The sequence below is a fragment of the Ambystoma mexicanum genome, chromosome 14 (assembly GCF_040938575.1).
Source record: "Ambystoma mexicanum isolate Mex_15411 chromosome 14, UKY_AmexF1_1, whole genome shotgun sequence".
Lineage (NCBI taxonomy): Eukaryota > Metazoa > Chordata > Amphibia > Caudata > Ambystomatidae > Ambystoma > Ambystoma mexicanum.
In genome coordinates, this window is record NC_090940.1 from 137559004 (window position 1) to 137631092 (window position 72089).

Here is a 72089-nt window from a genome sequence, read left to right on the forward strand (position 1 = left end):
CTGTCACCCGTGCGCTATCGACCACTCCTGGGTGTCTGTCTCCCGCTTCGGGTATCAGCCCTCTGGGTATTCGCCTGAACAGCGCCTCGGCGGGTGCGATTCCGGTGGATCGATGTGGGGTGGACCGGTATTCACAAAGAAAGTCAATTAGATTGTGTCGTAGGTCCTCCCCTCCATTGACAGGAATTCAAAAAATCTTGTTCAGTGTCCGCATGAATCGCTCAACCTCTCCATTGGCCCTTGGCCATAGCGGGGTTACCTTCCGGTGCTTTAGACCTCGTTCTTCGCAATACCTAGCAAACCGCTGTCCTTGGAACGGCGCTCCGTTGTCTGAGCAGATCTCAAAGGGGAACCCATGGGTGGCGAAAATTTTGTCCATTGCCAGGATGGTGTGATCACTGGCGGTGGATTCTACGAGCTCCACCTCCGGATACCTCGACCACTGGTCCGTGACCACCAGGAAGTATAGGCCCCTTCCGGTCGAGCCGAAGTCTGCGTGCACCGTTCCCCATGGTAATTCACTCCGCTCCATGGCCTGAATGGGTGGGCCCCTTTCCACAGGACTCGTAGTTTGTGAGGACTTGCATTCCACAGGGAATGCAAGTCCTCACAAACTCGGCCACCCTGTGCTCCAGATCGGGAAACCAGACCTTCAGCCTGAGGCGTGCCTTCATCTTGGCTATGCCTTGGTGCCCTGTGTGGGCCAAATGGAGGACCCTCATGACCAATGACCTGGGGATCACGATCTGGTGCCCTCGCAGTAACAGACCGTCCGTGCACACCGAGAGCTCGTGTCGAGCTTTCCACAGCAGTTGCAGGTCCCTTTGTACATCCGGGTTCCTCCTGGCGTTGTTCAAAAGGATGTCCCGCCACTCTCCTGTGGCCACCGCCCTTTTCACCCTCAGGAACGCCTCGTCTGAGTTCGAGTCGTCCGCAATGTCCTATCTCGATAAGGCCACGGGCAGGCCGATTCAATGACGAGGTGTACGGCGTCCCCAGTGTCGGTCATCTCCACAGGACTCTGGGTATCCCTCGTGCCTGGGTGACGAGAAAGATAATCGGCTGGGTTATGTGTACCTGGGCGGTATACTATCTTGACGCCGTATTCCATGAGGGATAGCATCCATCTCTCGATGCGGGGTGGCGGCTTGGATGATGTTCCTGACAAAATAGGAATCAGGGGTTTATGGTCCGTTATCATGACGACAGGTTTGCCGAGGATGTAAATTCTGAAGTGTTTGCACCCCCACAGGATGGCAAGAGCCTCCCTTTCTATCTGGGAATATCTCCTCTCCGTGTCGGTGAGGGCTTTGCTGGCATATGCTATGGGCCTCATGACCCCTAGTTCGTCTGCCTGCATGAGGACCGCCCCCAGTCCCACCGGGCTGGCATCGACCACAATCTCCGATTCCCGGCTGGGATTGAAATAGGCCATTGTTTCCTGCTCTGACAGGGCTTCTTTGATGGTCCTAAAGGATCGTTGTTCATTCTCAGTCCACTGCCAGGCTATGTCGTTCCTGGTGAGTGCCCTCAGTGGTTCCGACAGAGAGGCCAAGTCCTTGATAAAACGGCTGCAGTAGTTGACCATCCCTAAGAAGCTCCGTACTTCGGCCGGTGATGTGGGTGGAGGTGCATCTCTAATGTCCTTGACTTTTCCAGGATCCGGGGATATGCCCCCAGCATGGAAGGTGAACCCAAAGAATTCCAGTTGGTCTTTTAGGAATTCGCACTTTTCTTGGTGCAGGGTTAAACCCACCGCCTGTAGTCTCTCAAAAGTGTTCTCTAGCCGTTTAAGATGTTCTATTTCCGACCTGGCAAAGACCAAGATGTCGTCGGACATGTTTATGACTCCTTTCAGTCCGGACAGGGCTCCTCTGATGGCGTTTTGGAAAACCTCCGCTGCAGACGAGATTCCAAAGTTTAGTCTTTTGTACTGATACAGCCCCTCGTGAGTAGTGAATGTCGTAATGTACCTCGACTCGGGGTGTAACTCTAACTGGTGATACCCAGACCTGAGGTCCAGTTTAGAGAAGACTTTGGCACCTTGGAGTTCTCCGACGATGTCATCTAGAGTGGGTGTGAGGTGACGCTCCCTTTTGATGGCGGCATTTGGGAGCCTCATGTCCACGCAAATGCGTACTGCCCCCGGTTGCTTCGGCTTTGGGGCCACTACGATAGGCGAAACCCAAGGGGTGGGGCCTTCCACTCTTTCAATGATGTCTCGGTCGACCAGCTGCTGCAATTCCTCCTCCACTTGGGCTTCAGTGAAAAGGAATCCGGCGATGTTTGAGGGCCGTCGGCCTCACTGACTTGTCGATATGTAAGCGTATGGGCTCTGCTTTCAGTTTTCCAATGCCCTTGAAGAGAGTTTCAAATCTGTGTAGCATGCTTTTCAGATCAGCATGGTATACTCCAAACGAGAAGTGGACAATGTCGAGTGCTTCTGATGCCGCACAGCTCAACAGGGAATGTGGGCTGATGCTGGTGACAAAGAACCTTGCTTTGATAGTGTTCTGTCCATGAGAAACCGGGGCTACAAACACACCTTGGATGGGTAGAGGTGTTTCCCCTCCGAAAGCATATATTCGCGCCATGGACGCAGACAGCTCCGGTGGGCCTGGCAGGGCCTCGTAATGTTTGGTGGCCAGCACACAGACACACAGACCGACGCCCCAGTGTCTATGAGAATGGGGGTGGGGACGTCATCGATGTTAACAGTGCATGTGGGTTGGCGTCTCGTGCCAGGACCTTTCACAATGTTGGAAATGAAGAAAATCTCTTCCTCCTCCTCCTCCTCTTCTGCGATGTCCAGGTCCTGCAGACCCTGATCGATCGATGAGATGCCTCTCATTCTGCGAGCGCCTCCACGTCCAACTCTCTCCGGTCCTCTTCCTGCCGCTACAGGGGAGGCAGCCCGGCACATCCTTGCATAGTGCCCCGGTGTGCCACACCGGCCGCACGTTCTCGACTTAGCTGGGCATTCACCTCCGTGGGGGAGATCATATCCACAGTAGGAGCAAGATGAGGCGTTGCCTGGTGTGGGGGGGGGGCATCAGGCCTTCTCGGCACCCATTTCAACCTTCCCGTTGCTGAACGTCCCACAGCAAATGCATCTTCATCATTCTTCGGTCACGTGGCAGCGTCCATTTTCGCACCTCTGGCTTCTGCCAGCTCATGTGCCCTTCCCAGGTCCAAAATTTGCTGGAGGGTCAGACCAGGTTCTCTCAGTACTTGCCTTCTAAGTTTGCCGGAGCTGCACCCCTGCAATAGCTGGTTGCGGACCATTTCTTCCTCATCGACCCATCTGCAGGAGGTCGCCAGGTGCCTCAAACGGGCACAGAATTTGTCTAGAGGCTCGTCATCTAGTTGTCTTTCGGCGCCCATGACAAATCTATCAAAATCCACATTTGCCATGGGGAGAAAATGGTCTTTGAGTGCCTGCTTGACTGCGTCATACGTGACCACGGGGATGACGAGGGAATCGTAGATCTTGTGGACTTCCGCGCCTGCCGAGTAGATCATAGTCGCGATTTTGGTGTCATCATCGTTCACCCCAGATGCCCTGAAGAACATATCTAACCTCTTGACCCACAGCAGCCACTTCGGGCCCAGTTTGGAAGGGGGGCCAGTTGTATTGAATTCAGGCATGGGGGCCAGGGAGCTGTGAGATCTGCGCTGGATTGGGGCTATGGCACCCTCATCATCAGTCTCTTCGCCCATTTCTGCGTCACGTACTCACAGTTGTCTTTTCCTAGAATGATGGGTGGCTTGTCCTGGGCTTTTAGTAGTGCTGGGGTGTAGAAACCCACTTCTTTCTTCTTTGATGCCAGAGCCCTGCGCCTGCAGGACTGTGGGAGTTCCAAAAATTGAGTAGTTTTCCCAAAACACAGCTGGCAGGTGGCGCACGAGCACCCTCTCGGGCCGCAACCACTGCAGCTGTGTGTGAGGAGAGGAGTGAGCGAAAACAAAATGGCCGCCGGCACTCCGCGGGTCCGTAATACGGAAGAGCTTTCCGTCTCTCCGAGGCTGTCGGAGCAGGGAAGTAATCCGTACCTCCTCATCGCCAGTGTTGTGACCTGGGTAAGCCCTGTGATGGCGTGCGGGCCCCCCAGGGTCTGAGCACTAGCGCGCGCGGGCGGGCGCGCAAGAACGCACGCCGGAGACGTCTGGTTGTTCCGGTGCTTCGGTGCAAACTGCCCGGGCACCGCCTTTATTATTTCAGCGCGCATGCGCCGGCCTGCTGGGCCGCGCATGCGCACCTCGTGTACTACGTACACAACATGGGGTATTAATTATTTGATGTCATAAACTTTTATAAAGTACCAAAACGAGGGCCATTCATTTGTTTGTGGAATGCAGCCACTGGGCAGATGTGCACCATGTGACTTTGCTACATTGGTACGTCTTGACGTAGAACAAGGAACCCTCCCCTGCCTGCAGCTCTGAAGATAGAGACCGCAAAAGGCCCCAGGCAAGCATGCAAGCCTCTACTGTGCCGCATATTAAGTGACTGGTGGATGCTGGTAAGTTTTATGTGTAGCATCCACATTATAGAATTGCAGAGTGCGCATCTCTGCTTCTGCCAGATTGGCTGGGGGTAGTGGGATTCCACCAGGGGTCAAATCCTAATAAAAAAAGTGTGTGGGTGGGGCTTCATTAGCCTACAAATTGGACGTACCATCTCCAAAAATGTTCATTTCAAGGTGCCCTCTGTTCCCTGGACTTGAGCCGTGTCATTCCACAAGCTGGACGGCAGCATGGGTAGGGGCCATGCCGGTCCACTCGGCCGATGCAACCTACACATACCTGTCAACCTTTAGAAAGGAAAAGATTTTCGTTTTGCAGGTGTACTCTCCATTGACACCTATTGGCCAGCAAGAGGATTGGCGGTGAGGGAACTGATTCTATCGCGGGTTTTTCGCCGCCAAAAGCACGTGAGTTGAAAGGTCTACTACGTCCCATTCCTAAATAAAGAATGCAGTTTGAAAACAGACAAATACAAGTCAATGGGCCTGATTTACAAAGCGTTTTTCAAAGGGAATGTTCCATTGAAAAAAACGTGTGTAAATCAGTCCCACTGTGTGCAACACACATGTATTAAAAAGTGCATACAATAAAAAAATGGGTTAGGCTGATCATAAAAATGTATATTTACCCGGGACCCGTTTATCCCTGGTGAGTAGAGCAGAAAGCTCTTTCTGGATAAACTTTGCTTGACAGCCACCCCCGCAGAAGACGTGGTCACGGGGTGTAGGGGTCACAATGGTGCTGAGGATGGGTAGGACCAGAATGGCTACTGGCTGGTGTTAGAGAGAGAGGACTCTCCTTAGATGGTGGGTCCTGGGGGTGAGAGAAGAAAAAGAAAGAAGTCTTGAGAGGCACACTCACCCCTAAACCTAAAGGGCCTAGTATAGAGGTGCCCGGTGGCAGCACAGCCTGAATGAAAATCAAGTCAATCTGGCAGAAAACTCATACAGGAACTTTACCCAACTCTATCATCTGGGTCTAAATGGTAAGTGTAAGTGACTCCCCTCATTAAAACATCTTGCCTAGTGTAAATAGTAGAAACCTTTATGAATACGCTCGGCACAGGCTGGTTGGTGAAACAGGCTGTCTTTGGACTGAGGCTTCCACAGGCTCCAGACTGGGAGGAACACGAAAAGAAGGCAGCACACAGCACTTGGAAAGATCCCATATACCCTCGAGCCCCCACTGACACCGATCAGATGTGGGGAGCAAAAAATCAATCGAAAAAACGAATCGAAATTATTATTTTAATTTGCGAGGCCCTCAGCCCCTGCCAACCGCCCCCACCCGCCTCCCATCCTCCCCACTTCCCTATGTTATTTGTACGGATACCAGCCCTGTTAGCTTTGGAAAAGGCCTCACTGTTACCAAAAAGCAGATAAACACACATAAAAGCTAGCGAAATACTAGAGGCCTCACACAATAGACAATGTGACTTTCTGCTTTTGAAATACCATGCTAGCGATCGTTAGAATGGGTAAGCTGCAGGGTGCCACTAGGTTAATCTCAGCAAATAGCAAACTAGGTAGACAGGCAGCATGCAGATGGCATGGATCCCAACCCACGTGATCGCTGAGGGTATGGGTCTACGCGTGTCCTCCTTAGCAGACTATCTGGTGTAGCGACAAAGACCGCTTGCTGTTAATCCGAACATATGGAGGATCACATTCAGGACTGAGAAGAGGTAAGATCTTTGCCGCTCCTTCCACTGAGACCTTGGGAGTCACTTTAAGGAATGTGACATTTTTGAAAGGTACTATGGTGTTAAACCCTGGAGCAGATACTTCTGAGGCGATTGCTTCGACAGATAGCCTCATTCTTTAGCGGCTGACAACATATAGACCAATGTGGCTTGGTTCAGAGATGGTGTAGGTTTTTATTGAACCAATATATGAGTTATGTTATGAAATATAGATTTATAAAGCGCAGCATACGCCAAAGGCATCTTGCCACTGGAGGTTAGCAGGTGAGACAGGATACTAAAAGAGAAAAGTCCTCAGAGAGGGTCTGAAGGCCAGATGATTAGCGGTAGCATGAAGAGCCAGAGGAAGTTGGTTCTATGTTTTGGCTGCTGCCAACGAGAAAGCGCGGCCGCCAGTTCGAGCACGTTTGAAGCGAGGAACGAGAAGTAGTAGTGCAGTCTGGGAGTGCAGGGAGCAGGTAGGCACATAGTGGACAAATTTCTCCTGCAGATACTGAATGTATATACCAGCCTTGGATATGATACTGCAGAGTAAGTTAAGGGGTTGTTATAATGCAAACTAATGTTCTCTGCAATTTATTTATTTAAATGTATATAGCGCGCAAACAGCCGTTGGGCATCGAGGCGCTGTTACACGTGATGAGCTTAGTTACATGAGACCTTTGAACGGTCTTCAGATTCAATACAGATTGGATATTGTTATGCTTGAGCTAAAACATGGCACTGGTGCACAGTGTATTCTGGGAGCACTCAGAGCCATAATGGATATTTACTTCATGCTGCAGTGAAAAGCTGTACTCATTTTGCTGAGAGCTAGATTTACTATGCTGAAGAAAACATGCTTTCCAAACCTGGTATGCAGTCAAGGACATTCTGCTGGGAAATCTGGCTTTGTTATGTCTTCTTATGAGTTATGGGACTGTTTTCCGTGGCACTTGTTTTTAGAGGAGGGTAGCACTTTGCTCCTTGAGGTTACTGTCAGTTGACCCAGCTGGCAACCAACAGCTGCCCATCAATGCGCAAGTGCGTTGCCAGAAGGTTCGAGAAATTACCACCTCTTTTTGAGGAGTGCATATATGCGTAACCCCTTAACGGTCAGACGGGACCTCAGTCGGAGGGGGGACGCTTCCGTCCGGCATACCTGTGGGCTGTTGTGCTCTCGGCCTGGCTGTCATCAGGGTCTTCCAGCCGCTTCTGGCGAGATGAGGGATTCAGTTACGCCCACGGTGATGTATTTTCTTTTGAATTCTCTGTTTCTTCTGTGATTTATTTCTATGTTATCACTTGTTGCTTCCAAGCTTTGAATAAATAGCCGTATAAGTGCTCATTATTTTCTAAGAGTGTGTGTGGTTGCAAGTCATTGCGTCTACCTGCGTTTAAAGTATTGGCTCCGTAATTGCACTGGTGATTAATGACTGTCCATGCACTCTGGGCGAGCAATACATTTTGGCGTCACAAACAGGATATTTGTGATGAATTGTTCCAAATATTAAAGAATCTGTTTGAACGCAGATAGGCTTTGCTTACATTGCAAGCGAAAGTAATTTGGCAGTGAGTGTTGAACTGTGTTAAGCTGTTTTTTTTTCTTTGCTGGTGTGTGCTTGCTTGCGTGAGTGATTGCAGTGTGGAAAGAAAATAAATATATAGATATAAAGAGGTTTTGTACAGTTTTGCAATAATGAATAGTTTGTTCAGGAAAAAGAGCGTTCCCGCTGGCGGTGAATGCTCTGATGTTATCATTCCACGCTGGACTAAGAGCCCATATGATAAATTGTCCCAGGTGTGGGCATGCGGTGCGGGGCTAAGTGAAACATGGGATCAGGGATTGGGAGATGCTGATCCGTCTGATATAATGTTGTGCTTACAACAAGTTTCAGTGGAACGGGGCAGGGAATGCGCTGCGCTGGGTAGGCGGGGTTGGGTCCTCCTGCATGCCTATAGGAAAATACATCAAAGGAATTTGGAAATGAAAAATGAGATTTTGCGATTGGAAAGAGAGCTGGCTGCAGAAAGGCAGACTGTATTAATGCAGCAGATTCTGAAACTTTTTAAAGATAAGGCTGACACATACCAGGCTGTGGCCGAGAGGGCAGCAGTCAGAGTAGCCCGGTATAAGTATAGGAAAAGACGGGGAGGGGTCAACCAAAGAAAGGTGGCAGCTGTACTGGCTACCGCCGGTGTGGACTGGGATTCGGATAATTGGGATGGTGACATTTTTAACTCAACCAGTCCAGAGAGTAGTTCAGCAAACGAGTCAGACCCCAAAATGGAAATTAAGCAGAAGACAGTGGTTTCTAAGCCAGTTAGAATACGGCGAGCCGGGCCCCACCCGCAGAATCCTGCAGGCGGGGTTGTGGATTTAACCACGCTGGAGGATTACACCCAGCAGGAGGTTGGGGAAATTATTACCCGTTTGAGGCAAAAATCAGGGGAACCTTTATTGACATGGATGGTGAGGTTGCTAGATGGGGGCGCTGCGGGGTTGTTGGTAGATTCCATGGACTCACCGCGTTTTCTACCCTTGTCAACTGACACCAATGTACAGGAGGTCTTAAGGGCAGGGCCTCCCCCTGAGGAGAATGGTCACGATTCACAGGTGTCTTTGTTGCACCTAGCAGCCCAAGCATGTAACCGTAAATACCCCATTAACACAGATTGGCCTAGCGAGGAAACAAAGTGGTATACTTTGAAAGAGGCAATTCAAAAGGTCAGAGAGCATGCTATGAAAGAGGTAATTCACGTAGATACTCCAGGACACATGGGGGCCGTGCCGCTCTCAGTTTCAACTAGAAACATGGTGATCAGAACTGCACCACCCGCATACAAAAGTGTCATTATGACTTTGCTCGTAGGTATGACGGGCAAACCCACTGATGAGGTAGTGGATGCCATTCGGCAACTGGCAGATTTAGGGGAGTGGGACAAGAGTGATGACAAGCCACGGGAGAGAGAGGGGCGTAGTGAGAGAAGAACTGAAGGCAGGAGGCAAGATAGTAGAGACTCCCGAGTGTCCAGAAAGGACATGTTTTTGGCTTTGTTAAAAGATGGTGTGCCACGAGAAGAAATGAATGGCATTGAAACTAGGGTAATGTATGAATTATACAAAAAGAGAGGGCTTGCAGCCAAAGAGCGCTATAAACAGTTTAAGAAACAGGTAGTAACCAAGCCAAAGGGAGACACCTCACCTTCCGCTCCTCCTGAGGAAGAACAAGAAGAAGGGTCTATGGGGACACCTTCCCCGTACCAGCCAACATACGCTGATTTGAGGAAGGTGGTGAGTGCAATGCTAGAGGCAGAGTCAAGTCACACTCATTTGAAATTTGACTAGGGCTACGGCCAAGCTCCGGCAGCGTCTGCTCGCATAAAAGTTGATAGGCGGCCCCATGTTAATGTTAAGATTTTTTGGGGACCAGGAAATACGCAAGGGGTGCGAGCATTGATAGACACAGGGGCAGAGGCCTCTCTGATTCATGGCAATCCAGCACGATTCAAAGGCAGACAATTTGCTATTACAGGTCTCGGGGGAAAGGAGACCCCCGCAGTACAAACGGAAGTGGAGATGAAAATAGGCAATTTGAATAGGCAGAAATACCAAGTGTTGATTGTCCCGATACCTGAGTATGTAATTGGCTTTGACATTCTGGAAGGGTTTACTTTGGGACTTGGAGGTAAAGCGTACCAGTTTGGGGTGAGTGCATTGATCTGCACACCCATTACCGTAGGCAAATTGAAGATGCCCCCAGTGCAAGTGCCTGTGGCAACCAAGCGGGTAGCAATGAAGCAATACCGCATTCCTGTGGGGCACAAGGAAATTTCAGACACCATCAAAGGGTATGTGGAGGCGGGTGTGTTACGCCCTATCACCACTGCATGGAACAATCCTCTCTGGCCTATTAAAAGGGGGATGGGTCTTCGAGGATGACGGTGGATTACCGTGAGTTGAATAAACACACTCCTCCCTTAGTGCCCGCGGTCCCAGATGCCATTACCTTGATTGAGAATGTCCAAAAGTTTGAGGGGACTTGGTATGCAGTGGTAGATTTAGCCAATGCATTTTTCTCTGTGCCAATTTCTGAAGAGTGCCAAGAGCAGTTTGCATTTTCGTGGAGCGGGCGTCAGTACACCTTTACAAGGTTACCTATGGGGTACATACATAGCCCAACTATCTGTCACCGGCTGGTGGCAGAGCACTTAGACAAGATACTGTGTAAACCTGACATACAAATCTCTCACTACATTGATGATATTTTGATTCAGGGCAAGGATGAGCACAGTGTGCAAAACCAGTTAGAAGTCATTGTGGAAGGATTGAAGAAGGAAGGGTGGGAAATTAACCCAAATAAAATTCAAGGCCCAGCTGAAACAGTGATATTCCTAGGGATTCAGTGGCATAATGGGCATCGAGAAATGGTGCCGAAGGCCCGACAGAAAATACTTGAGTTCACCACTCCAATGAACAAAAAGCAAGCTCAGCAGTTTATAGGGCTGTTTGGGTTCTGGAGACAGCACATTCCCCATTTAGGGCAGATATTGGCCCCCCTCTACAAAGTGACACGAATGAAATATGAGTTTCAGTGGGGGGAAGAGCAGCAGAAAGCATTTGATTCGGCAAAAGACACCGTGCAGCAGGTGCTTGATTTATGGCCATTGAAGGAAGGCGAAGTGGAATTGAATGTGGCTGTACAAGACAATTATGCTAACTGGAGTGTGTGGCAGAAACAGGACAGGAAACGTGTGCCATTGGGGTTCTGGAGTCGTAAGTTACCCGATGCTGGTAACTCATACACTCCGTTTGAGAAGCAGTTGCTGGCATGTTATTGGGCCCTTGTTGATACCGAGCAAATGACGGTGGGCCATGATGTATTGATGAGGCCAGAAATACCGATTATGCAATGGGTACTGAGCTCTCCTAAAACACATAGAATAGGACATGCTCAAGAAGCCAGCATAATTAAATGGAAATGGTACATTCAAGACAGAGCCAAATCAGGGAAGGGTGGAGTTGCGAAATTACATGAGCAAGTAGCCAACATACCGCCCTCAGATTACATACCACCGGAAGTGCCTGAAAAACGCGAGTCTCCCGTGAAATGGGGAGTACCTTATGGCGATTTGACTGAGGAGCAGACAGAGCATGCCTGGTTCACGGATGGCTCAGCCCGATATGTGGGAACTGAGCGACACTGGAAAGCAGTGTTGTACAATCCCAAGACAAAAAATATTTTGACAACGTCAGGGAAAGGGAAGAGCAATCAGTTTGCAGAGCTTTACGCAGTTTACCAGGCATTGAAACAAGAGACCCCTGGTCGATGTCATGTGTACACGGATTCATGGTCAGTGGCGAATGGGTTGGCGGTGTGGTTGCCAAACTGGCAAAAGAATGGATGGAAGATTCATTCAAAAGAGTTGTGGGGAAAAGAACTGTGGCAAGATATTGCAGAAATGTTATCACAACGTGAAGTCACTGTGTATCATGTGGACGTGCATTGTGCTACAGACTCATTAGAACGTTGGTTTAATTCTGTTGCAGATGAACACACCAAGATTTCATCTGTGGATGCGGAGGCTCAGGAAGACGATTTGGAGGGTTTGGCCAAGTGGGCACCTTGGAGAAAAGGCTACTATCAGGTGGGCACAAGCTCGAGGAATCAGTATTCCTTTAGAGGTTTTGAAAACAATCATTTTGCAATGTCCAGTGTGCCAACACCAACAGCATAGGCCTATCCCTCAGATAGTTCGGGGTACATTGCGAAGAGGAAAACTACCAGGTCAAATTTGGCAGATTGATTATATCGGTCCCTTGCCAATCAGTAAAGGTTGTCAGTATGCTTGCACTATTGTGGATACATACTCAGGATACATGATGGTTTTGCCGTGCAAGCGTGCCACACAACTGAACACCATTAGGTTGTTAGATCAGATCATATTGCTTTACGGAGTACCTTTGCAGATTCAAAATGACAATGGGTCACACTTCAAAGGCAAATTGATACAGGAATTTTGTCAGGAAAAGAGCATTGAGTGGCTGTATCATGTGCCTTATTACTCTGCCGCTTCAGGGCTAATTGAACGAATGAATGGGTTGTTGAAAGAACAGCTGCGCAAATCTGGAGATGGCAATTTGCCAGGCTGGCGTGATCGTGTGTTGGATGTGGTGCAAGTGCTAAACAATAGGCCTGTGAATGAGCATGAAACTCCTTTGATGCGGCTAATGACTCCTGCTTTACAGATTCAACCCAATTCAGTCAGAGAAACCCTATTGTACTGGAAATTACCCCGGGTTCTTTAGCTCCCTATCGGGCGACTCCAGAGTCAGCAGGGGTAGACTTGCATTCCCATGAGGAAATCAGATTAGACCCAAGAGGAATTGTTGTAATTGAAACAGGGATTGGAGTACAAAATCCTCCAGCGCATATGGGATGGATTGCCCCTAGTTCTGGCCTAGCATTGAAGGGAGTTCAAGTGTTGGGAGGGGTAATTGATGCCGATTACCAAGGCGAGATCAAAGTTATCCTGATGAATAGTGGGGGCCAATTGTTACCGATCCACAAGGGCGATCGGGTTTCCCAACTGATTATTATCCCCGTTAAGTTGTCCATGATTAGGAAGGGGGAGCCTCCTACAGTGTTAACTACCCGTGGGGATCGTGGTTTTGGCTCTTCAGACAGTATGCTACCGGGTGCGAAGGTGTGGGTGGAAAGGCCAAGTGGCCCACCAGTGCCCGCAGATGTCATTGCATCAGGAAAAGACCAAGTAGTTTTAGTAATGGAGCCTGGTAGAAAGAAATGGCAATGTGTGCCCGCAGACAAATGTTACCTGAGAGAGTGATGTACAACACTGATATCTCTTTTCTGGGTTTGCCTTGTAGATCCTGTGTCTGGCTGGTGTAATTGTGGGACTAAATGGACTCCGTTCGGGAGAGTTCAACGGCATCCTGCTACCAATGAAAAATGTCACATCTGTGCCAGCGATCAAGGAGAAGCTGATAATGATGAGTAATGATGTCCAAAAGCAGCCTTATGCCGATGCCGAAAAGCCAGCCAGACCGAAAACATGGATTTGTGAAATGCGGTAAACACGTCAGGCGCAAGTGAAAACAACATTGATGCCAGTCATGCGAGAGGCATCTTCAGAACGGCGAAAACATTCTCCCATAATCACCCAAACAGAGAATATGTGGATATACCTGGCACAACAGGTGCTCAACATTACGCACTTTTGCCTTACTGACGTGCCCAATGCTGAAGCCTTACTGACTAAGTGCTTAGTAGCAGTGCCGATGCCAGTTCTGGTTCTAAAGCATATTTTCGGCATCACGCACAATGATTCTTTGGTTCAAGATTCTGATATCAGGCAATCCTTTTCCGTCTATGAGTACTGCAGGTTTTGCCAGGAAACTGATCGCAAATGGAGAAATTTGACATGTATTATAACCTATAATATAACTCAAGGTGATGTGTGTTACCTTATGACATGCAATGCAAAAGAAATTGGCAAATGCCAACAGCTTAATTTAACCAAACAGCAAAATCAAACTGTGTTCGAGCAACAATTGTGTTCGCGAGTTCCACGCACATGTACCAGTGTGAATAACACTATCGGCCTCATTACACGGAAGGCGGTAATGGTTAACGGTCACCGTTAATGGTAACGGTGAACGTTAACCATTACCGCCTTACTACGAGGTCCCTTAGCGGGTTGTTGCTTTAACGCCTGCTTTTTGCAGGCGTTAAAAACCCACCCGCTAAGGGACCTTAGTGCTAATTACGGCACCGCAAAATTGCGGTGCCGTAATTAGCACCTTCCCCATTCCCATTATGCCCTATGGGGCAAAAATGGGAATGGGGAAGGGCAGTGGTGGAAGGGGGAATTACCTCCCCGCCAACCTTGGAATGGGGCGGTAATTCCCCTTTCCACCAAGGCGGTGCCGGTATTTTACCGGCATGGACCAAGGTGCTAATAGCACCTTGGTCCTCCGCCTTCCGTGTAATGAGGCCCTATGTCTTGTAATCATACAGTGATAGCTGCCAGTCATTTGAATCATGTGAAACTTCCAACGGGATGGCTCTTTTCCTGTGGCAACATCACATACACTTATATTCCAGCTAACATTTCCGAAGGTCCATGTGCCTTAACTTGATTAGGACTAATGATGTTCCCTTTACACCCAGCGATATCTCGAGGCAAAAGGTCAACTTTTGAGTCTGTGGGTCTATCCCCCGATTGTGATTCACATGTGCATTTGCTATCAGAAGCTGAGGTCCTAGCATTAACCATTTCATTAGTGGGAGTTTGGGGTTTAGCTGCTGGGGTTACAAATCTTTGATCAAATTAGCATGTTTAGTAGTCAAAGGACTCAATCATACTTCTCAGGCATTAGAAGAGTTACTCTTTGATAGCAAAGTTATTATAAAAGCAACTTTGCAAAACAGAGCTGCTGTTGATTATCTATTGCTAAAGCATAATGTAGGTTGCAACGCAGTTGAAGGTATGTGTTGTTTCAATCTAAGTGACCATTCACGATCCATTGAAAGTCATATTTGAGGTTTGAAGGATCTCATTTCTCAAGTGTCCCAAGATCATACTGGGAATTGGTGGGATTGGTTATTTTCATGGATTCCTGATATTGGGGGTACACTGTGTTACGCTTTTGCTTGTATTTGCATTATATTAGCTATCATAATAGCTTGTTGTTGTATTCAATGCATTCCCAACTTAGTTTTAATATTTCGTCGGTTTCAGAGACCGGCTCCTCTGCCTCTGGGCTATGGAAGATAAATATCCAAGGGGTGGAATTGTTATGCTTGAGCTAAAACATGGCGCTGGTGCGCAGTGTATTCTGGGAGCACTCAGAGCCATAATGGATATTTACTTCATGCTGCAGTGAAAAGCTGTACTCATTTTGCTGAGAGCTAGATTAACTATGCTGAAGAAAACATGCTTTCCAAACCTGGTATGCAGTCAAGGACATTCTGCTGGGAAAGCTGGCTTTGTCATGTCTTGTTATGAGTTATGGGACTGTTTTCCGTGGCTCTTGTTTTTAGAGGAGGGAAGAACTTTTCTCCTTGAGGTTACTGTCGGTTGACCCAGCTGGCAACCAATGGTTGCCCACCAATGTGCAAGTGCGTTGCCAGAAGGTTCGAGAAATTACCACCCCTTTTTGAGGAGTGCATATATGCGGAACCCCTTAACGGTCAGACGGGACCTCAGTCGGAGGGGGGATGCTTCCATCCGGCATGCCTGTGGGCTGTTGTGCTCTCGGCCTGGCTGTCAGCGGGGTCTTCCAGCCGCTTCTGGCGAGATGAGGGATTCAATTACGCCCACAGTGATGTATTTTCTTTTGAATTCTCTGTTTCTTCTGTGATTTATTTCTGTTATCACTTGTTGCTTCCAAGCTTTGAATAAATAGCTGTATAAGTGCTCATTATTTTCTAAGAGTGTGTGTGGTTGCAAGTCATTGCATTTACCTGCGTTTAAAGTATTGGCTCCGTAATTGCACTGGTGATTAATGACTGTCCGTGCACTCTGGGCGAGCAATACAGATACACACATAGATTATATATTACAGGCAGATAGTGTTGAGAGCGTTGTATACACGCAAGCAAGCAATATATATTAATGTCTCTACATAATTAGTAGAGACACCATTCTGCATTAAGGTAGTATTGTACGAATGAATTAGCCAAAGATTCTGCATACAATGCAAACACCTTGAGATTCACGTAGTTACACAGGCTTGAAGAGTGTATACACCTGGTCCCGCACCACATTATGGGCTGCTGTGCTTGGAGCTTCCACCACCAGGATGAGCAGTGTTGAAGAACTCCTAATGCACATCTGTCTATTGCATGTGTTTTTTTGGCAACAACTGCATTTCTCTATGTCCCGGTATGAAAAGAGGTGAGACACTTTAAAATAAGATACCTATTAATACCTTATCTATGTTATATTACACTTAACTCGTGCACCATTTCCAAAAATCTAGGACGTCAAAGTTAAAAGGTCCAAAACAACTACCTGCTAACTAGGACCCCCAAAATGTATAAAAACCAAAAACTGTATAATAAAGAGGCGGGCGACTCCACGCTCCTGGCTCGCTTTAAGTCCACGATGCAAAAGCCATTTCATTGGCTGTTGCAGGTGTGGGTTTACATGTAATTGGGCTCTTCGACCTAAAATGCATGGAATCCTGGTAACACCGCACTCTTCCGTGCCCCTTCCTCTGTGTTCCCACCGCCTTATGATGGTTCCGTTCTCGTGTGAGCGCAACGCGTGCCAAAGTATGCCTTACGCGCGTGCGTAAAGACTACGTAAAGAAAGTGACATTACTCTCTCGGGAACTTTCATACAACAGTACTCGTTTCCCTTTGATCACTGATCATCACTCAAACAATCGTATCCATCCATGCCGAGTTCTTTTAAAGTCACACACAACACATTGGGTCAATATTGAATTATCCAAGGCAGACAGGCTAGGAGTAATCTTCCTTACAAATACGCAATAAATAAAGAAATAAATAAATGCCTTGCAGATTATTTTAAAATCTCAGCATTTAATAAAACCATAAACTAATGAAAGCAGCAATTAGATGTGGGTGAGCCGGGAGGGGCTCCAGCCAAGAGGCTGGCTCGAGCTCCACTGGGCCCCTTAAACTCAAGCAGAGCTCTGTCCTAGCCTTCAGCACTGACTGCCACTTGTGGGGGTGGGGGGGTCTTGAAATCCTCACAGCTCCCGTGGAACCAAGAACAGCAGCACCTGGAACTGGGAGTGCAAACGTCTGTTCAGAACGTCTATTTGACATCAGCTGCCCTTTTAATTAGAGAGGTCTTTGGGACAAGGGTGGCATTAGGCGAGTGGGCGATGGATCATTGCCTGTGACAGGCCCATTGTGAATTCTAGGCGATAACAAAGGGCTGAGCACATTTCAACCTGAAAGCCCCACTCACATCCCCATTTAGCTACTAAATCTGTTATTTTCCCCCCAAACAATTCCCTTTTAAACCTCATATCATTCAGAATACCAAGCTACATGCATATGTGACACAATGGGCCTCATTACACGGTAGGCGGTAACCATGGCGCTATTAGCGCCATGGTTGCCGCCGGTATTTTACCATGTCCGCCTTGGTGGATGGCGGAATTACCGCCCTACTCCAAGGTGAGCGGGGGTGGTAATTCACCATTCACCAAGGCACTTCCCCATTCACATTTCTGCCCCCATAGGGCATAATGGGAATGGGGAAGGCGCTAATTACGGTACCGCAAATTGCGGTACCGTAATTAGCTCCAAGGTCCCTTTGCGGCACCCTACTTTAACGGCTGGTAAAACCAACCGTTAAGGTCGGGTCCCGCAAAGGAAACTCGTAGTAAGGCGGTAAGGGTTTACCGGTGCTCTTACCGGTACCGGTAAACCCTTACCGCCTAACGTGTAATGAGGCCCAATGACTGCTAGCAGTAACACTATCACATTGTTTTTGTGTTGCCATTGCTTGTCTTTTTTTTTTAAACTTCTCTTTATTGGCAAGAGGCGGTATCAAGTGGATCACATATTACATCAACAAAAGCATATTGCATATTGCATATACAAGGGTATGGACAAACAATCAATACATTAGCGACAGAGCAGGTACATTCAAAAGAAGCCGAGCGAGTCGCGGGGAGAGTCACAGTACAGCCTCCACCTCTGCCCGATCCGGCGTTGGAGGCGAGGATAAGAGTTCCAGATCAGCTTTAGCATTCAGGTAACTACAATACTCAATCCATATGGTTTTAGGGCGAGCATTCGCAGGCAATGTGTTGATATAGTCCTACTCACACACCTGTGTCCAAGTAAGAGTCTTAAGCCACATTTCTAGTGTAGGGGGGGATCTCCGCTTCCAGCACTGCAGTATGCATCTCTTGGCCACTATGGCTCCCATGTTCAAGAATTTTACAACCCGTCTAGCCCCCTCACCCTCTCACCTCCCAAACAATACCGCCAAGGGGTCAGGATCTATCCGGAATCCCACCATCTCCGATAGGGCTTCTAGCACAGCTTCCCAGAACGGGGCCAACGCCCTGCAGGCCCAAAACATGTGAGCGTGATCCGCCTCGCTGGATTTGCATCTCTGACAAACATGGGGTTGATCCCGTGCAAACCTCCCAACCGCTTGAGGAGTGTAGTACAGACGATTAAGGAGTTTGAATTGTATGCATCTAAATCTAGAGTTGAGGGAAACCTTACGCGTATGCGCACACATTTTCACCCACATCTCATTGGTAATTACCAACCCCAGTTCCTGGCTCTAGGCGTCACAAACCTTGCAAGATGGTTCTGCAGAGCGCTCAGTGAGCCTTTTATAAAGTGCGGATATCATGCCCCTACCCCCTGCCGAATTAGCAATGTAGCAGATTTTGGTGGATTCTGGGGGTTCGTCCGGGTACGAGGGCCACATGTCCTGCACAGCCGCTCTGAGCCTGAAGTATTGCAGCAACTCCAATGGTGAGCCTGAGTGTCCTGGCCTCCATGTCTGCGGGGTGACGGATTTCCCCTCGCGAAACAGATCAGAGAGCGCCCGATACCCCAAGTCCTGCCAGTGTTGCATGAGGAGCCTATCCTGCGTGGGGGCAAGGCCTGGGAATGACCATATGGGAAGCCATTTATAGAATGGGCGGAGGTTAGAATGGGGTTGCAGCATATGTCTCCATGCCCTGATAGTGGTGGACACTGGATCCGCTGGGGCGTCAGACTGATACGAGTGGAAGAGGATCAATGACATGACATTTATCTCCTCAGTTGCCAGGATCTTGAGTTTGACATGCGGAGGTGGGTCTTGGTGTTTGTACCAATGAGTGGCATGTTGGGCCTGTGCGGCTATCCAGTATTGTGTTATGTCCGGCGCATTGAGTCCCCCTTTATCGTATGGTAAGGTAATATGCTGCCACTTCCTGCGAAAGGCCCTGGCGTGCCACAGGAACCGGGTGAACCATGCATGCAAGTTCATGAAGTAGTGCTTCCCGGGCCAGAGTGGGACGTTGGCGAATATGTATAGGAGCTTTGGGACTATAATTATTTTGATTCACGACAGTCTTCCCGCCAAGGACAGGGGGAGATTACGCCACTTCTCCATTTTTGCCTCTGCGCATTGCGCTGCGGCACTGTAGTTGCCTGCCAAGAGGGAAGGCCTAGCCAGTGAGAACTGGACCCCGAGATATTTGATGCCCTCTGGGGCCCACCTGAGTGGGAATTTGCATGAGGGTTGGGGGGTTGCCAGTGTGAGAGGGAAGTTGTCTGATTTGGTGTAGTTAATAGTGAAGCCCGAAAATGTGCCGATTTTGATGATCTCGCGGCTGATTGGGTCTAAGTGGACCGAGGGGTCCCTGACGTACAGAAGCACGTCATCCACGTACAGAGATATAATTTCAGATGTGTCTCGAAGACGAATCCCCCTGCGAGTGTGTTTGTCTCTGACACTGTCCGCAATTGGCTCGATGGCCATCGCAAACAGTAGGGGGGAAAATGGGCACCCCTAGCGCGTCCCTCTGTGGAGGGCGAAGGGAGCCGAGATGTGGGAATTCACCAGAACTCTGGCCATTGGGTTTGTGTATAGTAGCTTGATATAGGAGAGCATGCATGGGCCAATTCCCATCTTTTCCAGCACGGCCCACAGGTATTGCCATGATACCATGTCGAACGTCTTTTGGACATCCAGTGTCACCACGACCGCATTAGTGTTAGGGTCAATTCTAGACATGATGTTGAAGAGGCGTTGGATATTTAAGGTATAGCGGGTAGGGACAAAGCCGCTTTGGTCTGGGTGAATGAGGTACGACATGATGGGAAGGAATCTGTTTGCAATTATCTTGGCAAAAATTTTCGTGTCTGTGTTCATAAGAGAAAGAGGTCTGTAGGAGCCACATTCCTCCGGGGGCTTGCCTGGCTTTGGAAATACAGTGATTATAGCCTCGCGCAGGGACTGAGGGAGAATGGCAAGACGGAGGGACTCGTCCCATACTTCATGCAAGCGCGGGGCCAGTAAAACGACATGCTCTTGATAAAATTCAGCGGTCAGGCCGTCCGGGCCGGGGGCCTTGCCTTTTGGGAGGGCGGAAATAGCCTCAGTGATTTCATCCAGGGAGATGGGAGCTTCAAGCTGCTCTTTGGTGGCGGGAGATATATAGGACATGGGGATATTATCGAGGAGACTATCCAGGTCCTGAGGACTGTGCTCACTCTGCGGGGCATAGAGGGTTGCATAAAAGTCAGAGAAGGCCTTCAGAACGGGTGGGTCAGCCCAGTGGCGTACGCCGTCCTCGCCCCTGATGCTATCAATACGGGTTCTGCCCCCCTCCATCCGGGCCAACCTGGCCAGAGTTCGACCGAGCCTTTCCGCCTCGCCATATTTGCGAGCCGCAATGGGTCGTGCGTAATATCTTATTTCCCTAAGGGCATGCGCCTCGAAGCTCTCCAATTTGCCTGTATCTGTGCCAGCTTGGGCGGGGAGGGAGCAGAGGTGTATTCACCCTCAAGTTCCTTGAGTTTTGATTCAGATCTTTGTAGAGAGTTCCTGATGTCTTTCAGGACCCCTGCTTCCCTAGAAATACACATCCCTCTGATGTACACCTTGAAAGCCTCCCACCGGACCCCGTCTGTTGTGTCATGATGTTTATTGGTGTCAAAAAAGGTGTTTATGTCTGCAAGGTGTTGATGTCATGTAGTGCCTCAGATTTGAAGCGCCAGCCAGAGTGGCGCAGTAGTGTGTGTTGTAGGGTAATATTGAGTGTCACTGGGGAGTGATCTGAGAGTGTGCGTGGTAAGATCTGCATGCTGAGGTTCCTCCCCATCAGCCCGGCTGACAGGAGAAAGAGATCGATTCTGGAATGGCTGTCGTGTGCAGAGGAATAAAAAGTGTGTTCCCTAGCTATTGGGTGAAGTACTTGCCAGACATCTATTAGGCCAGCTGGGCCCATCTGTGCCTGGAGCCGGCGGGCGGCCCTAGATAGTGCCCTGTGTGCAGTGCCCGATCTGTCTAGCTCAGTGTTCAGTATGAGGTTCATGTCCCCCCCCCCAGATAACCGGAATCCCTATGTATCTCGAAAGTAGGTTATTGATATCATCGAAGAAGTCGGGGGTGTCTATGCTCGGGGCATAAGTGTTGACCAGCAGGCATTCCGTGTTAGCCAACAGGCAGTGTAGGATCACATATCTACCCTCTCGATCTATGTGGCTAGTGCGTAAGAAAAACTCCACTGATTTGTGAATTAGGGTTAGCACTCCCCTGGATTGAGAGGAGAACACTGTGTAAAATGTATTGGCTCCCCATGCCGGCGCCAGGGAGGCGGAAAGGTGCGCAAGTGCATGGGTCTCCTGCAGCAGAAGAATATTGACCTAATGTCTCTGGGCGTATGCAGTTATCCTACGAGCCTTGGTGAAATTACTGAGCCCCCGCACATTCCATGACATTAGCCGTACAACAGCCGTAAAATACCAAACTCGGCATTGCAGCTGCAGCGGGGGTCGCTGTTGCCGTAAACCCAACTTGAATGTGAGATTGGTGCAGCGCACCGTGTATTATGCAGCGGTGACATTTAGTGCATTATAGGGAGCTTTAACAATAGGTTACACTTAGCAAAGGATAAAGATGATGTGATGTTCATATATACCACAAAGGAAGCATAAACGGCGCGCTTAAATAGCGCCCATGGTGGCCCACGTGTATGGGTCCATGTTCACCTCTTCAGTCACCCGCAGCAGGCTCGGGGAGAGGAATGTGGGCCTCGATGAATTTCACTGCCTCCTCAGGACCGTGAAGAAGTACAACTTGTTGCGATGAGTACGCTTCAGGCGTTCCGGAAATAGCATGGCGTACTCAATTTTCCTCTCTCTGAGCAGTTTTTTCACGCCGTTGAATTGCCTATGCTCCATTTGCACACCCATGGAAAAGTCTGGGAAAACTCTAATGGTTTGGGATTCAAATTTCAGTTCCCCTTTCTCCCAGGCCAAGTGTAGTATGTGGTCTCTGTCCCGAAAGCTCAACACCTTGGCAATGATCGGCCTGGGGAAGTCTCCCGGTTTGGGACGTGGGGCAAGCGCTCGATGGGCGCGTTCAATCGTGAAGAACGGGGAGAGTTGGGGGTTACCCAGGAGTTCTCTCAGTAGATTCTCAACTTCCTGCTCCATCTTACCCTTCAGTGCGGACTCCGGGACCCCCACGATGCAGAGATTATTCCGGCGGGACCTGGATTCCAAGTCGTCGCACTTTGCTTTAACTTGCCTCATATCCCGCACTAGTTCAGAAACGGTGTTTTGAAGAGTGTGCACGCCATCCTCGGTGGCCCCAATACGAGTCTCGGCCTCCACCAGTCTGGTGCCGTACTGGTCCAATTTGGCTCGCATAGAAGCAACACTTGCATTTATGTCGTCCAATTTTTCATGAAATGAGGCAAAGTTTTTCGCCATAGTTTCCATCAGGGTGGTGAGGTCAGGCTGCAGGGATCCGGATGGTCGGTCAGAGTCATCCCGGCTAGGAGGAGACCTCTCCCGCTCCTGTCTTGGGAGCGATTTAGCGTATTTGTCCATTGCTCCCGCCTTGTTGGTTCTGCGTGATTTACTTGGCATACTACGGGAGTGCAATGAAGCACCACAGGGCAGCTTCTGCAAATTATTAGGACCAGAATCTTTGGGCCCCTTAGGTGCAGTAGTATCGGGACAGGCAGGGGAGTCCACCCCTCCGCCAGCAGGAGTCTAAATTCGGTGTGCGGGTAGTGTTGAACCGCCCACCGGGCGACACCGTTCCAGAGCAGGATCGCAGGTCCCGGTAGTTGCAGCGGCAGAGAAGGATCGGACGGAGGCTCAGACGTAGGCCGCAACTCCGGCACCCAGTGTGGGCGGCCCAGCGTAATCAGGGTAGGCCCCAAGGGCAGTGGGACTGCAATGGTAGGGCTGGGTCCCCAGCCGTTCAGTTTATTGCCCCAGGGCTACAGTTCCACAGCAGTTGGCGAGTATGAGGGCCCAGAGCCGGAGGGGGCGCCGCGCCACAATCGCAGCCCCAACCCCCTCACCCGCAGGGGCGTAGCTCGGGTCTTACAGCTGCAGGCCAGCAAGCAACCAGGAGGCACCCAGGATAGGAACCGCTTCAGGCGCCGGACAGTCCAGAAGGAGAAGCTCGGGAGGAAGGCACAGCCCGGGCGGTTCGTAAAGGGTCAAGTGCACAGGTGGCATGGCCAGGAAAAAAATATAGTCCACCGCTTCCGTGACCTCCAAGGGGCCTCCCCCCTGATGATGTTGCGTGGCTCCGCAGGGCACCAGAGGTAGGCATCCGCTCCGCCAGGCTTAGGAAGTCGCAGTCACAGCAGCACGCAAGGGCCGAGTACGTGACGCGGTAGACCTCAGTGAGCGGGGAGCCGGGTCGGGAGGAAAAAGGGTCCTGGTCAGTGAAAAAGTCACGGTTTTCACCACGACTTGGATCAATATGTCGCTTCGAGGGCAGCCAAGACGATGAGCTCACTCCCAGCGATGGATGATACAGGGAACCGCTGTTATAGGCGGATATACAGCAGTCGGGCATGGAGCTGCATGGAGCTGAAAAGCTAGGCAGCCATCTAGCAGGCTGCTCAACAGTGCCCCCCGCCATTGCATACAACTGCAAAACCCAGAGGACATTTTCTATGCATTGTGTTAATTGTGGTGTTCCACTCCGGATGGTGAAAGTAAAGCTGCAGTTGCGCTCTTTTTGCTTGACATAATGATTTATATATCTGACAGAAGGTTTTATGTGTGATCTCATTACTTTTCAAGCCATCTCTGCAAAACAGAACACTGCTTCAGCTCTTTGAAGCTATACATTTATACACAATGTTGAAGAGAGGGTCCATGGAATGGCCCTTGTGACCCCCTATGCGTATGAGACAGCCCGAAGACTGAGAAACGAGAGATGCCAGTCACTTTTTGGACAGCCTCCCGGAGGGACAGTAAATCCTACATATGTGAGCAGATATTCTCTTAGACAACCATTCAAACCCTATCCAGCTGACGTCTTCGCGGACAGAGGTACCTCAACACTAGACCAGGTGGACTAACAATAAATATCCAGCTGTGCTGACATCATTAGAGACACCACAACATCGTAACATTAGCCACAAAGCAAACCTGCATCCCTGAACGAAGTTACACGGACACACACACGCACACAAAGAACATGCATACACAATTCTATCAATAGAGGACAGATACATGTACATACTATCAGAAGTCTTTCTTATTTTCTTTCTTTAGCTAAATGCAGAAATACAAGAGAGCAAGAGTCACACAAAACTTGAAGCCGCTTATTGCAACTAACCATATGAACTTCAGGGGCATTTAAGGAACCTGGAAGAACCGAATACTACTAACCTCAAGAGAAAGCAATACAATAACATATGTAGACATAGAGAAACCATAGAACAACTGTAGTGAAAGTGCACAAATCCACAGGCCTCAGAACAAGGAACGAAGATGTGCAGACTCTGCAGCACGAAGCGAAGGGCCAGTGCTCACAGCCAAGGACAAAGGCAGGTGGAATAATTCTGGACTCCAGGGGCAGGGAGTCACCTGCAAAATAGCAGAATAAATCCTCACTAATTGCACACCAAAAAGCTCAGTTTTGCGGTCCTCACCCACGTGATGCGGCAGAGCCGAACAATAGCCATTTACCCGGTGGTGGGATGAGAAGTTGTTCCCAGCGAAGCAGACAAGAACTGATACATGTGTTGCCCAACAAACTTTGCAAGTCACGGGCACTCTCTCAGGCTAGCTGGATATACCAGTGGCAACAATTGGGACATATCGTCTTTCTCATCCCCTTTAGAAGGTACACAGAGCGCTGAGAACAGAGCGGGGTCCCAGGCCTGAGGAGACCCGCTCCAGCCAATCAGGGAATACAAATTCTAGGGTGGAGGGTAATGGGCAAGGACCAATGGAAGTACCAGTTAAGGAACAGTTAACTAACACCTATAGGTGCCTTCTATAGGCACTACCGCCCCAGCCACCAAATAGAATGGGCTCTTGGGTTTTTGGGGAGAGGTCAAAGGCACTAACGCCATCTGGTAACAAAAGCCCATGACACGGGCCCAGGAGCTGTGATTGCTGGAGATTTAATTTCCTGTATGATCCCTGTCTGTTACGGAAAATAAAGGACAGTTCTAATTTGCCATTTGCTAAGTACTCTGTCATTACTGGGGGAGGGTTCATTGGGCCTGGGAACTCTGCTGAACGGTCACTGTGTAGCACGAACCTCGGTACTCTGGTAAACCTTTACAAATTGGTAGCAATGCTGCCGAGCAAAAGCAATACAGGGTCTTCTGGGAGAGGGGGGCAGCAGAAGCATGATTGACATGAAGGAAGGGCATTGGGGAAACACAGTGTTGAGAAGGCTAAGCTACCAAGACGATATTGACAGTGACGGTAGAGACGCAGAGTGGGATGATAACTTCGGAGGAAGTGAGGATGAGGGACCGGGATGGCCTGCCCGAGGAAGCTTAGGGAAGGGCACGGACCGAGACATGGTGGTGGATGAGGCAAGGATGGGAGTGGATTGCAGGGTGACAAACATGAAAGGGTACATTGTTCTAGGTCTATATCATGCAGCATCAACCATGCTACCCCATACATACAGAGACTAAGAGACCTTGCAGCACACAGGAGGGGAGAATTATCAAGGACATTCACCGCCACCAAAGACACTGGAAGATTGGAGGGGAGATCGTCTGACACAGTTCTCCTTACTGGAGAAGGAGGGTGGGGGTGACCTCGGTACATTCCATGGCAACAAATAGACAAAAACAACCTGAGGTGTAAGCTACCGTGGTTGAATGCGGGGGCGGGGAAATGGATATACAAAATGGAAAGAATAACAGCAGGAGAGACATTAGCAGTAGGGGACATGAAAGGTTTATTAGCGGCGATCCTCAGAGAGGCTGACGATGACGTATGGAAAAGGGCCAGATACCCAGGAGTGACCACCCAGAATATGGTGAACGATGGTTAGCCATTTAATGACCGGAGAGCAGCTATATGGCAAGCTCTATGGGTGCAGTACCCAGACACATCAGATATTAGTACAATAATGCCATGAAATACGGGGGAAGACGAAGATGCCCTACAATATATTCAGGCTATTTACGAGTTATGGAGACTTGAAACATTGAGAACCGTGGTACAAGACAGTGGGATTATTCTACTATATACTATGTCAAGGGTTGCTAGAGCAGGTAAAAAAGCAACTCAAGAGGTTGGTGGGGAAGGAAGCAAAACCACGGTCAGAAATTCAACTCACTATAGTACACTATTGCAGGCTAATGCAAGAAAACGTGAGGAAAAGCATGAGGGAAGAAAGCAGGTGGAGGTGAAGTTAGTGCAGAAGAAACTGTCTAAATATGCCATGGAAGGGGCAGTGTTAACTAGCACAGGAGGACAAAGTGCACCACAGACACAGTACGCACTGCCGCCGAGGGAACAGGGTTCATGGGGCAGGGGATACGCTGCATGGGTTCCAAGGAAGAGGGGGGGTGACCTAGGGGATGAAGGTATGGGCATCAAATGCAACAAAGCCAAGAGGGTTTTTCTGGAGGGTATTGCGGATATGGCCAACCAGTACAAAAAGGCCCAGAAGGGTTCTCTGGAGGGAACCCAAGTCAGATGAGAGAATCATCCCAGTGCTGGGTGTGCGAACAGGCAGGGCATATCTCTAGAGTGTGGAGAAGCAGAAGGGGAAAGCAGCAGAATGGGGGAATGCAATATTAGCCAAAATATTAGGGGGAGCAAACTGAGTACTACTCCCAAGATCAGATGCAACGACAAGGACAGACATCGAACGCCTACCCACAAGCACACCAGCCCATAGCACAGACACTACAAATGCAGGTGCCAGAGAAACAGTATTTGCAGACACCCCAGATACCAAAGGCAAAAAATAAAATGCAACCGCAATACACAGCACCACAAAACAATGGGACTTTAGCACGTACAGACTCCATGGGAATGACTCCCATTCAGAAACTAGGGGGGCTACCGTGGAGGGGGGCAATCCATTTGGAGGGAACAAAAGGTAATTATACCCACAATAGGGCAGCCCACAGACAGACCTTATGTGTTCCATCCTATCGATTACACCCAACCCAGCGGAGGAACCACATATAGGGGTGATGATATGTGACAAGACTTTCTCCTTTTTTGTAGACAAAGGGGCAACTAGACCCTGCATCCGGATGGGAGGTATAGAATGTCAGGCAATGCCATGAATGCTCAGGGATTTTCTGGGGCAATGGAGTTTATTCCTTTTACAGATGATCTTACACTTTCTATAGGGGAGCATGACCTAGCTCTACCCTTACTGTATTCCCGACAGACACCTGTGAATATAATGGGAAGGAAAACCACAGATGTGTTCACCATGCACTTTAAGATATTTGTAAAATTTGATAGATCTTAAATAGCACAAAAATGCCTTTAGAAAATTTAAGGTGCAGGGGAGATAACAGTCAACCCTGGCATATGGATTGTGAAATATACGAAAGCAAAGTAAGTTCATAATAGAGGAACTCTCGTCCCCTGCACACTTTCACAAGCTCAGAATGAGCCAAATTGTTAATATGACTTAGATACACCGTAAGAGTGTATAGAGACTTTACAATACTTATTAATTTGTATAAAACACAAGAACATTGTTTGGTATTCAATGAAGAACCTCAACACATCAATTGCAGGTATTTTCAGTTTCTTTAATTTTCAATAATTCATAGATGACCCAACGCGTTTCGAGAAATTCATCTCTTCTTCAGGGGCATATTCAACAAAATTTATCACATCTAAAGGGAATTTTTAAAAAAAACATAATTACCTATATGGTAACTTATTCTCCAAGTCATTCATGATTCAATATATAATATTCACATATATTCTCTAATAGAGATCAACCGATATTTCGGTTACTTTGGTATATTTCATCAATGAAAAAATATTCACTCAGTTATTCAATTATGTAGTTGTTCAGTCTATCTTCCATAGATAATCAAGTGTGTCCAACAATAAATTCAACAAATTCGGATTTCAAGTCGTACTTCTTCAATTTCTTGATTTATTGCTGATAATGATTTGGACAACTCCTCAATGGTCAGTAGGATAAGGTCTAGTGAATTTATTTAATATCTGTTCCCATGTTTTGACGAATGATTGATTTTCCTTACACAATGTCGGTCTTAAATAGAACCGTAGGCCTCTAGGTATGTGTTTACTTTTATAATATTGTGCAAGAGTTGAAGCATGGAGTTTCTGCGAAATTTCTCTTCGGATCAATTTTTCCAATTTGAAAATGAGTCTTTCTGGATTATTGTCTCCGGTGCTTTCTTTGTCGGTGTCTTTAATTAGTCCCAAGATTTTGTTAGCTTCTTCCTCGCTAAATGCCAAGGTTGTAGCTGATTTGTCTGTTAAGGTGTTAATTTTGGAGAATGACATCTCCAAATTTATGTACTGGAGTTTAGGTTAAGTGGGTGCTTGTGAAGTCTATATGCCACCCCACTGAAGGGTAAGTATATGAAAACCACAGATGTGTTCCCCATGCCCTCCTCTTTAAGATATTTGTAAAAAAAAATCCTTTTAGAAAATTTAAGGTGCAGGGGAGATAACAGTCTCCTGTCATCTGTGGTTTTCATATACTTACCCTTCAGTGGGGTGGCATATAGACTTCACAATTGGGCAGACTGATAGAGGCACTTCAACTCCCACTACGCATATCAGTGGTGAAGGGCCAGGCCCAGATGAGGGGGCAGTGTCCCATCTCTAGGGGCAACAAGGCAGCGGATGCGGAAGCAAAATGTGCCACTTATTTTGGGGACATTTTGGAAATGGATGCCTTGTCCGCAGTATGCTACTATGTATGAACAAGAGTGTTGAAAGAAGGGTATAACAAATTACCAGTGGCACAGATTATGCAATTGCAGGGAGCTGCCCCCAGAGAAGAAAAGGAATTGTGGCTGAATTGGGGATATACAGTATCTCCGACAGATGCCTTATGGCGGCAAAACAACACAGGGAAAGTGGTAATGCCATTGTCATTGTTGCACACTGCACTGACATAGTTACACCATCCTACCCATATGGGGAAGGATGTGCTTGCTGCCCACATTGGAGAACACTGGAATGTCCTAATTTGGTGGAACATGTGGCAGAATTCATGACTAATTGCCTTGTATGTAAACAATTTACAGCAGGTCATACTCTCACGGTAGTGAGATAAGCCATGGCTCACCCAATGGGTCCATTCCAACACCTTCATATTGACTATGTGGCCATGCTCCAAGTGTGCCAGGGCTACTGCTACATGATAGTGGTTGCATGCTGATTTTCCCGGTGGATCGAAGCTGGTCCTTGTTCCCATCATGATGCCATTAGAGGGTCCTTAAATGTTCTCACAGTGGGGTGTGTGTGAGGTCCTGTGTGAGGTCCTGCGGTCTGGCAATGGTCCTCACTTTGCCAATGAGATGTTTCACCACATCACAACCTTGTTGGGAATACAACACAAATCTTCTTGTGCCTATCATCGTAAGCAAACGGATTTTGTGAATGCCTCAACGGGCTGCTCAAGGAAGGCATTGCCAAAATAAAAAAAGAACTCAACAAAGGTTGGCTGCATTGTCTACCTTTAGCTTTATTCGCATTGCGCAACAAACCAGGGTCTGACCACCATTTAACTCCACATGAGTTGGTAACCGGATGGCGCATGAGACTTCCCCAGGCTCCTCCTACTAGGTCATTATTAGATGAAGAATTTTTTTTGATGTACTGGGACAAGAAATGTACGAATAAGCCTCTTCCTTGATGGCTAGTGTCTCTTTTATTTCTCACCAACTGCAGGGACAACAGGAGAGGCCCGAAGCAAATGAAGAAAACAACAATGCATAAGCAAACAAAGAACGTCTGAAACCTCCACAACTTTATCTGAGGGACCAGGTGTTTTTTAGAGAATTTACACACCAGTGGTACAAGTCTCGGTTTACAGGACCATACACAGTGGAGCAGGACACAGATTGGGCAGTGGAATTTCGAGATAAGAAGGTTTGGAACTACCTTAGGAACATCAAGCGCTGTCAAGTGATGCCCTCTCCTAGCACCAACAATGAAAGGGCCAATGATCCACAAACAGAAGAACAAAAAGATCACCTGGGAACATCTCAGCCCAGCAGAGGCCAACCTATGATTACTCCCTCCAGCGCAAGAGAGATAGGGAAAGGATTGCCTACACATCCAGAGTGAGGGCATGCTGTCTGTTTATTATTTTTCTTTCCAAACATTGACAGCATTCATTGGGAAAGTTGCGACTGTTATTATTGCATTGTCTGATGCTTCCCCATGATGCACATCCCGTGATCTTCCAAGCCCACTTTGTCCAATTTGTTAGGGGATAACCAGATTATCGAAAATGCATGCGATGGAGGAGGAAGCCAAAGGTACTAGAAGACGCCATCCTAATGTATTTTGCTGTGTCTTCCTGGCCTGTTTGTCCCAAACGTACCCACAACTGAATAGGGGAAACCCTTCTGTGCTTGCAGTACTTCGTGATCCTAGAATACACAGTGTAGGAACTATTGTTTTTCCTTTCAATGACCCAACATCATGTTTGCAGGGCTTTAATTAATAAAGTACTGGTAACAATAACCCTTTTTCTAGCGCATTGTAGGTGGTCAACAAACATCTTCAAAACAACACAAGATTCTGAAGAGGAGTAAGTATTGGGTGATATTGTTAAAGGAATGCTCATTGTGTCCTGTGTATTATTCTCGTTTGGTATTTTTGCCCTCATCTGTTGGCGAATGTCTTATGTTATAAGTAATACAGCTGTAACCCCTACTAACACAACCCCAATGTCAGCAGGAGGAACTACAATGTCAGGTGGAGAGGTAAGCACTGCAGTACAGTAAGGAGAGGTAGATACAGTACTGATGTAGACATGGGAGCGGTGGACCTCTATCTCACTGATACTGCTCGAACATCTAATAACATGTGGTACAAGCATATGACTAAAGTAGGCAAACAAACCACATGGGAGAGCTGCTACATCTACTCTCTTATCCCCTATGCCACGAGTGCCTACAGAACCTTTGCGGCAACTGAAATACCAGCAGCAAGAGCACAATGGGCCTCATTCCGAGTATGGCGGTAAGGGATAGCGGCCACCGGTAACGAAACCGGTGGCGGTAATCCCTTACCGCCATACTCCGAGTTCCATCTGCGCCCTCGCCCTTAACGCCTGCTTTGAGCAGGTGTTAAAGTCGAGGGCGCAAAGGGGCCTCCAAGCCAATAACGGTGACCGTAATGAACGGTCACCGTTATTTGCATCTTCCCCATTCCCATTGAGCCCTATGGGGGCTCATTCGGGAATGGGGAAGAGCCTTGGTGAATGGGGAATTACCGCCCCGCCAACCTTGGAATGGGGCGGTGATTCCGCCATCCACCAAGGCGCTGCCGGTCCTGGTACGGCGTCAACCAAGGCGTTAATAGCGCCATTGGTTAGCACCGTACTCGGAATGAGGCCCAATGCCTTATTTACCTGCCCATGTGCATTACCACAGGAAGATTCCAAGGCCGGATGGCAACAATGAGATGGATGTCCAAGACAACATTACCATATGAAGATAGCTATATCAAAACGCTTGAAATGATGGACAATTATTGGAATAAAGACCAGGCTATACAATGTATAACTGATGACACACATAAACAGACAAAAACAATAACACTCAAGGAATTACAATGTCCTAAGAAGGGACCCAAGCAAGTAGGAGCAGAACCAGGATGCTGGGAACGACCACAGATGCTTGTATACGGCCAACTATACACAGTTGAAGGGTGGAAAGAAGGTGTAGTCGGGAATAAAGCACACATACTCTATCAGTTCCAGTAAACACAGTACAGGCAGAGAATGACAAATGCCCAAAAGAATGGGATGCAAGTGCAAAGTTATTGACCTGAGTGGAAAATGAAACTGGACCAATGCCCATAATACCACCGAAGAAAGCAGCATTATGTTTCCAGAATGGTGGAGCAGTAACGGTTGGAGAAAGCAAAGACTGCAAGCAGACAGTGAAGCATCCAGGCATGAAGGTTGGGACAGCATATTTAATGGATCATTATTGGGAATGCAGATTTAAGGCATATGAAAAGCTGCCACCCAACTGGGGAGGAGTATGCTCACTAGTACACATCAATACACTGGCACTAGTGGTTCCACAAAAAGACATCAAAACAGAAGACTTCCCTAAAATGGATGATGCCAAAAGAAAGTAGAGGCCAGTAGAAGTGAGTAGGGTAAAAAGACAGAACTACATGTCTTCAGCATCAGAAGCGTCTCTGGACGACATACCACCAGAGCGCCAATTGTTCAGTAGGACAGAAATGCTCTTTGTGTCAGTAATTCCAGCTGTAGAGGCATACACAAATGCAAAATGGCTCCAGATAACGAGGTGGGAACTGATGCAGACAATAAACTCAACTGTCAATGGCTTGAAAGCCCCAGAAGAAGTGCTCCGAGCAGTAAGGTTGATGGCCCTCCAGAACAGATAAGTTCTAGACCTACTTACAGCAATGGAAGGAGGAGTTTGTGCCAAGATCGGGTCTTCTTGCTGGATGTTTGTGCCAGCAAATGATGAAGCAAACAAAACATTAACTGAAGCTGTAACCAGATTATCGAAAATGCATGCAATGGAGGAGGAAGCCAAAGGTGCAGGAAAAGATGAAAACTGGCTGTCATATATATTCTCATGAATACCCACATGGATGGAGGATGGACTAAAAGTACTATTAACAGCACTGATACTAATATTATTGACATTATGTGTGATACAGATATGCATAAAACAATGCAAGAAGATGACAAAGAAAACAGTAGGGATGAAAATATTAGTAGACAATAATGGTGAGGAGGACAAGATAGTGGAAGCTCGAAATACAATAAGTGCAAAGATAAAGGAATGTCCACTGTTGCCGACTGAAATGATAGTATTCAATGATCCCAACAACTACAAGAAATATTGGTCTAAATGGGTGTGGTGCAACCCAGAAGGAGAGTGCTGTTACATGACATGGAGTTTGGATTACCATGAAAATTACTATGGGCATCTTGGAGAAGTAACGAAGATATGGCTCCCAAGAACTATGGTGAATAGATTTGGAGATGTGGTCAACAGGTCAATCAGAGGGGGGAACTGAAGAGAGGGTCCCTGGAATGGTCCTCATAACCCCTACATGCATGACAGCCCAAAGACTTAGAAACGAGAGATGCCAGTCACAGTTTGACCAGCCCCACAAAGGGCCAGTAAATCTCACATATGTGAGCAGATATTCTCTTAGACAACCATTCAAACCTTATCCAGCTGACGTCTTCACGGACACAGATGGGATACAGGTGCCTCAACACCAGACCAGGTTAACTAACGATAAATTTCCAGCTGCACTGATGTCATTAGAGACACCATGACATTGTAACCTTAGCCACCAAGCATACTCGCATCCCTGCATGAAGTTACACAGACACACATGCGCACACACGAAGAACATGCATACACAGTCCTTTAAATAGGGGACAGATACATGTACATACTGTCAGAAGTCTTTCTTATTTTCTTTCATTAGCCAAATGCAGAAATGCAAGAAAGCAAGAGTCACAAAATTCTGGACTCCAGTGGCATGAAGCCACCTGCAAAATAGCAGAATAACTCCTCACTTATTGCAGACCAAAAAGCTGAGTTTTGCGGTTCTCAGCCAAGTGATGCGGCCGAGTCGTACAATAGCCATTTACCCATGGTGGAAAGAGAAGCTGTTCCCAGCGAAGCAGACAAGAACTGATACATGTGTTGCCCAACAAACATTGCAAGTCACAAGCACTCTCTCAGGCTAAGTGGATATACTGGTGGCAACAATTGGGACACATAGGGGCTCATTACAAGTTTGCCAGTCCGGAAACAAGGGTGCTGGTAAACTCACCAGCACCCTTGTTTCCGGACCGGCAAACTACAACTCTGCCTGCCAGATCCGCTGTGCCCGACAGGTCTGACCCTGCCGGGTACAGCGGCCACAGTAGGCAGACTTGTCATGGGAGCACCGGCACCGTTGTTAATGGTGCCAGTGCTTCCATATCCCCACTCCCATAGAATCCCATAGGACTCTATGGGAATGAGGATTAACAAAATTACCAGCACCTGACTTCCTGGCCACTGGACTTGTAATAGCCCGGTGGCACTGGGAAGTCAGGCGCCGGTAATTGTTTATGGGTCCAGCTGTAACCCACCAGTAGCATGGCTGGGTTACTGCTGGACCCGTAATGAGGCCCATAGTCTTTCTCAACACCTTGAGATGATAGACGGAGCATTGAGAACAGAGCGGGGTCCCATGCCTGAGGAGACCCACTCCAGCCACTCAGGGAACACAAATCCTAGGGAGGAGGGTAATGGGCAAGGGCCAATGGAAGTCCTGCAACCCTGCAACAATGTAATAGATCGTTTTTGGAGAAATCTCATGCAAGACCACCTGACATGGAAGGACCAGTTAGCTAACACCTATAGGTGCCTTCTATAGGCACTACCACCCTATCCACCCAATAGAATGGGCTTTTAGGTTTTTGGGGAGAGGTCGGAGGCGCTGACACCATCTGGTAGCAAAAGCCCATGACACAGGCCCAGGAGCTGTGATTGCTGGAGGTTTCTTTTCCTGTAGGATCCCTGTCTGTTATGGAAAATAAAGGACAGTTCTAACTTGCCCTTGACTGAGTCATCCGTCATTACCGGGGGAGGGTTTGTTGGGTCTGGGCACTCTGTTGAACTGTGACTGTGTAGCACGAACCTCAGTCCTCTGGTATACCTTTACAAATTGGGAGCAGAGGACGGTTTGCTACATTTGTACGACACAAAGCCGCCCATCCTGATGCCTGGAGACTATGATGTGACCCACGGTGTGTGAGAGTCACACGGAGGTGCACTCTGTGCAGAGGCTGTCAGGAGCCGCCTTGGAGAAAATCCTGCCTGTGGTCCGTGAGAAGCCCAGCAGACCAGAAGGGCGGAGTGACAGTTTGGGGAAAGCCGGTGGACAAGCAGCATCAGTGGATCACGGAGTGGAAGTATTGACTCAGCAACACAGCAATTGACAGTTCTAACTTGCCCTTGGCTGAGTCCTCCATCATTACCGGGGGAGGATAAATTAGGCCTGGGCACTCTGCTGAATAGTGACTGTGTAGCACGAACCTCAGTCCTCTGGTATACCTTTACAGTGTTATCAGCTAGTGCTTACAGGATATGTGCTCAAGTGCATAAAGTGCAAACTGAGCTTAAATGCAGCCTTGATCTATTAGACTATGACACTTGGCACACCATTTTTACCTCATTGGGCAGTGTCTCCCAAAATTGGTAAACCAGGTCTGGGTTTTGTGTTGTTGAGGGAGGGGAGTCAGGACAATAGGTATGGGTTTTGAGGTATGGGAGACAAGAAGGCAGCATGCCAAGTAGTGGTTTTGCATTATGGGACATGGGAAGGCAGGATGATAGGCATGGGTTTTGTTTTGCTGTGTTGGGGATGCAGAACGCTAGGTATGGGTGTTAATGTGGGGGAGAGACAGGATGCCAAATATGAGTCTTACATTGAGCCAATAGACCTCTCGGTGGTGGGACAACCCTGTATGCAATGGTCCACCGCCCAAGTTAAGAGCCTGACTGCAGCACTGCTGTTACCGAAAGGGTTGGCCCGCCGCTGATGGGCATAGCGCCATTAGCACCCGTGTAGTTATCTACAAAGGTGGCAATGGTGTTTTCAAATTTTAAAACGTACCTTTGAACCGTGGCATGACACTGTGCAGTGCTGTTGGACAGGAAGTCTGTTTTTAATTTTTATAATGTTGGACATCATCAACATTGAAAAAGGCCTTCCGGGATGACAGTACAGCACGGCACTGACCTGTGCTTCAGAGGTATTTTTCTTTTTTTAATTAAAAAAAACACACTCTTAGCACTCACATAGGAAATTAGTTGGGTGATAAGAGCTGAGTTGGGAGGGGGAGCAGGGAAAGGGACACTGACTGCTAAGGTCTCCTTTCTGTGAACCCAGAAGCCCTTTAGATAATGCAGCCCCTTACTTTCGATTGGGGTCCCCTGGTCGTGGCGCGGTTGTCAGACCGCACCGTCCACCCATTACAGGTCGCACAACCTGGTGCCTTATCCTTAATAGAGTTCTCTTTTCGTTATACTGGTGTCTCTGCGGACAACCTCGATCAATCTCCCGCCTGGTGGCCACCCCAATGCTTTTTCAACACCCTGCTTGTTGTGGTGTCCCTGCGGCCAGCCTGGATCAATCTCCTGCCTGGTGGTCACCCCAATGCTTATTCTGGGGTCCTTGCAAACAGTCTGGATCAGTCTCCCACATGGTGGCTAACCCAATGATTTTCCAAAACTCTGCTTATTCTGTGGTCTCTGCCGCCAGTCTGGATCAACCTCTCGCCTGGTGCCAACCCCAATGTTTTTCCAACACACTTTGTTTGCTGTCAACACTTTTCCATCAGTTTGTGGGATTTTGCTCCTACTTAACTTCTCTCACAACTCCCCCTTATCAGGATCTTTATTTCACTCACTTTTCGTGTTAGTGCACAGCTACCCTCTTTGCAGACAATTCCTTTTTTTACACAGAGTCCTTGTAATGTGTAATCATACTCACGACCACTCTGCTACTTACTATGTATCCTTGTAATTCCATTTGTGAATTCCACCCAACTCGTCTCCAGTCTTACGAGTTCAGGCTGCAACATTGTATCTTGCTCGCTTTCATTTTACCAATGTAACAAGGGATGAGTACCCCCCCCCCCCCGGCCCCTTCTTTGGACTTCTCTTCTTTGCTGGAAACATTGTTAGCCATGCTTTTGCTTCCTCACACAGAATATCAGCGCCCCTGTTTCTTCCGGCTGGTCCTGGGCAGCCACGCCTCCTTATCTCTCCTCCCAACTCGCTCTCTTTGCTGATTGCTAGTGTTCCTTCTATACTCTCCTGAAGACGTGATTGGCTGCAGGTGGGCATGGTTGATTTCAATTGCCTGACCCTGCCTGGCCTTGTTAGTGGGACATGGCCTATGAAGATGTTGATGTGCCTCTACCTGCATCTTCTTCGTCCCAGTACCATAGGGGTGTTTCTCATAGGAAATCTGTATTTCTCTACAAGCCATAAAATAAGCAGTGTCATGTAGCAATTTGCTATGCAATTGTGTAGGTTTGCTAATTAAATTGGCACTTGTGCAGAAAACCTAGCTATTTAAGTTACCATGTTCAATGAAAGCACAGAACGTCCTCCATTCTTCTCTTGCCTTCAGGGATCCCTCTTTTCTCTATTCACTGCAAGTTCAAAGGGCCAATAGAGAAAGAGTGCAACAGTCTCCTCCACCCTTATGTGCCAAGGCCTGTGTGAGTCGCAAGCAGGTTTTTTTTTCTTTTTTAAATAATTGCAAACCAGAAGTAATTGGGATAATACCTTTATTAAGGTAACCGTATCCTGTCTGTCAAAGACAAGAATGTGTTGCCTTTTTTTAAAGCAGTCATTCAATTCCATTTCTAAAAATGTAATTTGTTATGCATATATAATTACAGTATTGCTACTGTAAAGCACTGCATTGTCTCCATGCTTTACAGTAAAGTGGAGGTTAGTGTATCTAAATATCATAGTGTCAAATATATTTCATTTTGATGGGGAAGACGCATCAGATTGACGAGTGGACACTTTTGCAAATGTGCATGATCAAATGGCCAAAGTGCTTTGATGGCAAACCTAGTTCTGTAACCGGTTGGTTACCTGCAGCTTGCAACTGGTGCTCAACTCACATACATAATGAATAGATGAAGATAACTAGATGTTTATGCATAGCAGTGATCAATAGTAGCATCCAGTCCGTACATCTATACATCTACTGCACTACCATCACTGTAGTTAGCCTCCAGAGCCTGCTTTGTTCTAGGATTGTGATTACATTATATATTAGCACCAGCAGAAGATAGAGTTAGCCAAACTGTTTTCAGAGCCTTTTTATCATATCTATGTGTGTCCATTCATGCAGATGAAATTTTACAGACACTCATCCAGGGCTTGCAAAGTATTTTCACCCACTCACATAGTGAAGTAGATTTTAAAAAGGGCCAGTACCATTTGCAGGGGATGTTTGAAACTTTTATTTAAACTTTCCTTTGCAGTAAATCATTAAAAAAACGTTTCACTGTCCAGGGTTGGCCTCTCGGTGGCAGCAGTGTGCCAAACTAAAGTGGAATTATGGTGCCATGCACCCTTTTGCAGACACCACATTCTAATTTGTTGTCATCGGTTGCCATGTGTCTAATGCATTTCTCTTCAGTCAAATGGGTAAAATCAGTTACTCGACCGAACTAGACTTTGCGGTCTAGTAGAATTTTGAAGAACTTCCAAGGCCTGACTCATCTCACTAACGTCTAACTTTAGTGGTGTACAAAACGACTACATTGTTCATTTTTATTTGTATGGTACAAGTAACTTCTGGTGGTGTTTAAAATATTAGCACAACATTGCTAATCAAATGGGTTTGTTTGCTAATTAAGAACATTTTAATTAGCAAACACTGCTAATCAAGTTTGGAAAACTAATTTATGCCATGCTCTTGATTTTCTCTTCTTCATCACAGTACTTGAGTGATACTTGGGTAAAAGAAGATTGTGTGTCTTAATACATACAATGAAGGCTGAGAGGGTGTTGAGTAGGTCACAGTAAAGGAAGAGAACGACCATGTCTCTGGTCTAGGGGTGTTCTTAGGATAGGAAATTGGTATTGGTTATTCCTCTCTAGTACCCTCAGTAAATGAGGTTAACAGGTAAGGAAAATATTGGTTCTCACAGTAGTTTATGATATTAGAGGGACGGGAGGATAAGTCTGGGTTATAATTAGAAAAAGGGGTTTTACATTCTCTTGCTTTCCTCCGAGTGTGAGTGTTTGACAGAAGATCTTGGGGTAGGGTAAGACAGGGGTAGGGTAAGACACGCGTGATGATATCCTATGACAGTAGAGGGGAGGTAGGATAGATCAGGATTAGGAAAAGGGGATGCCCGATTTCATCTTCGGGCATCCCATTGCTGTTCTTCAAAGACCCTCCATCCCAGTAGCAGCCCTTGGCAGACTCAGCCCCAGGGTCGGTATCTGGCAACTTTGCCTTTCCTTGGTTACCTGAGGGAGGTCTTAAGGGGGCAAAATGTCAGATGGCTCTCAGATTTCTCATATCCCCCAGTGGTGCACAGCAGTGGTCTAGGTGGATCCTATGAGAAAAAGACCTATGGAGGCAGGTACAGTGGGGCACATCTGTTCTCTTGAGCCTCCTGTGCATCATGTGGGTTTCTCTTTTTACTGAGAGTCAGGCACAGCTTGGCACACCTGCACTCTTGACCCTCCTTTGCATCATGTGGGTCTCTCATTTTACTGAGAGTCAGGCACGGCTTGGCACACCTGCTCTCTTTACCCTCCTTTGCATCATGTTCATCCCTCATTTTACTGAGAGTCAGGCACAGCTGGGCACACTTGCACTCTTGAACCTCCTTTGATCATGTGGGTCCCGCTTTCTACTTAGAGGCAGGCGCAGATGGGCACACCTGCTCTCTTGAGCCTCCTTTGATCATGTGGGTCCCGCTTTCTACTTAGAGCAGACACAGATGGGCAAACCTGCTATCTTGAGCCTCCTTTGATCATGTGGGTCCCTCTTTTACTTAGAGGCAGGCACAGATGGGCACACCTGCTCTCTTGAGCCTCCTTTGATCATGTGGGTCCCTCTTTTATTTAGTGGCAGGCCAAAATAGGCACACCTGTTCTCTTGAGCCTCCTTGGATCATGTGGGTCCCTCTTTTTAGATTGGCACAGCTGTTCTCTTGAGCATCTGATCATTTGGGTCCTTCTTTTTACTTAGAGGCAGGTACGGCTAAGCAAACCTGTTTTCTTGATCTTCTTATTACGCATGTCTGAGTAGATTTAAGATTTTAGGTTAACTCACGTACACTGAATGAGTAAATTGGAAGGGGCCTCATTACGAGTCAGGCGTTAAGGGGTTAACGGCGCCGTAAACGGCGCCGACCCTTAACACCTGATTCCGAGGTCCCTTAGCGCCATGGTGCGTTTAACGTCTGCTTTTTGCAGGCGTTAAAATCCATGGCGCTAAGGGACCATGGTGCTAATTACGCCACCGTAATTTACTGTGGCGTAATTAGCGCCTTCCCCCCTCCCATTATGCCCTATGGGGCAAACATGGGAATGGGGAAGGGTAAAATGGGAAATGGGGATTTACCGCCCCACTCACCTTGGAATGGGGCGGTAAATCCGCCAACCATCATGGCGTAAACGTAGTTTACGCCATGGTGGTAAAGGTACGACCCAGGCGGTAACTTACCGCCTGGGTCGTAATGAGGCCCAATGTGATTAAGTAAGCAATATTGCACGGGCGGGGGGGCATCACCGGGCCAGGTAATGCCCCGAGCCATAGTTACAGGCCCGGTGAGGGCCTTAACGAAGCCCTAGGGCATTACCAGGCCCTGTAATACCCCCTTGCTCGTCCAATATTGCTATTAGCACCCTGTTACTATGTACCAGGGTACTAATAGTTTGTAAGTTGCAAAACCACAACTTTAAAAAAGAAAAGAAAAAAGATGGCTGCCATGGATCGGGAGGAAGGGACTATACATAGTCACTTCTGCCTTTCCATGGCGGCCTGGCCTTGAACACTACTGTTCTTGGTGCAATCAATGGACAAGGAGCAAGAAGGTAAGTGGGGGGATGGGAATGCCTTATTGGGTTGAAAAGGGAGGTGGGGTGGGGGATGGGACGCGGCTGTGTGGAAAAGCGGGGCAGCACAATTACCTGCAAAACCCAGCGAGGGAAGAAGGCAGCCACCCGCTCTGAGGAGGCTCGCAGCGGGGGCTTTACTGTGTGAAAACAGTAACATTGTGAACTGTGAACAAAAGCGTACAAAGAGAAGGAAAGGTCCCTGGGTAGAAAGGTGCCTTTGAAAATAGAAGTAGAGAAACCTTGGGGAAGGGAGCAAAATCCTCAAGCTACGTGAGAGGAAGTCGTCTGGGAAACTTGGTGATTCTTCTGAAACTGGAAGTTAAATACAAAGAACCTATGGAATGAGGTTTTCCCTAGAACTGGGAACTTTTTTTCCATGAGGAACAACCTTTTTGTTGGATTTTGAACTCTTATGTTGAACTTTGACCATTTTGAACACTTGAAAAACACAAGGAACATTCCCCTTTGCACCTTAGAGTTATTTTAGAGTGAGAGGGCCAGAGTAAGATTACGAACACAGGACTCTTAGATTAGGGATAGTAATGCATGTTTCCAACCCCTTTTCCTTTAAATGAAAGTCTTTAGCCAAGACCATGTCTAACTTGTGCCTTTGTCTCATTCCCGGCTCCTCCGTGACCAGGATGGGCTTCACCAAATACAGGTCCCAAGATGGGGGAAACCCTCAAGGGGACGAAAACCCGCACCAGCTGCAGCTGCAGATGAAGAATTCAGAGAGGGTCATGGAGTACTTCCAGAGGGGGCTGTTGAATACTTGGGCTGGCGGGCAGTAGAAACTACAATTCCTCAGGTACAGGTGTAAAAGAACATTAAGGGATGGAAGCAACAAAGGCAACTGACAGACAGGAATGTGCCAGTGGAGAATGAGAACACTGAAGGACATCGGCAAACACTTTCAGGAGAAGCAGGGGTGAATGAAAACACACTTCTCGCACCAGAATCCTCTGTACTCAAAAGGTGCAAGGCCCGTCGTCTGGAGGAACCAAAAGCACTGCCATGTTTGGGAAACACTAGACCATGAACGCTCCTTGCCGGCGAGGATGCGGCAAGCCACGAAGGAGTGGCAGGACCAACGCTGCATTTTATTTGTCTAAGAAGACTTTTTCTGGCTGCATCTAAAATCAGGCAGGTTTTCTGGGCTGTTGCCTTTCAAGTGCCCTGATTGTAAAATGTGTAGCTGGCGAAACGAGTAAATGTATTGGATACATTCTAATACCCGCACTGTGTTGTCCATAGGTTTTCTCTATTGCACTTAGTTGGGCCCTGTCTTTTATAAGCCGTTTCCAGTTACTGAAGAGGGAGTCAGAGGCCAATGGCTTCCCTGTAGTTCCAGCCAGTGGGTAAGGGCCTTTCCAGCTTTTGATTGTTTGTCACACATTACAAGACACAATTCACCTTTTCAGAGGTATCAGTTCAGTGTCTCTGGACTGTTGGTTTGTCCTGTGATAAGTTAGATGTTATCAAAGAACAAATGACAAATCAAGAAATGTGTGTGCAGACTGTGACGAGGAAGACAGACGCGCAGGCAATGGCCCGGCTATTTACGGGTAATCTTCATTCCTACATGCCTTGGTCTTCCTCGCCACAGTCCTTGTCCTCCCTCCCTCTCCAGACCTATTGTGATTTTAAACTGCTCGGTGATCAAACAGGAAGTATCTGTAATTCAGAGGTGCTTTTAAAACCATTTTAGGGGAGGAGTTACAAAAATGGGACGAGTACAACTTTTTTTTAGGGGTGCTTGTGACGCACCAGTCTACCGCGAGAGGACTCACCTCAGAGTAAGTAAGTGACAAGGAAGACCTGAACTTTGATTACCCATAAGTAAACAGGCCGTTCTTCTACTCTTCTGAGATTTTTACAACACATGGAACTGGCTTAGCTTTTACTGTCACCCACCATGGTCAGAACTTTAAAGGACTAAACCCACAAGACAGGTGCACTGTAAAAAACAGCATATTATTATTACATCTGATAGACAAGGAGAGCACAGCTCGAATTGCCTATGTCACACAAGGAACTTTTGGGTGGACTACACCCCAAAGTTGAGAGCTACCCATATCTAACGACCAACCTCTGCCCCCACTCCCCTTCAAGGAATATCAGGCTCCCTCTCCCCTCACCCCATCAGAAAACGATCCATCCCCCTACTGTGACATCATAATAGTAGTTTATGAATTCCATAATCATCTGCCATGACGTCACAATAGGAGTCAGCCATCCGAAAGATGAATAGTTGCTATACACAACGGATCTATGTGACGTTATCGAACCAACAAATAAAGAATGACATTTGAACGTACCGAAAATAACGAAAAAAAATATCAAATCGTTTTTTGGGGGGCAGAGGGAGTGGGCACTCAAGACCCCTGTTTCCCCATGTTTTAAACCCCACCCCAACACCCACCCCACCAGATTTAACGCATTAACCCTCCCCCACATATATTTTTTTTAATGCAGTATTTTTTCGTTGTTTTTTTAATCGTTATAAATTAATTATTTTTTTTATTAGGCATAATCACTGAATACCATACACAACATGTTATTATTCTCTATGCACTGTTGGCAGTAAATTGGCTGCCTCAGACCGTAACTGCCTGCCCTTCAGTCCAGACTAGTGTCCGACACTGGAATCTCGCGAGATAGCAGCAGACAGGTGGGGCGAGGAGATGTGAGAAGACGTGATACGGTACATTCTGCTTGTTTCGTTTTATAATAAAATCAGCTGTAATGAAAGTTACATCAAAGCAGATAGTCAGGTGTGCGTGTCCCAGGCGTTCGTTGACAAAGCAGCAGCCTCGGATATCACAACAAGCCACTCCGTGAGCCCTCGAGCCCGGCTGAGTACGCTGACCTTTGACCCGGACAAATATTTACTCTAGACGTGAATACAATGCAGGCCCAATCCAGGTGGCTTCACCTGTGATTTTGCAAGTCTGAGGAAATTCAAGGATCAAAGGGCAGGGCCTGCAGATAAGGTAGGAAACATTCACCACGTCTCAAGTGCTTTAACGTGCTCTGATAAAAGACGACGCCATTTTGTCCAGAACACCTTTTTGCTGGAGCTCTTCGGGTCTTATCTGGCTTCATTGTTTAAGTCTGCTTTTATAGTGTCCACTTCAGGGTTAGGAGGTGACTTGGAAAGGGTGTTGGGGTAGGGAGGACATAGGGCGGGCTGAAGATGGGGCAGGTGTTACCACTCGAGGACCTCTCCTCCGCCCCCCCCCTCAAAGAGTGAATAGGGGACTATGGAAAGGGATGATGAGACGTGATAGGGCAGGTGCGAGATTGGGGGTCTGGGTAAGGTCTATCAATGTAAGGGGGTTGGAAGACAGTATGAATGGTGCCTGGCTATTTTACTGCAATATCATTTGAACGGTCTACCTTACCATGGCATTTGAACAAAGGGGCACGGGATTTTGAATTGATTATTTATAACGCGATTAATACCCAGAGGTTTCTAAGCACGGACCCGGGATCGAACCTGTGTTGCTCCGCATCGTCTTGCTTCCAAGGCGAGCACGTTTCCCCTGACCTACCCTCCCGAGACATAACCCATAATCCTCATGATGAGGATAATGGGTTCTCTCCCAGTGAAGAAAAAAAAACAGACAAACAAAAGAAACCGGACAGCACCCTTACATGGGCAGGGAGCAGAAAGAGTAAGAAGACGACCCTCACCCACAGGGGTGTAAAGTGGCTTCCACTATATGCGGCATTCCCTTCTCACTGCGGAGACAGGGCTGCCATTTCCAGTTGAAAGCTCATTTAAACAGCTCTCCTTTCAGTTGCCTTCTGAATCTGAATGAGTCCAGCTCAACTTAATTCTGGCGGGCTGAAATTTGAGGGTATTTCACTCAAAGGTTCAGATAGTAAGTCAGTCAATATGTTTATTCGGATACAAAATCCATCAAACACATATAATATATATAACACAGAATCAATCAGAATCAATAAAATCCCTTCCCTAAAAAATCCACATAAATTCAATCACATCACATTACATATCAAATTACAATACATAAAATGTCAAAGCAAAAATTCCAATACTAAACACATAAAACAAAGTACAAAATAACATTTGCAACAGCAGCCATACGGAAGACAAAGATCAAATAATCAAATCCCCAGTTCTTCGGGGTAAAATACTATAGCAGGGCAGATAAAACATAGTAGCCATGTAGGTTTATTCCCCTAACAGCCCCTAACTGTAGTGCATGGCTCTTTTAAAAAAAGATAATAATGCCCACCTATTAAAACAGAATCAGCAACCAAAAGAAACAGGATAGCAGGCCTATAGGAGCGGATGCTAGCTTCCCTTAGGACGTGCAACAAGGTTGACCGTCTGATTCGGCTATATCCATGGCAAAACAATAGCAGGTGGGCCAAGTCCTCTTTTATGCGACCACACACCGGGCACCCCGCCAAATCTGGATAACCTCTCCATTTAACTGTGGTTCCCCTCAAGAGGAGGCAATCAAATCTTGCACGGGTGATTAGCCAGCGATCTTTCCTAGTAGTGCCCCAAATTAAATAGGGCTGTATCTCCTTTGCTCGGCTAATCACTGTGTGCTCTTTGTCTGAATTAGTCACATGCTCCAAATGGTCAGATAGTTGAGGGTCGATTGGCGGATTCTGTGTACTGTATAGTTTCTGCAAAACAAATCATAATTCATTGTGCAATATCTCTGCAATTGTTTTATTATGGTGGAAATCAGGGACAACTAAAAATAAATCAGATTTTTTTCTTCTCCAGACCCAATATCCAATATATATATATATATATATATATATATATATATATATATATATATATATATATATTTTTTTTTTTTTCTTTTAAATTATTTTTTTAACCTGCATATCAGTCTTTGTCTCTGAGCACAGTGAGCAAGGGGTCTACGTCTGGGTTACCAATCCCAAGTTCCTTGCAAAAATACAAAAAAAGTAGCAGGCGCCCCTCTCTAGGTATTAATAAATGCTGGCAATCAAAACAGCAATTGACAGCATAGCATATGAAGCCAAACCATTGCAAATCAATATCGATCTATTGTACGTGTACCCAGCAAGCTCAATTGCCTCTGGGTCCTTCTAGCAAATTTACTATGACTCAGCTCAATGGCACTTATTGTGGCTATTTTAGAAAGACACAAACCTGGGTCAACACAACCAGGATAGAAACTCTTGGTCACATGCTTGACCTTAACCCAGATGCCTGAGTAGGCGCATTAGCCCAGTGAGTTATCAACAAGCTAGAGCCGATCTAATGTTCAAGTCATTTGCAGTCGGCGTGCGGAGACATGCAAACCCACGCCCTGGCTGACTCGAAGCAGGAAAGGTTTTGTTTAAGATTTGCATGTTTTTTTTGTTCACTTCGAGGAACCTCAGCTAAAGGGAGGATTTTAATAGTTTTGAGGCTGGGCATCTCCTGAAACGGGCAGAGACCGTCAGAGGTTGCACAATGGCGATTATGCGACTATTGTCATGTATCGTAATATAAACTGCATCTTACTATTAAGTGGAAGCGCCGGGCGACCAAGCCCAGAAAATGTGTGTACAGAAGATGGGTATACGAGCACTCTATTCGTGACCCTAACATAGCATAACATACATGTACGTGGGATAATAAGCGTCGATAAAGGTCCTTTACTGAGCAGGTCCTTATGGCACACTATCCGGCCAGCTCTTGCGGTAAGCGCCAGGAGCACATCAGCCCAACCGGCGCCAATGCGGGGCAAAGCATGGAGAGAAACAAGACTGAGTCGTAAGTAAACAGGATCCAGTCCTCCCTATGCCCATTCAGGGGACTAAACTATAATGCGTCGGTCCCTGAGGAATGGCAGGGCAATTGTGTAGGTATAAATTGATTCGAGTGTGAAAGATACTGAGAATTGTGTGCTATTCACCAGCCTTTGAATTCGTTAGTGATTGAAATGCATAGAAATGCTTCCGGCAGCAGGAGTCTTTCTAAAAGTGAACCCCCCACTCAATGGTTCACAGTACATATAAGCAACTTGAAAACTATTAGAAGACTGTCACTGCGCACAGGAAAAAATATATATTGAACCAGATAATATGAAATGTTCAGATAGTAGCAATCATGATCCAATGCTGTGAGTAATTGAATCCACACAGCAAGTTCTGAGAAATGTCTTCCTTGTATTGTAAGGTAATAGCCGACGCGTGTTTCAACCCGACTGTCGTTTTCAAGGCTATTTGTTACCCATAGTTGTACAGTCAGTTACAAAATAGGCCATTAGAATGAAAGTGGCAGGCATCATATTATGCAGTAAATTATTGATAAACATAAAGAATATACATCAAAATCCACCCATGATGGAACATAATATAAAAATTAAATAAAATTACAGCATACCACACCAGTTGGTAGAAGGTTTGGGATGAGCAAACGTATATGAAGGTAAATAGGAGAAAAAAGACAATGAATTCAGATTCGCTATCATGGATACTTTGCTTAGGATAAAATAACTTTCGTTATATGCATACATAATCCAAAGAAATGTATTCATGTTAGTGTGTCTATACATAAAGAGCACGGAGTGGGACATGTGACCCGCGCCCACGATCACCCGTCTGGAGTCCATACAAGTCTAGCCCATGTAGAGGACTTTGTATAAAGTGAAGTTCAAGATTGCAAAGTAAGATGCACCTCAGCCACCGTGACATAAATTATGTTATAGAAATCTGATGTGCAATAAAAGGAGGCAATTCCTTACCCTCTGGATGCACAAGTTGTTATTCAAACCTGTAATTGTTATTATGTAATTGTAAAGCCCGTATTTCCAATTACAAAAAACATATAAACGGTGTGTTATACACTCATATATGGTATTGCCTACCTTAAATAGGATATTTTCGAGTGACCTTGAGTCAGGATATCGCCTGGTCAATTAGCACAAAGTCAATGGGTTAAATACCTGCGTCACTGAAAGCAACATATGCGTGTAATTAGTATGCCTGATGTTAAATTTGGGGTGTGTAGCTCCTATAAAGTTAAAATTTACCTTTCATGGGTAAGGGAATCCCCGCAATCAATAAGCTCGCTCCCTCGAGCCAGGACGCCGTTGCACAAATAGATACAGTGGACCACTGCGTTCAGGAATGACGTGTCACGTAACAACGTCACGCGCACAGATGCGCGCGACGTCACAATGTAAACATGACACGCAATAATGAAAAGATGTGTTGTAGTGACATCGCAATCGTCTAATGTTATCTATATGTGTGATTGTCAAAAAATATAAAGTTAAATAGCATTATTGTTTGGACATTGAAATATAACAATTGAATGTAACAGATGTAAGATAATGAGATAAGTGTCAACTCCAATTTTTTGTGAACATCAAAACATTCATGAATCAGTGAAATGGATCGCATGTCCCATGGTCTCTAAAGGGGTTAAATCATAAACGCGGGACACAGGCCTCCACCCCACGCATGTGAAAGGTAATTCAGTTTTGTCATAAGTCGCATAAACATAGTCATTTATAAAAAAACATGAATCTCGTGATCTGAATTCAAACCAGTCTCTGTTGTTCTCAAAAGGCAAATTGTTCTCGCCTCCATTTTACGTAATTTCAATTGTGTATCACCCCCCCTCTTTCCTTTTTTAACTTTCATCAGACCCAGGAACCGTATCTCTTCCATTTCGTCCATTTGGTGTGCTTTTTGCCAATGAAGAGCCAATGGTGTTTTAGGTTCAACATTCCTCAAACTCAGTAAGTGCTCACGTATACGTATGCATAGCTACCTGATGGTACTGCAAACATAATATTTACCACATACACATACAATAACATATACAACATAACTTGTTTTGCAGTTGATGTGATCTTTTATAGTAATTTCGTTGTTGAATGAATCTTTAAAGATATATGTGTTGTCCATAGCATATTTGCATTGGTTACAATGTCCACATTTATGAAAACCATCCCCCCTTGTAAGCCAATTTTGCGGTTCTGTTGTTGGTAGATTTAAAAAGGAAGGGCACAGTTTGTTTCTTAATGTGGGTGCTTTGGTAAAGGTAAGTTTAGGCTTGCCTGTAAGAAATGGTATCAGGTATTTGCCCAATAGGAGAATGTTCCAATGTTTAGCTGCCATGCGATAAAATGCAGCACTATCTCTGGAATATTGGGTTATAATCGCAACAGGTTGTGTATCTGTTTTCTCTTTACTGCATTTATTAACTAGTTCTTTCTGTGTGATGTTCTTATATTTCTGAGAAGCTACATTAATAGTTTTGGGGCTATATCCTCTTTCAAGAAATCTATTATTAAGCAATTGACATTCTTGTTGGTAATCACAGTCACGACTGCAATTTCTACGAGCTCTATAGAACTCGCCCCCTGGAATATTATTGATAGTTCCCCTTTGATGGCTACTGTGGGTGTGAAGGACTGAATTTACCTCTGTTGGTTTACGATATGTATTAGTTTGGATTTGATTGTCTGAAATAAAGATGTGCAGGTCCAAAAAATCGATGCTCGACGAGCTAGCATATCCTGTAAACTGAATCCCAAATTTATTAATGTTGGCATATTTAACAAAGTCACAAAAAGATTCCGGTGGGCCTGCCCATATTACAATGATATCATCAATAAATCGTTTCCATCCAATTATGTGATGCAAATATGTATTGTGTTGATATATGTGTTCTTCCTCGTATTGGGACATGAATAGGTTCGCTAGAGATGGCGCAAATTTTTCACCCATCGCTACCCCTCTCTCTTGTTGGAAAAATGAGTCATTGAATAAACAAATGTTGTTTTTCAAAGTAAAAAGGAGGAGACTAGAGAAGGTGTAACTTCAGAAACAGATACCATCACAACTAACGAATCTGAACCCCAAAACCAACTGGGTCTTACTTTTTTAGAAGAAATTCGGAGACGCAAGATAGGAGATCAAAGATCATTTGCTCGCAAACAAGTCAGGTTCCAAACTCCTACAGGCAATTCTATTCAAACAGGAAATACCACACCAGGGGCCGTCGGGGTGGGAATAATAAGCACAAGCGCCAGCTCAGACGAAGAAACAGGCCGTCCAGGCATTTTGACAAGATCAACTGCCAGAAAGAGACTTGCGCAACAACAACATTGAATTTAGTTGTCAATCTATCGGACCATAACCTTAAGGAAGAGGAGACAGCGGTATTGAACAAGGACCTTTCTTTTGTACCTGCAACTAACACCAACTTTATAGATTTTCAAATTGATCTGTTTAAATTTGTACGTACATTAAAATTAAAAAAATATTTTGCGACACTGGTGCGTTCTTTTAATCCACCTAAGATCCCAGAACCCTTGAGTACTTTAACTTTGTCAGACCTTAAAAACATTGAAACTTTGACTAATTTGAGCACAAAGGGAAACTCAGACTTGAATTCTGTTTGTGCAGATTTAGGAGTTATTACTAGTAATTTGGAAATTTGTGAACTCAAGTCTACATCTAAATTCACACCGCAAATTTTGACGGAGAATTTTATTGACATTTTTCATAAATCCATGTTGAAGGATATTCATAAGTTAATGGATCAAGGAACACATTCCAACAAAAATCATGCAACTAGTAGCAGAACACACTATAATCTTTCCAAATCTGAATATCAAGCTCTGAATTCCCTCATGCAAAACAAAGCAATTACCATCAAGGAAGCGGACAAAGGGGGCCATGTGGTGGTACTCAATACTAAGGATTATATTCAAATGGGTATGAATCATCTAACAACACCACACTGCTACAACATTTTGAATACCAACCCCACGAACTCTATTATATTGAAACTTAATAATTTGATTACCAAATGGCATCTGGTGGGACTTGTTACGGATGAAGAAAAGAAGTTTCTTATTGTAAGTAACCCTACAATTCCAACTATATACCTTTTACCCAAAATTCATAAAATATATCAACAGCTGCCTGAGGTAAGGCCAATTATGAGTGGCATTGTTTGGGCCACAGAGGGCCTCTCCCAGTACTTAGATGAGGCTCTAAAAACTTTTGTGGTACAAATGAAGTCCTATATTAGGGACAGTACTCATGTTCTGCAATTTCTAGACACTATAGAATGGCATTCTGACTATTTACTTGCAACCTTGGACATCACAGCGCTATATACTAGCATTGGACATGATTTGGCGATCAATGATCTGGAATTCACTTTCAGGAACTGCTCGGCTTCTCACTGGCAACATGTAGAAATGCCCAAGGAATTTCTACTTTTTACTTTGAAAAACAACATTTGTTTATTCAATGACTAATTTTTCCAACAAGAGAGAGGGGTAGCGGTGGGTGCAAAATTTACGCCATCTCAAGCGAACCTATTCATGTCCCAATACGAGGAAGAACACATATATTTACACAAAACATATTTGCATCACATAATTGGATGGAAACGATTTATTGATGATATCATTATAATATGGGCAGGCACACCGGAATCTTTTTGTGACTTTGTTAAATATGTCAACATTAATAAATTTGGGATTCAGCTTACAGGATATGCCAGCTCGTCGAGCATAGATTTTTTGGACCTGCACATCTTTATTTCAGACAATGAAATCCAAACTAATACATATCGTAAACCAACAGAGGTAAATTCAGTCCTTCACGGCCACAGTAGCCATCAAAGGGGAACTATCAATAATATTCCAGGGGGCGAGTTCTATAGAGCTCATAGAAATTGCGGTGGTGACTGTGATTACCAACAAGAATGTCAATTGCTTAATAATAGATTTTTTGAAAGAGGATATAGCCCCAAAACTATTAATGTAGCTTCTAAGAAATATAAGAACATCACACAGAAATAACTAGTTAATAAATGCAGGAAAGAGAAAACAGATACACAACCTGTTGCGATTACAACCCAATATTCCAGAGATAGTGCTGCATTATATCGCACGGCAGCTAAACATTGGAACATTCTCCTATTGGACAAAGACCTGATACCATTTCTTACAGATAAGCCTAAACTTACCTTTACCAAAGCACCCACATTAAGAAACAAACGGTGCCCTTCCTTTTTAAATCTACCAACAACAGAACCGCAAATTTGGCTTACAAGGGGGGATGGTTTTCATAAATGTGGACATTGTAACCAATGCAAATATGCTATGGACAAAACATATATCTTTAAAGATTCATTCAACAACGAAATTACTATAAAAGATCACATCAACTGCAAAACAAGTTATGTTGTATATGTTATTGTATGTGTATGTGGTAAATATTATGTAGGCAGTACCATCAGGCAGCTACGCATACGTACACGTGAGCACTTACTGAGTTTGAGGAATGTTGAACCTAAAACACCATTGGCTATTCATTGGCAAAAAGCACACCAAATGGACGATACGGAAGAGATACGGTTCCTGGGTATGATGAAAGTTAAAAAAGGAAAGAGGGGGGGTGATACACAATTGAAATTACGTAAAATGGAGGCAAGAACAATTTGCCTTTTGAGAATAATGGAGACTGGTTTGAATTCAGATCACGAGATGCATGTTTTTTTTATAAATGACTATGTTTAGGCCACTTATGACAAAACTGAATTACCTTTCATATGCGTGGTGTGGGGGCCCGTGCCCCGCGTTTATGATTTAACCCCTTTGGAGACCATGGGACATGCGATCCATTTCACTGATTCATGAACGTTTTGATGTTCACAAAAAATTGGAGTTGACACTTATCTCATTATCTTACATCTGTTACATTCAATAGTTATATTTAAATGTCCAAACAATAATGCTATTTAACTTTATATTTTTTGACAATCACACATATAGATAACATTAGACGATTGCGATGTCACTACAACACATCTTATCATTATTGCGTGTCATGTTTACATTGTGACGTCACGCGCATCTGTGCGCGTGACGTCGTTACGTGACACGTCATTCCCGAACGCAGTGGTCCGCTGTATCTATTTGTGCAACGGCGTCCTGGCTCGAGGGAGCGAGCTTATTGATTGCAGGGATTCCCTTACCCATGAAAGGTAAATTTTAACTTTATAGGAGCTACACACCCCAAATTTAACATCAGGCATACTAATTACACGCATATATTGTTTTCAGTGACACGGGGATTTAACCCATTGACTTTGTGCTAATTGACCAGGCGATATCCTGACTCAAGGTCACTCGAAAATATCCTATTTAAGGTAGGCAATACCATATATGAGTGTATAACATACCGTTTATATGTTTTTTGTAATTGGAAATACAGACTTTACAATTACATAATAACAATTACAGGTTTGAATAACAACTTGTGCATCCAGAGGGTAAGGAATTGCCTCCTTTTATTGCACATCAGATTTCTATAACATAATTTATGTCACGGTGGCTGAGGTGCATCTTACTTTGCAATCTTGAACTTCACTTTATACAAAGTCCTCTACATGGGCTAGACTTGTATGGACTCCAGACGGGTGATCGTGGGCGCGGGTCACATGTCCCACTCCGTGCTCTCTATGTATAGACACACTAACATAAATACATTTCTTTGGATTATGTATGCATATAACAAATGTTATTTTATCCTAAGCAAAGTATCCATGATAGCGAATCTGAATTCATTGGCCCTCATTACGACCCAGGCGGTAAGTTACCGCCTGGGCTGTGACTTTACCACCATGGCGTAAACTACGTTTACGCCATGGTGGTTGGCGGACTTACCACCCCATTCCGACCTTGGTGGGGTGGTAAGTCCCCAATCCCCATTTACCCTTCCCCATTCCCATTTTTGCCCCATAGGGCATAATGGGAGTGGGGAAGGCGTTAATTACGCCACCGTAAATTACGGTGGCGTAATTAACTCCATGGTCCCTTAGCGCCATGGATTTTAACACCTGCTAAAAGCAGGTGTTAAGTCCGCCATGGCGCTAAGGGACCTCGTACTCATGCGGTAAGGGTCGGCGCTGTTTACGGCGCCGTAAACCCCTTACCGCCTGAGTTGTAATGAGGGCCATTGTCTTTTTTCTCCTATTTACCTTCATATACGTTTGCTCATCCCAAACCTTCTACCAACTGGTGTGGTATGCTATAATTTTATTTCATTTTTATTTTATGTTCCATCATGGGTGGATTTTGATGTATATTCTTTATGTTTATCAATAATTCACTGCATAATATGATGCCACTTTCATTCCAAGGGCCTATTTTGTAACTGACTATACAACTATGGGTAACAAATAGCCTTGAAATCGGCCGTCGGGGTCGAAACACGTGTCGGCTATTACCTTACAATACAAGGAAGAAATTTCTCACAATTTGATGTGTGGATTCAATTACTCACAGCATCGGATCATGATTGCTACTATCTGAACATTTCATATTATCTGGTTGAATATATATTTTTTCCTGTGCGCAGTGACAGTCTTCTAATAGTTTTGAAGTTGCAATTGTGTAGGTAGTACCTCAGTCCCTGACTTCTTGTTCCAGTTGGGACAGCAGGCACTGGCGACGAGCTACCAAAGGACCATTCAGCAGCAGCATGGGGGACTATGTCCGAGACCACCTGTAAGCGACAGGCCTTCCTTCTTAGCCCATGATTCTTCGTGGAGTGGAGAAGTAAGGTCTATCTCTTCCTGACGCCATGCCATCAGAGCTTGGAAACAGTTGTTTGAGGCGTGGCCCAGAAAGAGTCAAAGACCAATGGAGGGGGTGGGAGGAGGGGGAACCTCCTTGTTCATCATTAAGGTGGGCTGGTAAGGCAATACAAATCTTGGTTGGTTCTTTGAGATTAAGCCAAATCAAAAGTTGATGGCTGGAAGGGTTCAAACGAAACCTCCAGACCATATACAAATCAGGCCTGATCCCTCCCCAAAAAGGGGCAGTCCAGCCCGAACTGCTAGGTCACATCGCTTGTGCACGAGACCGCAAGTATCCCCGGACATGTTTCAGCCTTGTTGGGCATCATCAGTGAGGAGTAGCCTGGGTCTCTAGACCCAGCAGACTCGGAACCCACGTCTAGGCATACCGGGTCCACTTGGGTGACTAAACCAAATCCAAAAGTTGATGGCTGGAAGGTTTTGTACACATCCTAACCAAGAGATAGGCAGAGAGCGATGGAAAGACCGACTTGAATCTTGAATGAAGCACAGGTAGAATCCACAGAGGAGTGGAACAGGAAGGAAGGCAGCCGCAGGAAAGAATGCAACAAAGAGCGGCAGCAATAAAGAGTGGAGAAGATTCCAGCAAGAGAACAGAGCAGAAATGTGGCCAGCAATAGGCATAGAAACCAGCAAGGAGTAGGAGTGGGATGCAGACAGCATATGTGGATGATGGACACCACAGCAGCACACCATGGGCCAATAACCGAGCATTGCTATGCAAAGAGCTCAGAGATTCATCCTGCAATATAACTTGAGTGAGGACTCTGCTGCCTGCAACCCAGAAGCAAATATCACATCACAGGGCTGTGATGATTTCCGGTTTTCTTTGGATCACAGTGTTCAAATTTGGGGACCATCTTGGAGGTATGTGAGGGATCCAGGCTGGTCAACATTGCCCCAGAGTCGATAGGAGTTCAGCAAGGCAGCAGCGAGCTCCGGAGCCCATATAGTACAAGCAAATAACCAATGCCACAGACTATGTCCCTTCCTAGCACCTCTCCTTGCCCGAAGTTGGGTGAGATCTGTATGGCATTCGCGACTGATGCTATACGGAATCATCGATGGATGACCAGTGAGCTTCTGGTGACCAAATGGTATTAATAAAAAGTCAACATTATTTCTTTATCGCAATGTGTTGCTTATTTTTATTAATTTCTGAGATCAAGTTTCTCGTATTTAGTTATGGTTTTCATCAGTCTTTGACTTAGTCTCCCAGAGTATAATCATTCACCTCTTCACTCATTTCATAATATTGCCACTCTGTATTTTGGGTTCTCTTATGTTATGTTTTGAGGATTCACACCACACACGGCTGCCACTTGCATTGTCATGAAGTGTTCTGGTGGATCTGAAAGAGAGAGTAAAGGCTTTTCTGTTGTGTTGATGCGGGTGCATCTCGATTACTCTGAGGAACGCTGTATGTTGGGACTAGAAGTAGAAACTCCCATAGACATTGAGAAAATGAGGAACAAGTAAATGGCTGACGCTTGGAACATGAAGGCAACGTCAGTGCTGGACATTGCATTCTGAGACTTGTCGGCAGATTCCTAGAACCAATGAGACATGTATTCGAAAGGACAAAGACTACATGCTGGAGCTCATAGGCAAAGTTCCTAGAACCAATTTAGAGACTGAAAGACATGTCATATATTGGAACTTGAAGGGCAAGACCCCCCCACTACTATACATATCAAATACCCAGGACTTCCCTGGGTCTTATAAATACAGAGCAGCATGCTCTGAGAAAACACAATCAGTTTGTGGACCCTGAACGGGGACCCAAACACACAGGAGGTGCAATGTTTACTCAGTGCCTTCCAATAACCGAGCATTGCTATGCAAAGTTTACTCAGTGCCTTCCAAAACTTTGCTTCTTTACTACAAAACCCTCCCACCCTACAAATAAGGGAGAAGAACAAAGGAAAAGAAGTACAGGGCACTGTACGGTGCCCACAACTATCGTGGGACATGAGAAGGCGGGCACGGGCCAGAGGGGGTAACCCCAAGACCCAGTGCCCAAAAATATTGTTATTATCTTATGATATGTGATTATTGTTATTTGCATAACCAATAAATAAAACCTACGGCCTTTTATTGCCAACACTTGACAAACAATGTGTGAGCCAAATTATTCTGGGTGAGGGTATGAGTTCGGCAATTTATAAATATGCATGCATATGGGTTCAGCAGTTATGGGCTCACTGGTCTAGGCGCAGTTGTCAGACTGCACAGTCCACTCATCACAGGTCGCACAACCAGGATCCCTAGGTTCCTCAGCCCACACAGGAAGGACTTTCCAGGCTTGTCCCTATGTACAGAGGTGTGCTCTTGTAGTCTCTCTTGGTTGGCCTCTTGGATTGTGTGCAGTATTCGCACTCCTTTGGTTTCTCCAGATTAGTCCCTTGGCTCTGCCACAAAGTGTCGGACACCTCTCGCCAGTCTTTGGCCTTGCCACACGGCAATCATCCATAAAGTTCACTTTATGGCGGTCTTGCTCATGTCCCACCTTCCTATAACACTTTTTCATACTTGCGCTCTTTCCTATGTGCTGTTTTCCCATGAGCACTTTCTCTTTGGCTGTCTTCTGCTTTGCCCATATAAATAGTGTTAATCAGTTCCATATTCAATAAGTGAAATTGCAAGGCTGCATTCAGTACGATACCCAACAAATATTAACTTTCCTTATTTTCTAGCTTATAATTCCATTTGATATTCAATGTACAGCCGTTATGCTTGAAAGTTTTTCTTCACTTTCTTTGGCGTTTAAATATGCATTCGGTATGGTTTCCAGTTTGGTATTAAATTCAATAAATGTTCATTGGACTTAATTTCAGCTGTTTGTGCAGTTCAGTAATTGGAATGCATTAATTCCCCACTCACATCCCGCTTAGGAACGCTCTGGTTATCAAGTGCCTGTCCCCAACACTCACTGGTACTTGGCGTCATTCCCGAATGGCTCCTGCTGCTTCTTTCTTCCTTGCAGGTCAGCGGACCAGCTCCTGCGAGCCCCGCTCGCATACCACAACCCGCCTCTCGCACCCTGGTGACTCTGCTGCCTCGATGGAGATAACAACGGGCTCCTCCTTCCTCCTATACAGTTCAGAAACACTGAGACTCCCTCTCTGGGCTGCTGGCCGGCGTCCTGGCTCCTCCACATGTCCCACCATGGCTGCCTCCTCCTGGGAAGGGTCCCCTCCTGGTCTCTTCCCCACAGGTCTCCCTGCTTCTCTCCTGAATACCATTGTCTGGCTCTCATTTTATACACCTGCAAACCCCTAACAGGTTGCAGGTGCAAACCCTTCATTAGGTTTGCCTGACTTTGATTAAGGGGACATGCCTGATTCTCACCATACTATGCAGGCATCTTCCTAGTCCCAGTGCCAGAGTTCCCCTGTGAAAGAAATGAGGCTACATTGCATGGAGGAAGGGTGTGTGAGAAACTGGAAGGTGTTTCACTGACTAGTCCCCAAGGATCTGTCATCCCGGTGGCCAGGACATGGCCATCGCTGTTGGACTCAGTTCCTGGGGGTGGACCAGTGCGGGAGGATCACCTGGAGGGGGTTCCACCTGGAGGGGGTTCCTCAGGGAGTGGAAGTGGGACACCTCCCTTATAACACCCTTTCCCCATCCTACCCCGTAGGATATGCAGAAACTCTCTCCCCCCCCTTTTCAGACACAAACACTTTCTTACACCAGGAAAGACAACAGACTAAAACCAGGGCCGTTTACCTGACTTGTTCCTACACAAGGGTCAGGCATAGCCAGGAAATTGACAATAACTACACACACCTGGCAGCCCTTTCCCTTCCCCTTCGGGATAAAATGTGGAGCACGAGAGCTGGGAGCAAGGCAAGACACACAAGGAGGCGGCTGTTCCAGAACGGCAATTCAAAAGGAGGAGAAAAGCAGTAAAATCTGAAATGACGACAAGGAGGGAAGTGCCCTTGCCCCTTTTGACCCAGACCGGTGAAACCTCCATGAAAAGAAGCATAAGACTGGGAACGACAGTTAGCGTGTGGTGCAACAGATGTTAACGGTGCACGGTGGCCTCCCACCCTGATAACCAAGATGGAGAGAGGTGCTTACTTCCAGGGTACCATCCTTGACTCCAGAGACAAGAAACGCCAAGGAGTTCACCTCAGCTGGTGAGTTGGAGGGAGAGTCGATAGCAGACCGGGCTGCGTTGAGTGAAGTTCGCAAATGGCAAAATGATATGAATTGAAAGAGCTTGTGAACAAAGAACTTGTGTGTGTTAATGAACTTTTGAGATACCAGGGGAAGACCAGCTGCAGAATAGTCCGACCCCACTGGAGCACTTATTCAAAAGACTCTGGTTGGTCCCCTTTCAGTGAACTACAGATACCAGGAGGCCCTGGAAGAGCCCAATGTAAGAGGTCAAAGTGGTCATACAAGGGTCGAGTAAAATCCCTTTTACAATTGAAAGTCTTTGACCCGTAACCACTTTGTGAGGAAAAGCATGAACTCAACTGAGTGATGTCCGCATTGAGAGGATGGTTTGAGCCCGATCAAGGGAGGCTATCACAACGAAACAAGAGAGACAGGGAAACCCAGAAGAAAGCATAAAGCATCTACAAGTCCCAAGAGGCATTGGGGCGAAAGGTGAAAAAACCTGTACAACTTGAGTCCTCGCTAACTCAAAAGTCTCTGACTCAGCATACAGCAGAAGGCTAAGCGGCTCAAGCCCAACAGAAGGAAGCCAAGGTGCAAGAGCCACAGAAGAAGGTTTCAGCCCAACAGAGGGGAACCTTATGTGATAAACTAACTGTGTAAAGCCTGACTAGAGGCTTAAGAGGAAGCCTGACTGGAGGCTTAAGAGAAAGCCTGACTGGGGGCTTACAGGGACTGTAGCCTCGTGTTGAAGAAGCCCAGGAGTGTGCTTTGCTCAGGTCCTGCCTCGTCCCGTGCTAAAAGCGTGAGGAAGGGAGACCCATAGCATCCTGACATCATTTTGTGAACACGTCTTTCTTTTCTTGTGAACACTATCCCACACTATTTTGTAAACTTTTTTGGTATAGGCCCTTTCATTTGACAAGAGCTACAAGGACTGCCTTATTATTATTTGATGGTCGTAGCTGGCTCCTATCTTAGATTTAGGTTTAGATTAGGCATTTTTCTCACCCATTCATACAGTTTAATAAACACCCTTGAACTGTGATCACTTGTGTCTGTCTTTACTGTTGCCACCATGAGTTCCTTGCAGTACCAACAAAAAGGTGTTCCCAAGGGAAACCATTAGATCCAGGGGGTGGTTCACTTACCCTGACTTTTCGGGCAGGATGGCAAAAAGAGTCTCTTTATTCAATAATTCCTTTGTGTGATGTTTCCAAGGAGAGACCCTTGGATCCAGAGGGTGATTCCCTTCCCCTAGACCTTCAGGTAGGATGGCAAAAACTATCTCTTTATCCAACAATATTTTTGTGTCAAAAGGTATTTCGTTATCCAACAGTTTCTCTGTGTCTTTGGTACTGGATTCACAAAGTTCTTGTTCAAACAATAAATCCCACAGCAGTTTTTCTTTAACGTCAAACAATAAATTCCACAACAGTCTTTCTTTAACTTCAAACAATACATTCCACAACAGTCTTTCTTTAACTTCAAACAATATATTCCACAACAGTCATTCTTTTTGTTGTTGAAACTTTCTCAATTGAAGCACTTGGTTCAGAACATTACAAAATTCCCTGCAAAGACAAAGCATGCAAATGAGCAGTGAGTATACGAACCAATATATACTTAGGCATTGCATTCGAGGCGATGACAATGAATGAGTAGAACAGTGACGTACAAGAGTGAAGGGTAACCACAAGGAATAATGTGATGGTAACATGGCAGGGGTGTTTCGAGGGGGCCCATTTAGTCTGACGGGGGTCACCATCAGTGTGCAACAGATACGCTCTGAAGGTAATCCATATGTCTTTCAGGCGGCTCACCGATGGCTGGATAACGACTTATTGCTCTTCAGCGTCACTTGCCCAAGCAACAGTCTTCAGTCATTGGTCACTTGATGGTACAGTGGGCTTTGACCAGTGCAGTAACAAACCTTGCATAGCAAGCAATACACATAAATTCACCAGCTTCCGCCCTCTGCCCCTACGGTCCTCAAAAACATGAAAGAGGCATTGCATGGTGGTGACGTCTTACACAACACCAGTCACATCAGTGAGGATAGTGCAGACATCCTTCCAGTGATCATCCAGCTTGGGGGAGCTCCACACCATGTGGAACTACCCAGCTCTCTGTGCCCCCGCACCTAGGACAACATCCTGTAGTTGTTTGGGAAAACAGTTTCAGCCTCACCAGCATATAACAGTATCTTTAAAGGACTTTGAATTGTATCAAACGAAATCGGGAGTTAAAGGAGACCTCCCGAGTTTGTGCACACATGATCCGTAATCTCGAGATTCATGACCGTCGCCCATTTAGATCATAACTTTGTTATGGGCTTCACTATTCGGTCTTGTATTAGCCTATATAGAGAGGAAACCATACCCCAAGAGCCAAAGCTTCCATAATGTACTGTAAGGAACTCATGGTGGCAACAGTAAAGACAGACACAAGTGATCACAGTTCAAGGGTGTTTATTAAACTGTATGCAGGTTGGAAAAAATAAATCTAAACATAAATCTAATATGGAAGCAACTGTCGACCATCAAATGAAAAATAAGGCCGTCCTAGTGGCGCTGTGTCAAATAAAATGGCCTATACTAAGAAAAACCTATTGCCAATCCTAACAAATACCTACTACAAAAAGGGTGTGGGGTAGTTTTCAAGAAAAGAAAGAAGTGTTCACAAATAATATGTGAGGATGTGGTAGCCTGGGACTCCCTTCTCCACGTTTTGAGCACAGGGTAAGGCAGGATCTTGGAGCAGAGTACACTCTTGAGCTTCCCCAGCACGAGACGACAGTTCTGCTTTCAGCTATCAGGGCCATTGATGGCCAAGTCTCGTTTCTCTTGAAAGTTTCTTGCCTTTGAGGATCTGATGTATCCATGATATCAAAATAACAAACCAAAAAGTTTCTTTCATACAATATTTAGAGTTATAGTTGCTCACCCCTGGGTCCCTCTCTTCCGGGCGCTGACCCTTGTTCCTCGTAGTGTTGGGTGATAGCTTTTTACCCCTTGGATCTCCCTCTTCCGGGCGTGTATCCTTAAAACAATTCCTATCGATATCAGGGCATTCGGTGGTTAGGTATCCTGGTTCCAAGGGCCTGATAGGTTTAAAAAAACAACTAACAAACACAAAGTTCTGTTCTACATATTTCTCGGGCGATGGCTTCACCCCTGGGTCCCCCTCTTCCTGGCGCAGAGTGCTATTTTCTTTCAGCCTCCCTCCACCGAGTTCACTATGGCCTTCCCAGCCTTCACCAAACTTAATGTCTTTAAAAACAATTCACTATGGACATCCCTCTGCCGGGATCATGTTTGTCAACACACTGTTTCTTAGGGCTTTAGACTTTGCCCCCTTTTTGTCAGCCTCCCTCCGCTGTGTTCACTCTAGTCAACTTCACATTCACATTTTGCTTTCAATGCCTGCGGGATTCACTTCTCTTTGTTTTCTCCACAGTTCTTAGGTCAAAGGCTTTCGGGTGTACAGGGATTTTGCTAGACCTCTTCTATGACCACTTTGACTTGTCTTGGCAGCTCTCCTATGGCCTTCTGGTATCTGTAGTTTCACTCAGACAGGGCTTGACCAGAGTTTCTCAGAGCAGCACCCACGTGGTGCTGGTCCCTTTTTGCAGCTGGTCTGCCCTTTTGAACTGCGCGGGTTCCCTCGTAACTGGAGTCAAGGCCGGTACCATGGTAGCAGGAGTTTCCCTCACTCCCGCTTATCAGCGTCGACATGCTTCGTGTACCATTGACATCTGCTGAAACACACTTGGGCTATTGTCCTCGGTCTTACAATTCCTTCTGTGGAGGTTTGGCGGGTCTGCATCGAAAAGGGCAAGGTCGCGCCTCTCCTTGTCAGCCTCTCGATATTCACCACCTTTGTCTTCCTCTTGAACTGCTGCGCATGGATAGCTGTCTCGTCATGCAGTCTGCTTTGCTCGTACTGTGCTCCCTTGATCCACCTTTTATCCCTGTGGAGAAGGGAAAGGATTGTCAGGTGTGTGTGATTATAGTCAATTGCCTGACTTTGCCTGACCCTTGGGTTGGGACATGTCAGGTAAACAGGTTGCATATTAGTCCGTTGTTTTTCATGTCGGAAGAAAATGTTTGTGTCGGAAAAGGGGAGAGAGAGTTTCTGTGTGGAAGAATTGGAAAGAGGTGTTAAACGTAATTTTGACCCTCATATTGGAGGGATTTTTGGTGATCTCGGAAGGGTGGGTTTTGAAGGGTTTGTGAGGTACACAGGAATAGCTGGGATTGTGAAATGAACAGAGGGGATTTTGAGATCGCTAGTGTTTTATCAAGGTAGATTGGGTGTTCAGGAATTATTTATCAGAGGGACGTGGAGAAGACTGATAGGGAGTAGTCAGGTAGAAAACAGGACAGGTATTCTGAGAGAGATGGTTTCTGAATATGACAGAGTTTGGGACCCTAGTTCGTTTACAAGAGGTGTAGGGGTGATTGGATTTTATTAAGGGAGCTTCTTTGGATGGATGGTAGAAGTGTAATAGCCAAGGAAAACCTCAGGGACTCCCCCCCCCCACCTTCCTCATCGGTATAATACTGCGTCTCCCTTTGGCCATTCTCCCAAGCATAACCCTGGGCTCCACTACCCAGGTGATCCTCCCTAGCTCGTCCACCCCGAGGGTTGGGATCTGAGAGTGCCAGCCCTTCCCTGACCACCTGAATCAGTTTTTTCACAATACCTAAGTAAGGAGTCATTGTCAGGCGCCACTGGGACGCTCTCCCATCGGCTCCTAAAGACGCTGCGAACACCAATATATTGAAGCCAGTACGAGCATTTGTAGTGCGTGAGTGCAGGGATGTCAAAAGCAGAGACAAAGTTCCCATTCAGAAGCATATTCCCCAGCGTGCTAAATCTGTTTTAAATCCAGCGCCACTCAGTGACCACATCTACCCCGGGAAATGCTGTACCACAGTTCCACAGTGGAAAATTGCTGTGTTAGGGATGAGCAACTCCCAACAGCCTCCACACTTAGCTCCAGGCCAGAAAAGTGACGCTCACAGGATCAAAGGGACAAGGATCTGCCAGCACTGGGGGCACCACTACAGACCTAATGTCTCACTCACCCACAGAGCATTTGTCAAGCTTCACATGCAGAATGGTTGCTTCTCCCCTAAACCCAAAGGCCGCGTACTTTGCTTGTGCTGCTAGCCAATATATCTGAAAATCTGGTGCAGCAAATCCTCCCTGCACATAAGGCATAGTCAAAGTATTCCATTTAAGGCGCACCACACCTGAGTGCCACACAAAGGCATTGATAGCAGCTGCTAGTTCTCTGAAGAATTTCATGGCAGGCCATAGAGTTATGTTTAAAAAAATTAATAAAGGATCTTATGGAGACCATCATTTTAAGCAGAGCAATTTTACCCACGATGGTCAACGGCAGACACGCCCAGGTCGTGAGCTTAAGTGTAAGGTGCACCAGGTATTTAGCATAGTTAGAATCATATAGGGTAGTATGATACTGAGCTACTGTGACTCCTAAACACTGCACTGTCGTTGGAGCCCACGCAAAACCAAGCAGATCCTGAGGTTCAGTCGTGGCATCAGTAGGAGGGAAAAGCTCTGCTTTACTGCAATTCACCTGGAGACCAGGAAATTCCCCAAATGTAACCACATTGCGCATGATGGGGTGTAAGTGGGTTTGCGGATCCCTTATATATACTATTGCATCGTTTGCATATAGAGAGATAATTTCCGAGTCTCTGGCTATATGAATGCTCCTATGCCTGTGTCTGTGCCTGATACGGTCTGCCAATGGTTCAATGGCTATGGCAAAGGGAAGAGGTGACGGAGGCACCACTGTCGAGTGCCCCTGGCTATGTGAATTTGGGCAGACAGCATCCCATTGGCACTGACCTTTGCAACTGGGGAGGTATAGAGTAGCCGCACATACAATATAAAACCAGGGCCAAAAACACACTTCTCCAATACAGCATACATGAAGCACCACCAAACCGAATCAAATGCCTTCTCTATATCTAGCATGGCCGCCACAACCTGAGGGCACGGATCTATTTGAGCCAGGACATTAAAGAGTTGGCGCAGGTTATGTGCAGAGAAGCGGCCGGGTATTAAGCCCAACTGATTAGGATGTCTAATATGGGGCATGTAAGGAGACAATCAAGAAGCTCGAATTTTCACAAAGATGTTGACATCTGAATTTATCAGAGAAAGGGGTCGATAAAACCCTCAGAGGTCGGACAGTTTTTTCAGGCTTCAATAACACTGTAATCACTGCCTCCCTCATAGAAATGGGAAGCTTACAGGACTCAAAGGCTTCCACCCACATACTGTGAAGATGAGGCACTAGAGCAGACTTAAAATGTTTATAAAACTCAGCTGTCAGACCGTCGGGAGCGGAGGTCTTCCTAGTAGGTAGAGCATCAATGGCCCGAGCAATTTCTTCATGGAAGATAGGGAGAATTAACTGAGCACCAACCTCAGTCGACAAACATGTAAGTGGGGCCCCTCCAGAAACCTATCTATGTCAGCATCCATGCAAGTGTCTTAATTTGAGTACAGTCTCAAATAGAATGATTCAAAAACTTCATTAACCTCTGACAATTTATGAACCAAGGAACCAGATTCATTCCCGACCACCGGAATACAACACCCCCCAATCGCCAGCTTGACCAAATGAGCAAGCAACGTACCTGGGCGTTCGCCCTCTCTATATCGCCTCCCTGCCAGTGGTGCACTTAAGAACTTCAGTTTGCTCGCTGCATTGTCTCTAAAGTCGTCCATTGCTGCCTTAACCTGCAAGAGTGCATCGGAGTTGGGACGACTGCCGTTGCTCTAAAAGACTTTGGTTTTCTTCACTATTTCGTATGTCAAGCCGAATGGATCTAAGGACCCTGCACTCAGTGTCTATTGATATACCCCGAATATAAGCTTTAAAAGCCTCCCATTGAATACCTACCGAGGAGACCAATCCCTCGTTCGTCTCAAAGTAAAGTCGTACAGATTGGCCTCAAAGGCCACCTCTTAAAATACCAGCTAGTACGGACCCTAGGGAGCTCATCCAGGCAAATTGTGACAAAGTCGGGAGAGGGATCAGAGTATGTCTTAGGTAGTATACTCGCTGAGACAACCCCCCCCCCCTCCAGAAGTGTATCCGAGACAAGCGAGACGTCTATACGGGAAAAAGAGTCACACACTGTGGAATAGTATGAGTAAGTGCTATCCTCCGGATTAAGAACCGTCCAAACATGCACCAAACTCAAATCGGCCATTCTTGCACATATTGCCAGTGCAGACTTAGACAACACCCGGCGGGACCGGCCAGATCTATCCTGATTCACGTCTAATATAGGGTTCAAATCCTCACCCCACCATATGGGCACTAAAGGATACAAAGTCAGCATATCAGCAAGTTCACCGTAAAAGACTTGATCGTCTACATTGGGACCATAGATATTCATTAAGACCACTTTGTGCCCTGGAAGTACTCCATACAACAAAATGTATTGCCCCAATGGGTCTAAACGGACATTCTTGTGCATGAAAAAAAGCGAATTATGGATCAAGATCATTACCCCCTGGATTGTGTATAATACGTTGCGTTAAGCCTGTTCTTGCCTTGCCACATCGTTTGGTGAACCCTTCACAGCCCGCAGCTAAAGCGTGTGTTTCCTGTAAAAATAACAACTTAACGTGGTGGTGCTCCACATAGAGCAAATGTTTCCACTGTTTCACTGGGTTCCCAAGCCCCCTCACATTCCAACTCATATACGTACCTACACCCACCATCTATTGTTAGTGCACATATTCTCACCAAACCATGAACCTCCCCCATTGGGGCATAACACCAGCCGCCTTCCCTGCATTGCCCGTAGCGCAATAGCACTGCTATGTCGTCACCAAGTGCCATTTGTAGACCCAGAATAACACCCCCACCACCCTCATCTACCCCCCAATCTGGAAGATAGTACCCCCTGAATAACCACCCAACCAAACTCTGCAACAGTTCATGGGGTTTGGCGCACAGTTGTTGACCCAGGCCCTGCAACAGCTTTGGAAGAACATGGCATTAATCAGAAATATTTCTTCTGTATCCGGCAATAACACAAATAAAAGGGGCATGGTAACCCCAGCATATGTTGAGTACGGTGAGATTGATCAAGTAACAGCCCTCAAGACCAGGTGGCCACAAGGCGCGGAATATAGATGCACTGGTAACCAAGGAAAAGACATGGTCAAAACAAAGAACACTTAAATCTGCTTCATGTTGCGGTGGAGCACCCATCGAGGAACTTCATGGCTTCCTCAAGGATCGTAAAAAAGTATGTTTTGCTGCTGCATTCTATACGGAGCTTAGCAGGATATAGCATTGCATATTTCATGCTTAATTCCCTGAGTCTTTTCTTCACTGCCAAGAAGGTTTTCTTTTCCTGCTGTACAGCCACAGAGAGGTCAGGGTAGATATGCAGCCTACTGGAGCCCAGGTGCAGTGCTCCCTTCTCTCGGGCGGCCCTAAAGATTGTGTACCTGTCGCGATTGTTTAGCAGGCAGGTAATAATTGGATGAGGCAGCACTCCGGGCTTAGGCACCAGTGATCGGTGGGTGGTCTCAATCGCAAACTGCGGTGACGGTTTAGGGCTACCTATAAGGGAAGGAATAGTATGCTCCACAAAGTCTTCCATAGTACCTTCACGGTTATTCTCAGGGACTCCAATGATCCTAATATTATTTCGCCTTGACCTGGATTCCAGTTCGTCATTCTTCCTGGTGACAGCTTGGACTAGTTTAGTGAGGGCAACTAAATTGGTCTTCAGCCGGGAAACATCATCCTTCACCACCTCTACCCTATTCTCTGCATCTGTACGCCGCAAATCTGTCTTTTCCAGTTTCACCTTGATGGATCCAATCATGCCAGTGATGTTGTCTAGTTTACTGTGGGCGACTGAAAAACCCTCCTGAATACAGGCCGTCATTCACTGCAGTTCAGTAGGGTCACTTGGTACTGCAGTGTTGCTCACAGGCACAGCGTCGCCCGAGGTGGCCAGATCCTTCAGGGTAGTTTTGGTAAACATATTGATGGAGTTATGCTTCCTTCCAGATCATTTAGTCATGTCAGTCTCAATTGTGCTTCGGCAACCCCCGTAGTGGAAGGGCACACACCCACGCCTTTAGCAATCCCAAGGGATGACAACCTGTGAGGGCAAGGTTGGCAGCTCTATCACTAGGAAGTGGCAGGAAGAAGCAGGGTCCGAGTGATAGTGCAAATGGGCGCTTCACCCTTGTTTGCAGGGGGCCAGTTCCGAATAACTTGTCCTATCAGGGGGCAAGTACTGCCACTCAGTCCAACCAGAGGACAGTCCCATACATACAGCACCCAGCAGAAGTGAATAAGATGTGGGTAGGGGTGCCCGCTGCCCGAACTGGCTCCCCCGCCCCTGAAGTGCAGAGTAGTAGGGCACACTCAAGAGGACCAGTAGGGTAGGAAATATCTGGTGGCACAGTATGTGGCGGAAGAGGGCAGAAGTTATTCCTGATGCCCCTTCAAATTACTAGTGGATCATTCAACTGATAGTTCATTAATTATTGCAATCCAAAAAATAGGGAGAACGAAGGAGAAAGGGGCAGTGCTCCAAGAGGTGCAGATGGCTGCCAGTGCCCAGAACACACCCTGCTTCACAAGTGTCCAATGAAGGAGTCAGTTAACAATTAATACAATCACCACCCCACTCCACCCTCCGCAAACTCACTTCACAAGTATTAGCCTCAAAAAGTGCTCTGGTGTAACCCAGGCGTGCAGTGGGAAAGCGGATCTAACATAATTAACTGCATAGCACTCTCTGTGCACCAGCTTGCCGAATCTCCAAACCACCAGAGCTCCTATGCCCCTCTGAGTAGGCCACACATGGCATAATGTAGCAGGGGCCCCGCTCGTGGGTATAGCTGATGGGGGGATTTGGTGGGTCCCAGGCCGCACACCGCTATCAACAGTGGAACGCAGGGTGCTCCAAACGCAGCCTTTGCCCAGCCAATGTCCACCCGGGCATGGGTCACTCCCTTACACAACAAAACGTGTCACGGCCGCCATTTTCTCGCCTTCCCTGCGCCCGCTCTCCAACTGCTCACCGCGGGCTGGGGGAACTAAACTGGAAGTCACAAGGATGGAAAACTGCTCCTCAGCAGTTTAGATCACAGAATCGGGGCATGACTGCACTCTGGGTGGTGAACAGAATCACAGGGACAGCCACTACGAGCATCGGGTCGCAGGAGCTCAAGAGCTATGCTGCCATTGTGACTTATGCGCAACAGCGCCGCACCACAACAATCTTTCTTTCACTATTACGGGTTGACTGGTATACTCTCCTGCCAGGAATCCTTCTATGGGGTTTTCAGATGCCCTGGTATACTCCCCTGCCAGGAATCGTCCCCCAATGTCAAGCCATTTACACAACTTCAGGTGCCTGGTATATTCCCAAGCCAGGGACCTGCAAAAGTTCATAAGGCAAGGGCTTTCCTTTCTCTCTTCTTTTCCTTTCACAGCCTTTGCTTCCCAACTGCCTGGTATTCTTCTGCCAGGGCTTCTGCAAAAGTTCACAAAGTAAGGGGTTTCCTTTCTCCCCTTTCCCTCTCACAGGCTTTGCTTTCCAAATGCCTGGTGTTCTTCTACCAGGTCTTCTACAAAAGTTCATGAGGTAAGGGGTTTCCTTTCTCCCCTTTCCTTCTCACAGGCTTTGCTTTCCAAATGCCTGGTGTTCTTCTGCCAGAGCTTCTGCAAAAGTACACGAGGTAAGGGGTTTCCTTTCTCCCCGATCCCTCTGACAGGCTTTGCCTCCAGTGCAAAAGTTCACGAGGTAAGGAGCGTCCTTCCTCCCCCATCTCTCTCACAGGCTTTGCTCCCCAACTGCCTGGTATACTTCTGCCAGGGCTTCTTATTTCTTTCATTGTTCTTTCACTATACAAGGTAGCAAACGTTCCAAGGTGTTCAATATGTTTGCATATGGTAGCACTTGTTCCATCTTTTCCCCAATTGGCATATCATGCATCCGGGCTTGCCCGGGGCTTGGTGTGGCCCCTTTTCTCATTGGCTTTTAAACATTTTTCTTATTGGCATTTAAACTTGTGCTTTTCCTTGATTGCAATTAACTAAGCTTGGTGTCTTTCTGTCACTTGCAACATCATGCAGTTCAAACATTCGCTGGAGTGTGTGTGGTAAGACCCTGGGTCCCCCGCTGCTCTCAGCAGACTCCCTGGGTCTTCTTTGCATCTTCACCTTTGTTTGTGCTTCCAGTGTTGTCTCCTTCCCTTCAGGATCATACAGATGCTCTGTCAGCGACAAGCGGCTCTGCGAGCAACCGCCTGTTTCACGGGACAGGAGAACACTGTTCGTTGGTGCAGTCATGCTCCCTGGGGTCTCTGCATGGTTGCCAGCCTCGCCACAGTTTGTCCTTCTCCGCGCCCTGCTTTCCGGCTCGCCGCACCGGCCCGGATACATCGCGGACAGGAGCCCCAGTGTGGGATTCCTGGTTCTCCCCTGTTCTGTGCTGCGTCTGCCATTTTTGAATGTTCTGCTTCCTTTGGGTCCAACAAAACAACTAGTCTGCACATTAGAGTTTAGACTTCTGTTGATCTGTATAAACTCCTTTCTCCTCTCAGTACTTGAGGATTGGTTGGAGTTGAAGTCCATACATGTTAATGGATTTCTTAGATATGGTTGTTCAAATGCTTTACATAAAGATACATCAGAACCATAAGATGTTACATATGCGTTTTGAGTGTTTAAGTCATAAGTGGGGTTGTGACTAGTGTTATTTTTAGGAACGTTTTTCTGACTTTTGCTATAGGGTGAAACTGTTAGATGTCAGCAGGTTCTTAAGGACTTGGGTATTCTAGACTCTTCCTCCAGGGAAAGATGGCAATGTCTCTCCTTATTCAATGTAGTCATCCGCTCCCCCCGGTAACTGTCTTCCTCTATGTAATCCTTCCTTATACAGCCTGCCACAAAATCCGAATCAGGCAGTAACAGCCATCCCCTGGCCTTAGGGAAATAGGCCACAGCAGGGAAATCAGTGGTGACGCCACTGGATTCATATACAAAGGTGTAATGGGAGGAGCACTACTTGGTGTGGTAAATTCAGTGTGTTCAGTCTTCAGCCTCTCTTCTTTTTATGTCTTTTCTTATTCTTTAATCACTCCTGGTGCATGTGGGTATAGCCCCCAGGCCTATGGAGACTCAAAAACAAAATGTGCACAAGAAGGTCTGTTGTGACCAACAGGTAACCCACTTGCACTCCTGTCAGATTTCATCCTTTCAGTCAATTTAGAGACAAATTGTGTACTTTCAGACACTAACATTTTCATGATTTATTCAAAGACATATCAAAAATATATTTTAAAAAAACATATGCAAAGAAAAGATATTTCTTTTGTTACATGAATACTAACATGCCCACTACCTAGGCATTAACAACATGTCAGATTAAAAACTCAATGGGGATTCTTTATACATCCAAAAGTGAGTAACTAATCACTACTCCTTAAACTCAAATACAGATTATTTTTTTAAATCTTTTTTTACATTCAACTCAAACAAAGTTATTTTTAGAAAAATAGCTGATGCGTTTCGGATGTATAATATCCATCTTCTGGGCTTTGAGCTGTCCTTCATGGTGAATATATTCACGCCAATATTCATCTGTTCACCTACAACATGTAACAAATCACAATGTACCTCTATTTTCCTATGATGGTGTTTAATTACAATTTCAATGTGAGCAAAATATCAATTGAGACTGATCTCCAGTGGTTCATAAAAAGCTTGAGAGAAGTCTATCCTATAAAGAAATAAGGCACAGTTACTTATCTTGGCCCCATGATAACCAAAAAGATGACGTGTTACAGTGGGCAAACTCAAAGTGGGTTGAAAACCACCCAGATTCGATTGTGTAAGAGCTCTCCGGGTAGTTCTATGTGTTCAATTCTTCAAGTGTAAGGCGTCTACCTCTCTACAATGTTTAAAGAAAGACAAAATTTGACCTTTTAGCAGAGTGATCTTGTGGGGGCTGCGTTTGTATATAACGCACGTCATTGAGTGTACACGCGCCTGCTGTTGAATAGCTACATGGACAGCAATCCCTCGCGGAATCTATGCACACTCTGTACCCCTAACCCTAACCTGATGTGCCTGATGTGTTAGTATCTGTCATTCCAATTACAGTACAGTGGTACACTTACCAGTATGTTCTGGCATGGACACACGGACAGTGAGGCAGCAGAACGGG